Here is a 72089-nt window from a genome sequence, read left to right as displayed (position 1 = left end):
AAGTTTTATGTTACTTTTTACATTGGGAAAAAATTTAAATATATTTTTAAGTTAATGAGAGCCTAATCTATGTAAAGGTTAAAAGCTTTCAACCTTTCTTTAATTCATGTTTTAAATGTTATATCATATGGTGTTAGCTAATGTTCATGTGACCTCAAACAATTTATGTAAACTTTGTAAAATGATATTTAAAAAACAAATATCAGCTTTAGAACTAAAACACTTAAGATTTGTATAGATCCCTGCCTTACCTGAGATAAGGCTCTGTGTCTCATCTTACAACATGTGAGGATAACTACGAAAGCAGTAGGTCAGATGTTATTTAATTTAAAGTGATGTTCAAAAGTTGTTTTTTTTTTCTGTCAAGATTACTAGGATCTGAAACAGGGGATATGATGTATAACTCAGCCAAAAATTCAGGGTAGCTATTACACGAACTAAGTATTTTTACTCTTGTTAATTTTATTTTGTAATTTCTTTGTAAGTGAACTAAAGATTCCCTGTTAGTGTTTTACAGAAGAGTTGCTTTTCGAACACAACATCGGTTAATTTAAGATAATAAGTCATCACCTACAAGACGGACAGAATAATACAGATCCCAATTAATAAAAAGATAAATAATTTTAAATTATAGAAATTAAAGCACAGTACTCTTAATATAAGGCTGTTAAAATTTATTTGCTGGATGTTTAAGATTAGGATTTAAAATTAAATTTAAATGAAAAGGGACACTAAAACAAATATTTGGCTCTTTCCCTCTGAGTCAATATGTATCCAGGGAACAGGAGACTTCTCTAAAGAACTTTGCAACTCTGAGCCACATTACCTCCTGATCAGGAAGATTAATGAGACCACTGGAGAACAGAAAGCCAATCAGTGCATTTTCTACGAAGAAGAATGCCATCAGAGAAGAGAGATATCTCTGATGCTTCCGAGGGAAGCCACATGGTCAAGCAAGACCTGGACTCACCTAGCGCAAATGGCACTAGCAGAACTGAGAAGCTGCTCTCAAGTTTCCCCAGGAATGACTCCCATAAAATATCAGCTGACTGTTAACAATAGATAGAAACAAAAGTCAGTTTTACTGCTTCATCTTAAACTCTTAGCAGACAGATAAACCCAAAATACAGCCATTCTTGGGCATTTTAAATAATAATAGTAATGAAAATATTTTCACGTATACACTTTATGGTAGCCTCCCAAAATAAGTAAGACTGGAGGCTACAAAGAAGGATTCTCGGACAGAAATGCCTGATGAGTATAAAAAGAGACTATCAAGAGGAGCTACCAGAGGCAGAAGTTTTTTGTTTAAGGCCTACAGATATTCCTAACCTACACAGGTAGGTTTGGTGTTTGCTAGTACGATTATCCAGCCCTGACTAACAGAATTAAAGGTTTATCTATTACACACAGAGGTCATACTAGTAAAAGGAATTTGCAAGATCAAATAACATTAAATTGTTAAACTGTATCTTATGGGGTGGGACAACTGTGACACTAAAAGTTAAATATTAAGTTGAAAGTCCTGATAACAGGGGATATTGAAGACAGATGAGGGGACATCTATACAGTGACATGTTTCAGCTGATGCAACATTTATTCAGTACTCATGGTTTTTGTTTCTCTCATAGAAGAACCCATCCCCAAATGACTTTACAAACTGTTCTACCACAACCAGACTTCAAACCGAGCTGACTTCTATAAGGCAACTCATGTCCCTCACGCTGTTCCCCCTCATGTCAGCCTCTCTCAGCTCAGAAGAAGCCAAAATGAGTGACGCCTTTCTTCTTACAACAATGGAGCCAAAAATAAATAGACTTTCATTCTAAGTAATTAATTAAGTCAGGTAAAATCAGGGAGACTGGTTTTGTGTGAGTTCAAAAAATATGGAGACTTTTACCTGAGGTATTAAAATTCCCTCAGTGCTCTTCCCCTACCCTATCAAATATTTGAAAGGGCCACATTAGAAAAGGGGGGAATGATAGACCCCACCTGATCTTTTATTAAAATTTGGATCCATCTTGCCACAAAGCCATGAAAAGATAATTTTGGCTTAACTATAAATTACACCAAATTCTGAACCTGCTTGGAATGCCTGCCCGTGGCCTTGAACTCACCCATGCCTGGCTTTCTGACCAGGAACAGCCCTCTCTGAAACTTTATTGACACATCATAAATATTGGCCTTCCCTGGCCAGACAACGACCCTCTCTGAGGCTCTAATGGTCTTCATAAATTTTGATGTTGGGGCCAGCAAAAAAAAAAAAAAAAAAAAGTAAACTGCCATTAATGTGATGCTTGTCAGAGTTCTGATATCTGTAACCCCCCAGTAGTGTAAAATTCTGGGTTATAAACCTGGGCTGTAGAAAAGTTGCGTGGCTGTCTTGTTCCCGCTACTTTGGGAGGGAGAGGCTGCCTGGGCAGTGGAAATAATAAGCCTGCTTTAATTTGATTTTAATTGGAGTCAGTGATCTTTTCTTGCATCCTGGTCAAATAGGTAAACGCTATACAAACATGGAGCTCTGCCGGCCTAAAGACTTTTTTAGAAACTGCCATTGAGGATGGGCACTTGACATATATGTTGTTGTCAGGAGCTTTAGCTTCCTTTCTAATGAGACCATCAAAGCTGGATCTGCATCTATGTGACCTGGAGGACATGGTTTCTTATTTTCCAAAGGACATGAGTCAGCAGTGCTGAATTCACTCTTTGTAGGTAAACTGTGGCCACTGAAGGCTAAGTGTCTCCCCGTGTGGACTGTGAAGCCATTTGGTCATCCTCCACTTTTCATGGTGTTTCTTGCGGCTGCACTGGGAGTTTGTTATTTGCTTCACAAAATACAAGAAATTCAGCTGGGACACAGTGCTGGAGGGAGTTCTGTCACATGAGATAGGTCAGGGTCTGCAGGAGAATGCACCAACCAGGCTTCTATCCCACATAGCTTGTCCCCTTGACCATAGCACCTGATTCTGAACATTGTCCTGAAACGTCTCCATATAACAAGATGCCTTATATTTAGAGATTTCAGACATATAAGTGATTCCTGGCTGCACAATGTCAGCCACAAGCCATTTGGAAGTCAATGGCAGATCCACATGGCCCGACCACAGATGTTTTAACACACACCTGCACACCACAACTCTGGGCCCACTACTCAGCAGGCTCCAACATACTGGCATCTCTGTTCTACACCATTTTCATGAAACCCAGTCAATCAAGGCACTGTCTGATACACACTTCATCAGCAAGAGGACATTGAAAGGTTCTCCAGTGCCACCTGGTCAAGAAAATTTCAAAAATTTCATGGTATTTATCCAGCCATTTTTCAAGGATGAAGTTGGAGAAATTGTGGGTTTCAATTCATTCAGGAACCATTAATGTTTGAGGAAGCACATTTCAAGGAAACTCTGGAGAACTCTCAGAGGCAAGGCTTCCCAAAGAGTGGCCAAAAAGACACATGAAGCCACGCCCATTGAGGTCTACAATGTGAGGCCCATGTGTGTATTGACTCTCAACTATGGCTGCCAAGTCTTTCAGAACAAAATAATGTGATGCCCTGGCAGAGATTGACAATGCTCTGTGGAAAGCCACCCTGGGCATTGATCTCAGTTTCCAAAGGCAACTCTCATGCGTGGCCTCTTAAAATCCTAACACAATTCATGGCAATACTTCTCTGAGGTCAGTTCCAGAACTCAGTCTGTAAGGGAAATCACACCAGAGTCCAAGCCCAGGTGGACCTAGGCATCTCTTCCAACCACAACACAAATGACCACAATTAAAACCAAAACACTCCCAAATGGCCCTCATCTTCTTTCACATAGACACTCTTCATAACGTCTGGCTGGAGGTTTCCATGAGGGGCCAGCGCAAGACAGTTTTCCAAATAAGCTCCCTTGCTCCTCATTTGCCTAAAGTCAGGATGGCCTGGACACCCTTCCTGTGAACCAATAGTGATCAAATAGTCTTGCTCTTAATACTGCTCTGCTTCTCCAATTTGAGGCCTACTGACTGTCTGGTATAGATTCTTTATGTGAATTGGTGTCATGAGAAAACTCAAGCCCTTATGGGCTAGCCTCTGCAGGGCTTTGAAGAACTGATTTGTCACAAAGAATCCCTATTCTCACTTGATGGAGGTCAGGAAGCTTTCAGAGGAAGGGGAGAGACTTCAACCACAATGACTGCTCTTTTGGCCATTTTGGTTTAGGATGCACACTTGGAAACTTTCCTTGATCCATCAGGTGCTGAAAATCTAAGCCACTGCCTCACACAGGCAAAGAGGCTGATTCAGCCACATCTCTTTCCAAAGCAATTAAGCAGAGAGCCACAGGTGATGCCCATTCATTTCCATTTGAAAACTGTTTTCTTCTGGCTTCAAAAAGGGGTGGCCTGAGGCAAAGATCTTCCGGACATTCAGGACAACAGAACAATAGGTAAGGAAAAGGCCCAAAGCAGTTATTCTCCACTGAGACTTTAATGGTCACACGGCTATGTGAGTTTTCTGAGATGCTTCAATTCTCCTCAGCTATCCAGTACATGGCCATGTCACAGAGCTTGGAGGTGGTACATATCTTGGAAACAAAACCATGAGGCTATTCTGGAGAGTGTCCAGTATTCAGGATAAAAAGAGGAACTTAGGAAGATAATAGGTGTTGCCCATCCATAAGGCAAGCAGCTCTTTATTCTTTAATTTGGCAAGATGAATGCTGGGAAGTTTTCTACTAGACAGGACACAACCATCGATAAATTCACTTTTCAAATGTCTACAAAAAAAAAAAAGAATTTATTTGGATACACAGACATAGAAACACTCGCGTTGTCAAACAACTTTCTAGAAACATTCCAGTCCAAACAAACAAACCGCCTTTCCTACCTATTCTCAGAACCTGAGACAAAACCACAAACTCACACCGACACCCACAACGGCACCTCCTTCCCATAAGTATGTCTGTGACTATCCTGAGTGTCCTCTGACTGGTGGGCCATACTATGTTCATCCAAAATGCTCCATCCTGTCTGAGACCTGGTCTTCTTCGCCAACTCTTTGAAGTTGTCTGGAGCCATGGTTGAGCCACTACCTGCTTCGTCAGAAAAGGCCCCTCTTCAGAGCTCTCCTGGCATTTGGCCATCATCACATAAGTAGGTACCAAGAAAGACTGACTCTGTCCTTGGTAAATTCAAACAAGTGAGACCACTGGGACTGTGACTGGGACTGGCTCTGGGTGCCTGGCTTCCTGGATCCCAAGTTCAGAGAGTTCCATCACCAAGGAAGTGTGGTAGGGCACTTCCTTCACGAACTGAATGAGGTCACTGCCTTGGCAACCACTTTGTCCTAACAGTTGCTTCCATGGTTCCCATGAGATGGAATCTGAGCATACTTTCTGTGACACTTTCACAAGTTAGAATGGTAAATCAACCATAGGCACCCGGGAACAGCTCTCCACACAGGCCTGGTTTGGTCTATTTAATCTACATTAAGAAGAGAGAGGCTTTCATACACATCCCTTCATTTTGACCAAGTTGTTTTACATGGAAGTTTACTTTTGCTCTCTCAGGTCTTTCATAGGTGTCTACATCTTCTTCAGGGATCATTTCTGCATGGAACTTTGAGGTTCTCATCAGGTTGAAGATCCCCTACATTCCTGTATTGTAAGACCAACAATGTCCTTGTTCTTCTGTTATGTTAGATTGAGGAAATATTGCATGGTTAAGGTTAATAACAGGTTCGATTTGGATTAGGAATCATTCTGCGGGATGAAGAATGGTATTGGGAACCTGCGATATTTACAAGAATATACAGGTGAAATATAAGTATGAAAACAGAAATCTAGGTAATATTTGAAGTCCAGAAGGGCATTGGGTGGCCTGGACACCCTTCCTTTGATCCAGGAGTGATCAAAAAGCCCTGCTGCTAAAACTTCCCTGCTTCTCCAATTTGAGGCCTACTGACTGTCAGGTATAGATTCTTTATGTGATTTGGAGTCATGAGAAAACCCAAGCACCTATGGGCTAGCCTCTGCAGGGCTTTGAGGAACTCATTTGACCCAAATGATACCTATTCTCACTTGATGGAAGTCAGGAACTGAAAAAGTTTTTCGAACGTCGGAGGAAAAGACCACCAAGAGACTGTCTCATGCCACAGTAAATGGTTTATTGGGGGGTCCAGCAGGCTGGGGCTCAAAGCTCACCTCAGAGGAGCAAAGAACAAAGAGCCCCAAGAACAACTTGAGAAGAGATTATATACAATCTTTAGAGAGTGCAGGGACTTTATATACATCATAGCCTCCTTTAGCAAATTATCATATTCTGCAGGACAATCAAATAACAACTCTAAAACATGATTAGCACATTCATTGATGGGAACAGTTCGGGCAGCGGGTGATTGGTCAGGCCTGAGAAGGGGTATACATTTAAACTGATTGGTTGAAGCCCTGAGATGTATACGTGCTGAGATGCACGGTTTCTGGGAAGGGGTTGTTAAGTAACTAGGTGGTCAGGGAAGATTTCAACACATCTAATGGGCAGTTCTGGGAATTGTCTTCACTGACACAGAAATTTCAGGTTCTGAGCGCAGCTTGTAAACTTTATAAAACCTGTTTCTATACGTTTCAATTTAATTTCTTTAATTCTTTCATTTCCCACTCCTTTTTCTGACTACATTTAATCTTAAAAGTAATGAATCATAAATATTGCAGGGTCTCACATTCTATTTCTGCCAGTGAAGTGTATTTCTGTCTGATTACCATGAGTTTTATCAGCCCAATCTGAGCCTGGCGAAAGGAAACTATGCGGTTAAGCAAACGAGGTCCCACAGTTAGCAACACCATAAGCATGATCAGGGGTCCAGCTAAGGATGATAAAAGTGGAGTTAACCAGGGGGACTGGGTAAACCATGACTCAAACCACACTTGTTGAATCTCCTTTTCTCTCTGGTGCTCTTCAAGGCATTTTCTCAACTTACTCATGGATTCTTTTACAACTCCAGTATGGTCAGCATAAAAACAGCATTCTTCTCTCAGTATAAAACAGAGGCACGCCTCCCTCATGAAATGGAGGTCTAATCCTCGCCTGTTCTGTAAAACAACTTTTGAGAGAGAGGTTAAGGATTTCTGAAAAACTGTGATGGTGGTCTCTAATGTCTTCAAGTCTTGATTTATTGCTGTTTCTAATCGGGCCATTTGTTGTGACCCATGGATCATATCAGCTGTTCCCATACCCACTCCTGCAGCAGCTCCCATCTCCAATAGGATGGCTAGAGTAAGGGACACTGGCTCCTGGCAAAATCGGGTTCTTTGTCTCCCTAGTTGACCTTCAATTCAAATGATTCTGCAACATGATAGAGCACCCTGGGGAGTATCTGCACCATTACACAATAATTTACAGAGCTGTCAAATACCTGGGTAAATGCAAGGAGTTCTGACTGTGTGGAGTTCAGTACCATAAAGATTCCTTTAATTAGTTCTCAGGGGGAGGAGTCAGCTGTACTCTGGACTGGGGAAGTAGGCAAAGACGAAAACTGGGAAGTATGAGATGGTAGAGGGGTTTTGGTAGATCTAGGCATCGGAGGTTTAGGAGGCTTAATTCCTGACTTGAGTGGATTGGGCCCTATTGCTGTGGACTTTTCTTCCTTTTTAAGCCAGATGGTGAAACAGAGACCAAAGTCATAACCAGGGCCATTAATATAGAATCGCATTCCCCAAGTATTTCCCATAGGCCATGTTGTTCTGAAGTAGCCCCTTCCTTTTGAAGTGAAAGTTATATTGAGCGGGTAACATAGACTATTTTTTCCACAGTGAGTTGTTGACACCACTTGGATAGCGGCACATTTATTGGGATCAATCCAGGTGTCATTTCATCCTACCTGAATCATACTGTCTGAGGAGTTTGGGTTCCACAATGCAGCTCCCATGTGTTCACAACCCCAAGATCTACAATAAAAGTCACTGGGTCCTCCAGAGGTTTGGGCCTGTTTGCGACTTCAGAAATCAGCTGGGCACACTTAATAAACAAGACTGGCTAGTTTACACCTGAGCTGGGGGAGATGACATCCATAATTCATGGCGTATGTTGGTGTATGTTTCCCTGGTTTGGGTTTGAGTGGAATCTGTGTGGGGTCCACTATGTCAGGGAGATCCCAGTCAGAGAGGCCTATGGCAAGCTGACAAATGTCCGGGTGGAGAGATGGCCACCAAGTCCATAAGTGGGCTGTATGTGAAATAGGCCACACTACTTGCCCAGTAGGATTTATAACTTGCCATTGTTGCTGAACAGGCTGATGGGGATTAGGGCTGCTTATGGTCAGGGGAAGAATCTATAGCCCTACCCACACCACGGACATGCAACTTGAGAGGGTTACCAGTCTGTTCCAGTTTCCAGCCAGAGTCTGGACAGGGCACAGGATTGAGATGGGAGGCATGTATCCAGGAAGTGATCCCATTAACTTTCACCACTGTAGGTGTTATAAGCAGTACCTGGTATTTCCAGCTGTGTTCCAGGGATGACACCTGATGCTGTCTCACGTAGACAAAGTCTCCCACTTGATATCGATGTGGGGTTTCCTCTCCAGGCTTATAAGCAGTGGCCAACTGTTTCCACAGGTATCGCTGGGTGCTGGGTTTGTTCAAGGGCTTTGAGTCTGTCAAGCAAGGGGGTGTGAAAGGAATCATTAATCTCAGAGTTGGGGTTCGGTCCCTTACTGGAGGAGGGGCACCATAGAGAATTTCATAAGGGGTGAGGTTACACAAAGAGGCGGAGGGGGTATTTCTGGCACAAAAAAGTGCATGAGGTAGGAGCATAGTTCAATTTTTTATACCGGTCTCCAAGCTTAAATTCGTTAAGGTCTCTTTGATGGTTCTATTCATCGTTTCTACCTGTCCTGAGCTCTGTGGTCTATAAGCACAATATAACTTTCAATTAATCCCCAGGGTCCTGGAAAATTCCTGACTTATCTGGGCCACGGATGCCGGTCCGTAATCAGACCCTATTACCTTAGGCAGGCCGAACCTTGGAAAAATGTCTTCTAGGGTCTTTTTGGCCACCATCTGATCTGTTTGTTTCTTCATGGGGAAGGCTTCGACCCATCCTAAAAAAGTATCAACAAAGACTAGGAGATATTTAAGTCCATACCTTGCTGGTTTAATTTCAGTAAAGTCCACTTCCCAGAATTGTCCTGGTCTGGTTCCTCATAAGCGCTTCCCTGCAGGAAGCTTGGATGGGAAAGTATTAACTAATTGGCAGACTTGAAAAGGTCTAATCACCTGCTCAGCTATTTCTTTCCTCTGTGAGTCAGTCAATACTAAATCCTTTTTTCGGTCCTTTAAGAGTGCCTATAACTTCTTTGAGCCTAAGTGGTTGAGCTGGTGTACGTCTTTGACATAAAGGTGGGTTTTTGAAATTGTAAACTTGGCTCTGTGGGGTCCCAGAGTTCTGTATCTGTCTCCTCAGATGATAAGTTGCCTGAATGTTCCGGGGCGGACAAGTCTCCTGATTGTTGTTTCCCCCAGTGTGGAAAAAGTTAACAGAGTCACTCCGTTTAGGGCTGCCAATAAAGCTTCCTTATCTGCCCTTCTGTTTCCAACCGCCACGGGGTCATTTCCCTTCTGGTGCCCTGGACAGTGCACTATTGCTATTTCTTTATGGGCCTGCATTGCTGAGATAAGGTGGAGGATCTCATCATTATTCCTTATTTCTTCCTTGGCAGAGGTCAATAGCCCCCATTGTTGGTAAATAGTCCCGTGCATATGAACAATGGCAAATGAATAGTGGCTATCAGTGTATATGGTGGCCCTTTTGCCTGATGCTAGTTCCAATGCTTTCATAAGGGCAATCAGTTCTGCTTTTTGGACTGATGTCCCTTCTGGGAGACCAGAGGATCAAATAAAATTAGTTTTGCTAACTGCTGCTGCTCCAGCCCACCGCTTACCATTTTGGAGGAAGCTGCTTTCGTCCGTAAACCATAGGACTTCAGGGCGAGGCAGTGGCTGATCCTTCAAGTCTCGTCATATACTGGTTTCCTTGCCAGTATGTGTTGACACACATGAGTGACGGGTCCTGATGATTCTTCTGGCAGCAGTGTAGCCGGGTTGAGTGGAGCAGGGGGTCCCAGCGATTTTCTGTCTTTGTCAAGCAAGAGGCTCTGGTAGTGGTTAATTCTGGAGTTTGATAGCCACCTATCTGGAGGCTGACAGATGATGCTCTCCAGGGAATGGGGGGCTATAATGTTTAGCTTCTGTCCCAACGTTCATTTATGAGCATCTTTTATTAGAAAGGCTGCCGCTGCTATAGCACTAAATCAATGGGGCCACCCGCTAGCCAGTGGGTCGAGTTTTTTTGATAAATATGCTACCGGCCTTTCCAAGGTCCCAAAGAGTGAGTGAGCACTCCCCGTGCTATTCCTTTCTTTTCCTCGATGTAGAGAGTGAAGGGTTTTCTACATCTGGTAGTGCTAAGGCCGGAGAAGATAGCAGTGCCGGGGTCCAGCCCCAGCGGGGTCCAGGGAGTCCTGAAGGAGGAGTGGCGTCGGCGAAATGATGAGACAGGAGTCGTTCCGTTTGAGCAATCTCCAGAGAGAGAGCTAAAACTGCTTTCTCTGGGTCCCCTTTTTATTACAATTTTTCTCATCATTATAGATTCACAATACGTCATTGATTATATAATTTAAAACTTTGCCAAGACATGACATTTCCTTAACCATGATTGAGAGCACACCAATCTACATTCTTCCAGGATATGACCCCCAGCCATACAATCATCAAAGTACAGAATCATCAATAAAACATGTCACCAATTTACATCCTTCAGATTTTCCCAAGATTTACTATTTTTCCCAAGATATGTTATTTCCTTATTAACTAATGCCAAACTACGTAACCAGACTCTAAGTCTCCTAGTCAATCATTAACCTAAAGTACACTTGTACTTTATTTCTAATTCAAAATTCCCATCTAAAAAAGTCCCTTTAAATCTTATATTTAAAATATCCTAAAGTTTATGAATCATCCTTAAAACATATCAGAAACCTATACAACTTAAAGACTTAAGAATTTCTAAACTTAAGAATCTAAATAAAATAATATTTCTAACATTATTTTAAAACTGTGTTTTATAAAGCTATTTTAATTAATTCCTAAATTTATTCTCATAAAACTGGTTGAGCTGCTTTCTCGAAGAGTTTCTTTGTTTCTCAGTCAAGGTACACTAGTTCTCAAAGAGTTTGTTTCTCAGTCAAGGTGCACTAGTTCTCAAAGAATTTGTTTTTCAGAGGATGATTGTTGTCCATTATTAGGTTTGTCCACAATGTACTAAGATAGAAGAATAGCCTTTTACTTTGTCCTTGATATGCTGAGGGGTGGGTAGAACGGCCTCCAAGGCATGAACTACCTGTTCTGTTCTAGCCATCTGAAATTTAATTTGTTTGGCATTTAACATACTCATGCCTCCTGTGAGAAACATAAGCATGAAAATGCAAAGTCCCAATTACATAAAAAAGGGTCTCATGGTTTCGGTTACCCACCAACCAGCGTGGCTTTGCCAGCATTCATCCTCACTGTGACCCTGTCAAGACAGTGGGAGAGCGGCTTTGCCAACACTTTTTCTCACTGTGACCCTGTCAAGAGAGTGAGTGGGGGATCGCCTCCACCATAGCAGTACATTTTTTTGACATTATAAAAAGCTTGTTGGTGCTCAGGGGTTCATGGAAGTGGGCATCTTCCTTTATCAGCGTGTATAAAGGGGCAGCCAGAGATGCAAACCCAGGAATCCATAACCTGCAAAAGCTGGCATTCCCAAGAAACTCTCTGAGTTGTCTCTTATTTGATGGGGGCAGTATCTGCACAACGGTTTATTTTCTGGGCTCAGGGAGCCATCGTTTGCCACCCCTAAGAGAATAACCCAGGAAGATTACTTCTTGCTGACAAATTTGGGCCTTTTGGCAGAAGTCCTATATCCAAGCCGAGCAAGCTCGGATAATAGTGCTTGGGTCCCAGACTCATAGGTCTCCTTGGTGTCGGCTGCCAGTAGAAGATCATCCACATATTGGAGTAGGGTGACTTTAGCGTGTGCAGTTTTGAAGTCATTGATGTCCCTGTGGAGGGCTTCATCAAAGAGAGTTGGGGATTTTTTGAAGCCCTGTGGGAGTCTAGTCCAGGTTAGTTGGCCAGATGTTCCAGGTTCTGGGTCTATCCACTCGAAAGCAAACAGCAACTGACAGTCCTTGTGTAGAGGTGAGCAGATGTAAGCATCTTTTAAGTCCAGCACAGAGTACCATTTCCGCTCCGGATTCAGAGTACTAAGCAAATTATATGGATTGGGTACTGTGGGGTGAATGTCCTGCACTCTGTTGTTGATCTCTCTTAGGTCTTGAACAGGATGGTAGTCCCCAGTTCCTGGCTTTCTTACTGGTACCGGGGGGTATTCCAGGCTGATTGACAGGGCCTTAAGACCCCAAGAGCCAGGTATTTATGAATATGGGGCCTTATCCCTTCCTTAGCTTCTTTGCTTAGAGGATATTGTTTAACACTAATTGGAGAGGCAGAGGCTTTTAATTCTACTACTATTGGAGGTTGTTTATGGCTAGACCTAACCAAGCAGTTACTGCCCAGGCATTAGGATAATCTTTTATCCATTTCTGGGGTAGTTTGCCTGTTTGATCAGCCCTAGGGGGTGCGAAGAGTTGGTGTTCATCTTCTAAGGACTTATTGAAAGACGTGACTATGGGAGTTTATACTGAAGGCTTTAGAAACTCCACTTGGGGACCATCAGGGTTAAAGGTTATTCTAGCCCTGAGTTTGGTAAGCAGATTCCTGCCCATCAATGGGGCTGGGCATTCTGGGATTACTAGGAAAGAGTGGTGGACTTTTCCCTTTCCGAGGTCCATATTCATCTTAGTTGTCCAAGCCCGATATCTACTGCCATTAGCCCCTTGAACTAGGGACCATTTAATTGATAGGGGGCCCAGTGGGGTCTTAAGGGCTGAGTATACTGCTCCTGTAATCACTTCAAAGTTCACTGTGTTCCCCTCAACTTCAAATGTTACTCTGAGCTCGAGGAGGAGATCTGAACCCCGACTTTCCTAGTCCTCTTCTAGAGTCAGCACGGCGGGCTGGTGTGGCTGCTTTTTTGGGGGGCACTCTTTGGCGCAGTGTCCTTTTTCTTCACAATAGGCACATTGATCTGAGGCCAGGGGCAGCCTATGGCGTGGGCCCAGGTATCCCTTTCTGTCTCCCTGCTTTTTAACTTCTGACCTATTTGCTGCTGTGACCAGAACCTTAGGCAATGTATTACTCTGCCATTTGCTCCTTTCATCCTCCTTTTGTTCTCTTTTCTTCTCTCTCCTCTATTCCCTTTCCTCCTCAGTTTCTCTCTTATAATATAGTTTCTCAGCTTCTCTGACTAAATCTCTTAAGGTCAATATCTTGTAATCCATCTAGACGTTGTAACTTTCTATTAATATCTAGGGCAGTCTGCTCGATAAAGGCCATTTCACAGGTGCCTTTTGGTCCTCTGCCTGAGGATCAAAAGGAGTATATTTCCTACATGCTTCAATAATTCTCTGCAGAAACATAGAAGGAGACTCATTAGGCCCTTGGATAATCTCTCTTACCTTGGCCAAATTAGTCGGCCCTCTGGCGGCCGCTCGGAGACCCACTATTAGAGAACGGCGATAAGTGGACAGATGCTACCTACATTCAAAGGTGTTGGGGTCCCAGTTGGTTCAGTTCATTGGCCCGTAGGGATGGAGAGGGAGCATCACAGGGGCTTCCGAGTTTTCTATTATCCATCACCTGCGGATTCCTTTAGGTGGCCCAGCTTCCTCCAGGGGAGCAGGGGCTGCTGCTGCTGCGGGGAAGTCCCCTGGAGCGCTTGGGTCTGGCCCAATTGCCTCTAGCGGCGGGAGGATCATCAAGAACGTGTTGTGGGTTGGGGGGCAAGGGTAGAGGATAAGCAGGGGGAGGAGTGTCCAGTCCTGTAACTCAGGGAGAATGGAGGGAAGAGAGGGAGGAGTGGAGGTTTTGAATGATAGGATCGTGGGGGAAGGGTTATATGGCTATTGATCTTGGTGTACACGTGGCCCCGGCTGAAAGACAATATCTTTGACTTTTCGGGTTAGAGGGAAGTGGACGGATTCTTCTGGGGGCCATCCGACTCCGAGGATGGGCCATTCTGAAGCACAGAGAGTCTGCCAGGTCCGGCATTTTACTGAAAGAGAAAGATTTTGGGTACTTGAGCGGACATCAGTCCAATGATCAAGGTTAAGGGACAGAGGCATGGAAGTGCTTTTTCCCATAATTTCCCATAATGGGAGTTACTCAAACAGGGACAGTGAATACACAAATGCGACACAGTAAACGTTTAACATGAGTCCAAGACAAAGATTAGAACTGAGTAACTGGCAAAACCTTATGGGTTAGACAATAAAGACAGATAGTAAACTCAACATGAGTTCCTGACAATGAACAAAACTGAGTAGCTGGCAAAACCTGTTGGGCTGGAAAACCGAATTCTGAAGCAAAATATAACCGAGTTGAGGAAACTACTATTCCTCGATTTCCTGAGTCCTCTGGAGTGTCCCCCAGGGACGTGGCCTGTGGCTCTGTGACACATCTGTCAGCCACCGTCGCAGAGAGCTAATGTTCTTCACCGACAGCCACTTTGCCAAGCCCTAACCTGAAACCCGAAACCAGAAAGAGGCACCTTACTTACCCCAAGAGGAGTCCTTTGGGGTCTTTTGTTCGTCACTGCTGGATATCTCAGCTAGGGCCTCCAGATGAAAAGGTGGGTCAAACGTTGGAAGAAAAGACCACCAGGAGAATTTCTCATGCAACAGCAAAGGGTTTATTTGGGGTCCAGCATGCTGGGGCTCAGATCTCACTTCAGAGGAGCAAAGAACAAAGAGCCCCAAGAACAACTTGAGCAGATTTTATATACATTCTTTAGAGAGGGCAGGGACTTTACATACATCATAGCTTCCTTTAGCAAATCACCATATACCGTGGGAAAATCAAATAACAACTCTAAAACATTAGCACATTCATTGGCGGGAACAGGTCAGGAAGGGGGTGATTGGTCAGCCCTGAGAAGGGGTATACATTTAAACTGATTGGTTGAAGCCCTGAGATGTATACGTGCTGAGCTGCACGTTTTCTTGGAAGAGGTTGTTAAGTAACTAGGTGGTCAGGGAAGATTTCAACACACATCTAATGGGCAGTTCCGGGAATTGTCTTAACTGCCACAGGAATTTCAGGGTCTGAGTGCAGCTTGGAAACTTTACAAAACCTGGTTCTTTACGTTTCAATTTCAATTTCTTTTATTCTTTCAGAACCTTACAAAGGAAGGTGAGAGACTTCATCCACAATGACTGCAATTTTGGCAATTTTGGTTTTGGAAGCAGACATGGGATCTTTCTTTAGATCCATATGGTGCTGATAATCAAAGCCACAGCCTCACAGAGGGCCAAGAGGCTGATTAAGACACATCCCTTTCCAAAGCAATTACTTCTCTGAGGTCAGTTACAGAACTCAGTCTCTGAGGGGAATCACACCAGAGTTCAAGCCCAGGTGGACCCAGTCATCTCTTCCAAACGCCACACAAATGACCACAATTGAAACCAAAACATTCCCCAAGATCCTCATCTTCTTCCATATATACGTTCATCATAACCTCTGGCTGGATGTTTCCATGAATGGCACAGCCTAAGAGAGTTTCCAAAATAAGCTCCCTTGCCCCTTATTTGCCTAACGTCAGGGTGGCCTGGACACCCTACCAGTGAACCAGGATTGATCACATAGGTCTGCTGTTAATACTGCTCTGCTTCTCCAATTTGAGGTCTACTGAGTGTCAGGTATATTTTCTTTATGTGATTTGGAGTCATGAGGATACCCAATCATCTCTGCAGGGCTTGAAAGAACTCATTTGTCCCAAAGGATCCCTATTCTCACTTGATGGAGGTCAGGAACCTAAAAGAGGAAGGTGAGAGTCTTCATACAACATGACTGATCTTTTTGCAATTTTGGTTTTGCATGCACACATTGGATTTTTCTTTAGATTGAACAGGTGCTGAGAATCTAAGCCACTACCTCACACAGGGCCAAGAGGCTGATTCAGACACATCCCTTTCCAAAGCATTTAAGGAAAGAGCCACAGGTGATGCCCATTCATTACCATTTGAAAACAGTTTTTTTCAGGATTCACAAAGGGGTGGCCTGAGGCAAAGACCTTCATGAAATTCATGGCAACAGGCAAATAGGTTAGCAAAAGGCCCAAAGCAGGGTTTCTCCAATAAGACTTTCCAGGTCACACTGATATCTGAGTTTTCTGAGATGCTCGCATTCCCTTCAGCTAGCCAGAACATGGCCATGTTACAGAGCTTGGAGGTGGTATATATCTTGGACACAAAACCATGAGCCTATTCTGGAGAGTGGCCAGAATTCAGGAAGAAAACTGGAATTTAGGAAGATAGTAGGTGTTGCACATCGATAAGGAAACCTGCAGTTCATTCCTAAAATGGGCAGGATGAATGCTGGGAAGCTTTCTACTAGATAGGACACATCCATTGATGCATTCTTATTTCTAATGTCTTCAACCACGGACACGGTGAGATACACAGACATAGAAACACTCACCTTGTCCAACGACTTTCTAGAAACAGTCCACTCCAAACCAAACATACTGACTTTCCTACCTATTCTGGAACATGAGACAAATCCACAAACTCACAACCACATTCACAAAGGCACCTCCTTCTACCAAGTAAGTCTGTGACTTTCCAGAGTGTCCTCTGACTGGTGTACCATACTATGTTCCCCCAAAATGGCCTGTCCTGTCTCAGATCTGGTCTCCTTGTCCAACTCTGTGAAGTTGTCAGGAGCCTGGGCAGACTACTACCTGCTTTCTCAGAAAAGGCCCGTCTCCAGAGCTCTACTTGCATTTGGCCATCCTCAAATCATTAGGTATCAAGAAAGACAGACTCTGTCCTTGGTAAATCCAAACAAGTGAGCCAACTGGGACTGGGACTGGGACTGGCTCTGTGTGCCTGGCTTCCTGGATAACAAGTTCAGAGAGTTCCATCACCAAAGATGTGACGTAGGCCAATTCTTTCAGGAATGGAATGAGGTCACTGCCTTTGCAACCACTTTGTCTTAACAGTTGCTTCTAAGGCTCCCTTGAGATGGAGCCTGCCAATACTTCCTGTGACACTTTCACAAGTTAGAATGGTATATCAACCATAGGGACCAAGGAGAAGCTCTCCACACAGGGCTGGTTTGGTCCATCTTCTTTATATTAAGAGGAGAGTGGCTGATTCAGACACATCGTTTCATCCTGACCAGGTTGTTTGCCATGAAAGATGACTTTTGCTCTCTCAGGTCTTTATATCTGCCTATATCTTCTCCTGGGATCATTTCTGCATCAACTTTGAGGTTCTCAGCAATTGGAAGATCATCTACATGCCTGTATTGTAAGACCAACTCTGTCTCTGCTCTTCTGTAAAGTTAGATTGAGGGAACAGTGTATGGTTAGTGTTAATACCATATACTATTTGGGTTAGGAATCATTCTGAGGGATGAATAATGGTATTGGGAACCTGCGATATTCACAAGAATATATCAGTGAAATATAAGTATGAAACTGGAAAATCTAGGTACGATTTGAAGCCCTGAAGGTCATTGGGCCTTTTAGTGGGATACTTAGCTTTGAATTATGTTCTGCAGAGATGTCTCAGATAAATCGATATGCAAAGGCATAAGACCTTGTACCTTGGATGATTGAATGTAGAAGAGAACTTCCAGTCAAAAATGAATAGTCTGTAGGATTAGGAAGATAGTCGGTAGGTTTAGTAAAAAGAGTGAGTATAGGATTTGGACCAAAAGTTCATTAGCAATATTGTTTCGTTGAGAGAGTGAACGTAAATATTAGCACATGTGAAAAGTCATTCACAATGATGAACTGGGGAAAATATGTAGGAAAGCAGATATCGATAGAGACATTAGGAAATCAGGCACAGTATAAGGTGAGTGATAGGATTGGACACTTTCAACATGGTTGAAGTTGAATGTATAATCTTAGGAAGAAACAAATATGTAGACACCAAAAGGATTGACATTTCAGAGCATTAGGCAATCTGGACATAGTTGATTTTAGTATTCCATGCTCACTTTGCATTTTGCTTTGGTGAAAGGTTAATACAATAGGTACTTGTCACTTCCTGTTTTTCTGTATGCTTAATAAAAAACTGTTGAAACCTTGAGAGCTGTTTGATTATTTTGTTCCCAGAATGTGCTGTCCCCAACTGCAAAACTGCAGAATGTACTCCGTCACCTGGTTGCACGCAAACTGCCCACTCGCCCTGACCCATCAAAAATTTCCTTCCATGCCCTCTCCAAGAAAAGTACATAAGCTCTCTTTAAGCTGTTCTCAGGGCTCTCTACTATATACATGTGAGCTCTTAGCCCCAGCATGCTGAACCCCCAATAAACCGTTTGCTGTAGCTGAGTGAAAATGGTAAACTCTTCTGGATTTAAAAGATGCTTTCTTTTGCTTGCCTCTGCATAAAGACAGTCAGTTTCTGTTTGCTTTCCACTGGGTAGACGCAGAAACCAGAACGTCTGGTCAACTAACTTGGACTAGACACCCACAGGGGTTTAAAAATTCCCCCACTCTCTTTGATGCAGCCCTCCACAGAGATCTCAACAACTTCAGAAATGCGCACCCCGAAGTCCCCCTGCTTCAATATGTGGATGTCCTGCTACTGGCTGCCAACACCAAGGAAAACTGTGAGTCTGGCACCCAATCACAATTATCTGAAATTGCTGAACTCAGTTATAGAGCTGCGGACAAAAAGGCCCAACTTTGCCAGCAAGAAGTAATCTTCCTGGGGTATTCCCTTAGGGGCTGTAAATGATGGCTCACTGAGCCCAGAAAACAAACTGTTGTGCAGATACCACCCCCATCTAACAGGGGACAACACAGAGAGTTTCTTGGGACTGCTGGCATTTGCAGGTTATGGATACCTGGGTTTGTGTTCTTAGCTGCTCCTTTATACCCTCTGTTAAATGAGGATGCCTAATTCCAATAAACTCCTGTGCACCAGCAAGCTTTTGATAATATCTAAGGACACTGACACTGAAATCCTCAACTTCACTGAGCCAAGCCTGCAATTACAGAAAGCCCTACACTACGTTAAAAGTGTACATCATCTCACTCACCTTGGTTCAAAGAAACTACAGGCGTTCCTGAAGGATCAAGAACAGAGTTTTCGACTAACCGACTCACAACAAAAGGAAATAACAGAACGGGTAACAAAAGCCTGTCGGGTCTTTCAATTGGTTAATGCTTACCCTTCCAAGCTTCCTGCAGAAAAGCACCTATGAGGAACCAGACAAGGACAATTCTGGGAATTGAACTTTACTGAAATTAAGGCAGCAAGGTATGGACTTAAATATATCCTAGTCTTTACAGATATATTTTCAGGATGGATTGAAGCCGTTCCCATAAAAAAAAAAAAAAAGGCGCAAATGGTGGTCAAGAAGATCGTGAAAGATATTTTTCCAAGATACGGTCTGCCTAAGGTTATAGGGTATGATATTTGAACGGCGTCATGGCCCAGGTAAGTCAGGGGTTAGCCAGGACCCTGAGGATTATATGGAAGTTACATTGTGCTTATAGACCCCAGAGCTCAGGACAGGTAAAAAAAAATAAATAGAACCATTAAAGAGAACTAAACGAAATTAAGCTTAGAGACCGGCTTAAAAGATTAGAGTATCCTTCTGCCTTATGCACTGTTTTATGCAAGAAATACTCCCTCTGGTTCTTTGTGTAACCTCACCCCCTATGATATTCTCTACGTTGCCCCTCCTCCAGTAAGGGACCTAACCCCAACTCTAAGACTTAACGATCCTTTCCACACCCCCTTGCTTGACAGACTAAAAGCTCTTGAAAGAACTCAGTGATACCTGTGGAAACAGCTGGCCACTGCCTACCACCCTGGGAACGAGGGGACTCCACATCAATATCAAGTAAGAGACTTCATCTACATAAGACGACATCAGGTGTCATCCCTGAAACCCCGCTGAAAAGAACCATACCAGGTGCTACTTATAACACCTACAGTGGTAAAGGTAGACGAAATCACTTCCTGGATCCATTCCTCTCATCTCAAGCCTGCGCCCTGTCCAGACTCTGGCTGGATACTGGAAAAGAGTGGTTACCCTTTCAAATGGTGTATTCGTCAGGTGGATAAGGCTATAGATTCTCCCCTTGGCCACGAGTAGTCTTAATGCTCATCAGCCTGTACAGCAGCGATGGCTGATCACAAATCCTACTAGACAAGAAGTATGGTCTATCTCACATACAGCCCCCTTAGGGACCTGGTGGCCATCTCTCCACCCAGACATTTGTCAGCTGGCTATAGTTCGTTCCTATTGGGATATCTCTGAAAAAGAGGATCCCACTAAAATTCCATTAAATCCCTTCTGTACCATAGATAATGGAAACAAACATTATGGATGTAGGGACACACGAGCCTGATGCAGGTTGGCTAGCCTAGATTAGTATGTTTTCCCAGCAGACTATCAAAACCACAAACAGCCATGGCTGTGTGCGGGAAAAGCTGACTTCTTCTGAAAGTCATGGGGATGTGAGCATACAGGGGCTGCCTGGTGGAATCCAAACTCCTCATCAAATTCAGTACACAGCATTGGCCATATTACCAATTAGACAACCAAAACTGATGGCCCCCAGATGGGTCTCTAGATCCTCAAATTCTGTGTGACCTTTTTAACTTCTGCAAGTGCTCAAAAGGGTGAAAGGAGATTCCCCTATGTGGAGGCCTATTCCCTCCTTCTCTCACATCCTGAACTATGCTTCTCCAATAGATCCTCACCCTCTGCCTTCTGCTCCAGAATCTCTGCTGTCACTCCCACCTCAGCAACCTGATTTCTCCCCTCCAATTACTAGATCAAAACCCAAACCTCGGTTCTAAGACAATTGCCCCCTTGCTGAGGTAGCAGGTACTGAGGCACCCCTCCACCAACTCACTCCTCTCTTCTCCTGTCAGTGCCCGCACCGAGTCCCACCAGGTCCTCTTACCAGCTATACCAAAGCTCAAACCAGCTGAGGAGAGCCCTCAGACCCCTATCCAAGATGTAATAAAAATGGCATTTAAAGTTGCTTTATCATCACTGCAAACAGGTTACTAAGTATTTAAAGTCCCTCACAGGCTTTTTGGGATACTCACTCCCGTATTCCCCTCTGCTCTACCTGATCTACTGCTCAAAATTTTGTTGCTAGGAAAATCCTAAACCCCTTTCTCATTATTATTTTACATCTCTCCTTTCTCCTACACAGATCCACGTAGCTACTCTCACCCCCCGCCTTCCCCATCTTCCCCCTCTGTACAAGGCCCACAGAAAAGTCTTAACTGACCTTCTCCAAAATTCTTCACCATGGCTGACTTTAGGACTTTCAGCAATAGAGTCCCTATAAAATAGTTCAATGTAGATAACCTTCCTCTTTTTGTGTTGCCTGTTCTACTTGGAAACAGGCTGGAAAAATCAGCACTCCTAAGCTAGACACCCCCTTACTAGTTTTTCAGAAAATATGTGAACAAGGCCTCTGGCCTTGAGCTGGGGCTTCACAGGGATGGCTACATTTGTAAGATAAAGAAGTTACCAACTGTGCCCCCATGGTAACAGCTGGCAGGGAGAAAACAAAAAATAGAAGAAAAATGCTCTCCCCCTCCTAGGTGTCCTTAAAAAGTTAACTTGCCCAGAGAGAGGAAAAAAAAACAGAAACAAAAACTGCTTTTGGGGGACTTCTGCAGACTGTGAACTTCTTAGCCCCTTCCATTACATGTTGTGTACAAAATTCTGAAACTACCTAAACTTGGGGTTCAGGGGATTAATTGATTACAACAGAAGCAATGCCCTCTAAATCCGGTTGCAACCAAAAAGGACTGTTTCTCTGTTTTCGGTGCTATCTTAGGTGCCTTGCCCTGTCCATACCTACAAGAGTATAATTCTATATACTTAAACATTGTTTATGTTTTCATAAAATTGTCAACTGGTGCGATTAATTATGTAATGGTGCAGATGTTTCCCAGAGTGCTCTATCATGATGCAGGTTCATTAAGATCAAATAGCGGGGGGCATACAACCCGGTTCTGCTGGGAATCTGTATTTCTCACTTTAGCCATCCTATTAGGAATAGGAGTTGCTGCAGGGCTGGGCACAGGAACCACTGCCCTATTCCATGGAACACAATAAATGACCCAATTAGAAGCAGCAGTAGACCAAAGCTTAAAGATATTAAACCTCCATCACAGGCTTACAGGAATCTTTAACATCTCTCTCTGAAGTTGTTTTACAGAACAGGCGAGGGTTGGACCTCCTCTTCATGAGAAAAGGGGGCTATTGTGCTGTATTGAGGGAAGAATGTTGTTTATATTCCGATCATACTGGTTGTAAAAATATCTATGAGTAAATTGAGAAGACGCCTTGAAGAGCATCAACGAGAGAGAGAGAGTCACAAAAAGGGTGGTTAGAGTCTTCGTTCACACAGTCCCCCTGGTTAACTACGCTTTTATCAGCTCTGGCCGGTCCATTAATAATCATCATATTATTGCTAACTGTAGACCCTGTTAGCTCCACCTCTTAGTTTCATTCCTTCCAACTCAAATTGGACAAGTTAAATTTTGGTAATCAGACAACAATATACCCCACTAGCAGACATAAAATGTGACACCCCTCAATGATCACTTTTATGATTAAACGTAACCAGAAAAAGAAGTGGGAAATGAAAGATTAATAACATAGGTATTTGTAACTTCCTGTTTTTCTGTATTCTTAACAAAACACTATTGAAATCTTGAGAAATGTTTGGTAATCTTGTTCCCAGAATGTGCTGTCCCCAACTGCCAAACTGCAGAATGTAATCCCTCACCCGGTTGCACGCAAACTGCCCATTTGCCCTGAACCAGCAATAAACTTCCCTCCCTTCCCTCTCCAAGATAAGTATGTAAGCTCTGCTTAACATGTTCTAAGGGCTGTCTTCTCTATTCAAGTGAGCTCTGAGCCCCAGCATGCTGGACCCCCAATAAACCCTTTGCTGTTGCATTAGACAGTCTGTTGGTTGTCTCTTCCTCCAATGCTAGAACGACTTTTACATTTGTACAATCATAAGTGTGACCTTTGCTTTTTGTGTCCAAAACATTACTGTGATAAAATGTATATGTAGATCAGGAGACATGAGTATTTCTTCCACCATTTCTTGTAGCAATAGTTTGAAGTCATGTAAATTAGTATTGGGGTACAAATAGGTGTACCCTGTGTCTATGAATATAGAGATAATGCATGACTAGACCATTCTGTGAATAAATAATATAACTGGTTACAACTTTAAAAAATGGATTGAATTGATATCTGAAAATATACAGGAAATCTTATATTGATATACATACATTCATTTCAACGAATTATACATCTAATGGTAATATTAGGGTTATGGTTTTTCATGAAGAGTGTGTGAGTTTTGCTTCAAAAGTGATTATGGAAATCGAAAATAATGTGTTTGGAAAGAAGTCTCATGAAAAGACCAGTCAAGAAATATGGAGGAATACATGTGTTCTGAAGCAGGAAGTGAATGAAAGCGAAACAAATGCGTATAAATTTACTAACTTCTGGATGAAATATATATCCTATGATGTGCATAAATTAAAGAAATAGTAATGAACCAGTGTTGAATAAAAATTAACATCAAAATATAAATCATGTCCCATAGGAATCTACTTGCATTAATGTTAAACTGGGTCAGTTACTGGAGAAATATTAGGATTTGTTTGCACCATTCATGAAGTTAGTTTTCAGAATTAGGAAAAATATGTATTTCAGGTGAATGAATATTTCTGAGAATAATCTTATGAAAAGTTTACTATAAATCCACATACATGAACATGAATGAATGTAGGGAGTGTATAATATGATGCATATATTTCATATTTTGAAAAATCTGGAGAGTGTATATATATATATATATATATATATATATATATATATATATATATATCACAAACAAAGACATTAAAAAGTAGCAATATATATGCCAATCAAAACTCATCATGAAATATATATCATCTACAGATCCAAAAATATTAATTTTACTGAACATGGATTTATGTATAATGTTGTTCTACTAGGAAGCTCACTCATAGTTCGAATTTTCAGTTCCAAAAGCATTTAGGAGGAGTTATCTCTTCTCACACTTTGTATCTGCCATGTTAGCCACCTCATAGGAATGTACGTGTGATACCAGGTAGGATTCTATATGTGCATATGAATATACATGTGCTGAATAGCCTACAGAGAAAGGGAAACAGAAATTCACATATTTGTTAACTTTCAAAACACATGGAGAACTATTTCAGCAAAAAATTGACAAGATTTATAACTCCTACCTTATATCATGCAAAAGGCAAGACCAAATATACACTGTGCCTCCTCTGACTGCTTGTATTTCTATTCTATTTGGGTTATTTTTCTCCATCATGTTAGGATTTGTAGTCAGAGTCTAATAGGGTATGGGTTAGTGTCAGGGATTCAGTATTTCAAATGAAAAATTTGAAAATGAATCCAATGTGTATGTAAATATGTGCTACACAAAAATCTTCCCACTCTCATCCAGAACAATGCCTTGACAAAACCTTTGCCATAAGTAAGACACAATTAGAGGAGAAGAGTTAGAAAATCTGTGAATACATATGTGGAATTGAATATGCTCAGGAGTTCACAACCTTGGAAGTGGTAGAGGTGTTTCCAAAAGTAAAGGACACCGTAAACACTCCACAAACATGGAGGTCTACTGGCCTAGAGACTTTTTGAGAAACTGCCTGTGAGGTTGGGCACTTGAAATATATGTTTTTGTCAGGAGCTTTAGCTTCCTTTCTAGTGAGACCATCAAAGCTGGGTCTGCATCAATGAGACCTGGAGGACATGGTTTCTTCTTTTCCAATGACCATGAGGCAGCAGTGCTGAATTCTCTCTTTGTAGGTGAACTTTGGCCACTGGGGGCTAAATGTCTCAGCATGTTTTCTGTGAAACCATATGATCAACCTCCATTTTCGTGGTGTTTCTTGCTGTTGCATTGGGAGTTTTGTATTTGCTTCACGATATGCAAGGTTTTCAACTGGGACACAGTGTGGGAGGGAGTTCTGTAACGTGTGGAGGGTCAGGGTCTGCAGGAGAATACAAGAACAAGACTTTTATCCCACATAGCTTGCCTCCTTCACCATAGCAACCTGATTCTGAACAATGCACTGAAACCTCTCCATATAACAAGATGCCTTTACATATAAGGGTCTGCTGGCTTCACCATGTCAGTCACAAGCCATTTGGAAGTCAATGGGAGATCCACATGGCCACCCCACAGATGTTTTATCACACACCTGCCCACCATTGCTCTAGGCCCACTACTCAGCAGCATGCAACTTTCTGGCATCTCTGTTAAACACCATTTTTATGAAAACCAGTCAATCAAGGCACTGTCTGGTATAGTCATTGTTGGCAAAAGTATAAACAGCAGCCATAACCCAGAGAAAAATTCCCAACATGGCGCCTATGGACTTCTTCTTCCTACCTTCTTCTTTTCTGCAGTGACGCAAAAAGTTCCCGCCTGTGTGAACTCTCCCGCCTCCTCCAATTTCAAATCTCCCTGGCAGAGAACCTTAGCCCCAATGAGAATTAATTCCTGGGCGCTGGAGCTGATATCTGAAAGAACTTGCCAATAAATGGGTTGCCTGCCATTTATCTAAGCCCTTCCATCTCCCCCTTAGTTCTATGTAAGCACACAGCTATTTGCAATAAAATTGGAATTCTCGTGAAGTGTCTTTGTGTGGGGAGTTCATTCATTCTGGTGCCCCGTGAGAGGATATGGGTGAGCTCTTTCCAACAAAAGCCCCATACCCCGCTCCGCCGAGACACTCTGCCATAGTCTGCTCTTTTCAGACGCCGGTTTTCTGCACTCACCACTGATCTAATATAGGTAATCCTCCCCTGACCCCGGCTCGCCAACTCCCTTCAGGCTGCCACTGGTTTTGTGACCCTGATCGTCCTGCACACTCCAGACGCCCGGTAGGGGAGAGGGAATTCCTCTCACTAAGACCTTTACTAGTCGCAGTGGGCCCTCTGGTTTTCCGTTTCCCTTTGGGGCGTGAGGCTTCTGAGTTTACAAGAGAGGCTCTGTGGTTTTTCCTGCTCCACTGCCGCTGCTGCTGCCGCCGGCTAGAGTTGCTGTTTCCTGTGGGGCTGCTGTGTCTGGCTGAAGCTGCCACTATGCTCAGGGAAAACTGAACTCCCAGCCTGGAACTGCATTCTGCCAGAGCCGGTGTTCTGTTTTCATTACTGACTTCTTCTGCTGTGGTCGAAACTTTCCTGACGTTAGGTTGCCCTTGGCTCCAATCCCTTTTGGTCTCACAGATCGCACTTCACTGGTGACGACCAGGTAGTGCCCTCTGTATTTCCTCGTGATTGCTGGTCATTTTGGGGATGCCCACCTGACCCCCGTTTGCCCTGAGCTTACTGGAAGCTGTTCACGTCCGGGATTTCTCTTTGTCTCTCTCGCTTACTCTTATTCTCTCTCTCTCTCTCTCTCTCTCTCTCTCTCTCTCTCTCTCTCTCTCTCTTTTCCATCTCTTTCTGTGACTATGGGCACCTCTTTATCTGTACCTGAAGCCTCACCTCTCAAATGTTTAATAAATAATCTGGCCACACTCTCCCTCACACCAGACATCAACCCAAACTTCTAATCAAATGCTGTACCCAAGATTGGCCTACATATCCACTGGATAATGGCAATCATTGGCCACCAGAAGGCTCCTTAGATCCAAACCTCCTCTGGGACCTTTTGAACTACTGCCAGCATCTGAAAAAGTGGAGGGAGATTCCCTGCATTGAAGGTTTTAGCCTTCACATACAGCACCCTGCTATCTGCTCCTTTTGCCCTCCCTCTCAGGTCCTCTTTGCTTGCAAACCCCTCTCTTCCCCTACTTCATTTCCTGAATTCACAGATTCTTCCTCATTCGACGTAGCAGATGAACCCCAACCTTATCCCCCAGCCCATCTACCCCTTCTCTCCCGCTATACCTTCCTCTTCCTCTGCCTGATTCCATGGATCCTCAGCCTTCCGTATCATCCCCCTCCCCTCCGCCATCTTCTGCCTGCTCCACCTCCTTCTCCTCCACAAAGACACTCCCTTCCTCTCCCTCTCCTTCCTGTCTGCCGCCTGCCTCTTTCAGTCCTCCTGTTACCAGGTCTAAGGGACTCCTTCCCACCCCCAAGACAATCGCACCCCTTCGTGAGGTAGCTGGTCCCGAGGGTGTCATCAGAGTCCACCTGCCCGTCTCCATGTCGGACATTACTCAGCTAGAGAGGAAGTAAGGCTCTTTCACCACTGACCCCACCACTTACATTCAGGAGTTTCAATGGGTCCTGCAAGCATATAGCCTCACTCATCATGACATCTACATGCTCTTGGCCAATACACTTCTCCCTCAGGAAAGGCAATGGGTCTGGAAGCTAGCCCAAGCCCATGCTGATGAAAATCATAGGACCAATCCTAACCACTTCACAGGCCCTCATGCTGTCCCAGAGCAGGATCCCCTAGGGGATTACAACACCCCTGAAGGCTTACAGTTTCATGACCTTTTTACATCCTGCCTCTTGGCGGGCCTGAAAAAGGCCACCCACAAGGCTGCTAACTTTCAAATCGTGCAGGAGGTCATTCAAAGGAAGGAGGAAACACCTTCAGAATTCCTGGATAGACTAACCAAGGCCCTTCAACAGTACACAATCCTCGACCCAGAAACCCCTGATGGCCGTCATGTCTTAATGACATATTTTCTGGCCCAAAGCTACCCTGACATTAAAGCCAAGGTTAAAAAGCTTGAACAGGACCCTGCTACTCCTCAGACTGAAATCCTCGCTGTCGCTTTCAAGGTTTTTCATGGTAGAGAGGATGGAAGTGAACACCGTAGGCAGAGGGCTGAAAATGCCAAATTCCAAATGTTGGCCCAGGTCATTCAGAGAAGGCCCATTAACACGCCATCCCAATAAGACACCCACAGGAGCTTGCTTCAAATGTGGTAAGAAGGGACTTTGGGCCAGGGATTGTTCTACGCCGAGGACACCCTCCAACCCCTGCCCAAAATGACATCAAAGGGGACACTGGGGGGCAGACTGCCCAACAACCTGGAAGGGAGGTTGGTCAGGCGCCCAGCAACCCCAGCCTCTCCTGGGCTTTGCAGAGGAGGATTGATAGAGCCTTGGACCTCCTCTCCCAACTATTACCATCAAAAAGCAAGAGCCTAGGGTCAACTTCCTGGTGGATGGAAGCTTCATTTTCTTCCTCTTGGATACTGGTGAGTCATACCACACCCTCAAAAACTCCTATTGTCGGGGTAGGAGGTAAACAGATTTTCCATCAAAAAGCTTCCCCCCTTATCATGTTATATGCAGGGATCCCTTTTGTCCTTCACACACTCCTTTCTTGTTATGAGCCATTGCCCCATTTCCCTTCTGGGAAGGGACATACTCTCACTATTAAAAGTCACCATTCACATATCACCCCACACCTCTCCTACCTCTCATTTCCTCATGATGTTCCTAGGGGCAGATAAACCTCCTTCATGCACTCTCCCACGACTATCTAAACCAGTTAACCCTGAGGTTTGGGACACAACTACACCCTTTATGGCTAAATGCAGTCCAATTCATATTGTCTTACGGGACCCTTCAAGATATATTAGTCAACCACAATATCCACTCAAAACCACAGCCCTCCTCGGATTAGAACCCATCATCCAGGATTTATTATGAAATGGGTATCTCATGCCTACACCCTCTCCTTTCAACACCCCCATTCTGGCAGTTAAGAAACGTAACGAGTCCTACAGGCTGGTTCAAGACCTTCGCCTTGTCAACTCCTCTGTGGTCCCCATCCACCCGCTAGAGCCCAACACTTACACCTGCCTCTCTCAGATCCCTGCCACTACTACCCACTTCTCGGTCCTAGATTTAAAAGATGCAATCTTTTCTATTCCCTTGTCATCAGAATCTCAGGATATTTTTGCTTTTACGTGGACTTACCCTCACACCCGCCATTCTCGTCAGCTTACCTGGACTGTCCTCCCACAGGGATTCAGGGATAGGCCCCATCTCTTTGGCCAAGTTCTTGCCCAGGACCTCACATCCTTTCACCCGACCTGTCCTGACTCTACTCTCCTTCAATATGTCGATGACCTTCTTCTATGTAGTCCCTCTTGGGAACACTCTCAATTCCACACTGCCCAGCTTCTTAATTTCCTAGCATACAAGGGATATAGGGTGTCTCCCCACAAGGCCCATGTTTCCCAGTTTTCTGTCACCTATCTTGTTTTTTGCCTTACACCCAGGAAAAAGGAAATAACACTGGATAGGATGCAACTCCTCTCTGATCTTCCAGTGCCCCATACGAAAGCCGAAATACTATCATTCCTAGGACTAGCAGGTTATTTTAGGGCCTGGATCCCAAATTATTCTCTTCTAGCCAAACTCCTTTATGACCTAGCAAAGGGACCCCCTAGTGAATCTCTTGCCTCCTCCCCCAACTACTACTTCTGTAGGCTTCAGCAACTCCTCTTAAAGGCACCTGCCTTTCACCTTCCTGATCTTTCAAGACCATTTCATCTATATGTCCATGAAAAAGGAGTCTTAGGTCTTAGGTCAAAACTATGGGCCTACATTTGCACCTGTGGCATATATGTCCAATAAAGTAGACCCTACCATCCGTGGGTGGGCCCCTTGCTTAAGAGCTCTGGCTGCTGGACAAATTTTACACAAAGAAGCCCCTAAATTGACTTTTGGGCCCCCTTGAACTATCCACTCCCAATATCACTTGAAGGATATTTTAGCTTATAAGGGCCTTCAAACCCTTTCTCCATCCAGAGTTCTGTCACTCCTCACTTCCTTTCTGGAAAACCCTAATATTACTTTCCTCCCCTGCTCTGCACTGAACCCTGCCTCACTGCTCCCAATGACTCCCACGTCTAACACACCAATTCATAATTGCTTGGAAAACTTAGATGATTTCCTCCCCTGTCATTCTTCCATTTCTGAGGGACCACTCACCAAGCCTGACCTTATCTGGTTCACTAATGGCAGTTTCTTTAGGCAGAATGGCACAGATTGCTCTGGATACACTGTAGTTTCAGCCACTGAGATTATAGAGACCAAAGCTCTGCCTTCAGGAACTACCAACCAGCAGACTGAACTTATAGCAGCCACTCGTGCCTGCCTTCTAGCACAAGGCAAATCCCTCACCCTTTATAATGACTCAAAATATGTCTTCCATATCTTATTATTCCATGCTGCAATATAAAAGGAGTGAGGACTACTTACCACCAAAGGTAATGCAATCACTAATTGGGCTCTAATAGCCAATCTGATAGAGGCCTCCCACTTACCCACCCAGTTGGGAGTTGTCCATTGTAGGTACCATCAGAAGGACGGCTCTCTCTTCACTGAGGGCAATGCCAAAGCTGATCAGGCAGCACGAATGGCTGCCACCACTTCCAATTATGGCCCCCCTGGGGGAAATATAATGGCCACTTTAGACATCTCATCTAAAGCCACTACTTCTTCCAGTAAGAACAAGGATCTTTTCAAGTTCCTTCATACTCTATTTCATTCCAATTCTCAGTCTTTGACCCTCTTTTTACAGAGCTTCTTCTCCCTCACCCCCTCTGACAAAGCCATGCTACAGAATATAGCTTCTAATTGTCAGATCTGTCAGCGCACCAACCCTCATACTCCTTTAAGGCCCAAACCTTTCCCTTCCCACCAAGCCCTTGGACACATTCCCGCTGCTGACTGGCAGGTAGACTTCACCGACATGCCCACAGTATGGCACACTAAATACCTCCTTGTCTTTGTGGACACTTTCTATGGTTGGGTTGAGGCATTTCCCACTTCCAATAAAAAGGAGTACACTGTAGCTTCAATCTTTCTGACAGACAGCATCCCCAGGTTTGGTATGCCCACTTCCCTACAATCTGTCAATGGCCCTGAGATTATTTCTAGGATCACACAAAAGGTCTCTCAAGCCCTCTCCTTCAAGTGGCATTTCCACTGTCCATATCACCCCCAGGCTTCAGGGAAAGTGGAAAGGGTAAATTGTACTCTAAAGAAAGTCCTTACCAAATTGACAATGGAATTAAACTTAGACTGGGTCAAACTCTTTCCCTTGGCTTTGCTTCGAATCAGAGCTCTACCTAAGAAACCATCTTTACTGTCTCCCTTTGAGATAAGGTATGAAAGACCTCTTATACCCCCTGGGTTGGTCATTTCACAAGGACCTCTCACCTGAGATTTGTCTTTGCCTCTCTTGTTTCATCTTCGCTCAGAACTCTGGAAATATCAGGACTGGCTTCTTCCGGAGCCAGTCTCCACTCCAAACACTCCTCCCTTAACAGCTGGGAGTCTAATCTATTATAATACCCCAGAGGAGAAAGGGACACTTGCCCCAAAATGGGAAGGGCCCTATCCTGTCATTCTCTGTACCCCCACCACCACCAAGCTCTCCTTACCAGACAACCGTCTCACCCCTTGGATTCACATATCTAGGTTGAATCCATATCACCAGGACGCCCCACCTGCTGACGACAGAACCACCCAAGAGGAACTCAAGAATCACCTCCTGAACCTCCCCTTTACTCCTGCTGTCCACACCCATCTCACCCATTTAAGTTGCGGCTAACAGAGTGTTCCCTGCAGAACAATTCCTCTTAAAGAAGGCGCAATGAGATTTCTCAACACCCTAGTCTTCTCTAACTGCTTGTTTTTTGTGCTCTGCTTATTTTCTGTGCTCTGTCAGGACTGGTATTTACCCTCCTCTCCTACCATGTATTTTTTCACTCTTCGGGAACAATACTCAGAACATGGCATGCAGAATGTCCGCGCAGTGGATGCAACTACTTGCTTCATCCACAACTGCACCTAAATTTCCCTAAAATTGTCACCTTCAAGGACCTTCGTCCCTGGTAGCTGGAACTGGCCTTTCATTTGCTTCCTTTTTGACCAAACAAAAGACTATTGTCATTGGTGGCCTGAGATATATAATGGGTGCCCCTATAGGTAATGCAGGTTCCATGGTGAACGTGGTAGCTCTTCTTAACACTCACTTGGTTACCCTGAAGGGTGGACTTCTAGTTACATAAAGTGCCATAAAGCGTCTTCATCCGATAACAATTTATAGTATACTTTAGATATACCTGACCCCAAGGCCAAACGTTGGGACTATGTTGAGTTTGCTGTCTATGCTCGGACAACCTCAGCCAGACCCACAATGTGGATGACTGTTGGCCGCACCCTGAGTACACCACCTAAGGCAACCATCCAGGTAGTCGAACACAATAAGGAGTCAGAATCAAAACTTTGAGATCTTATCCATAGCTCATCCAAAGAGGATTCAGAGCCTTTACCCCCTCAGGTCCCAATCCCACATGGCTCAATTTGCTACACCAAACTCTTTGATTATTAAACTCCACCCCTCTTTCTGTGCCTACTTCTCAGTTCTTTCTCTGTGCTTCACTTAGTCATCCACTTCTAGCAGCGGTCCCATTAGCGGCAGGAAATATTTCAGCAAAAACCTACAATTTCTCTAAGAAAGGACAACTCCTACATGTTACACATATCCCACTATTGGAAAGTTATTTCACCAATACTTTATTTCCTTTCATCTGTTTCCACCTGACAATAATGAACCCTTTACCCATTTGTTCCTTGAGCTATAGCACCCCATCGAGCCCTGCGTTTATGAAACCTGGACATTTTCTCTGGTGTAATGGATCTCTAAGTACCTCAATGACCAATGTCTCTGGCACCTGTTTCTTGGTTACTGTAGATCCTCAGCTGTCTTTGTATACTCCCACCAAATTCCGACAGTTGGCCCTACCTTCCCGCACCCATAGGGCAGTCTTTCTGCCAGTTCTGGTAGGCCTCACATTAAAAACCTCAGTGGCGAGTCTTGGACTCTCTGGTGAAGCTATAGGTCATGCTCTATGAGCATCCAATAACCTGCAACAAAAACTGCAGGAAGCACTCGATACCACTGCTGAGTCTCTGGGCTCCTTGCAGTGGTGGTTACTTCATTGGCACAAGTGGCTTTACAGAACCGAAGGGCAATTGATCTTCTTACTGCAGGAAAAAGGGCCTACATGCCTGTTCCTCAGAGAGGAATGTTGCTATTATGTTAATGAATCTGGGCTAAAAGAAAAAAATGTTGTTAAATTGCAGGAATTATCGACCCAATTGCTAAAACCTACCTCCTCCAATTCCATAACAGGGTTCTTCCAATCCTCTCTTGCCATGTACTTACTACCTATCTTGGGGCCCCTTATTGGGATGCTCCTTTTTTGTGCTCTCTTGCCCTGCATAATGAAGTTCCTTCGAAGCCAACTGCAAAAAAAATTTCTAATCAAACATTCAACCAGCTTTTGCTTAGGCACGCCAGCCTCTGATGACCGATGAACCCCCAACATCTCTAAGAGAACAGTTCACTCAGTGATGAAGATCACTACCAGGCACGATGGAATGCAACGGATATCACATGGCAAAAGACAACGAGCTTGGAGAACCTCTTAATCTGCCATCCTGGATTAATGAGTCTTTATGTCCTTCTACGCTTCTTCATGGCCCTTGGCCTCTTCTCTGTCAGTCCCCCAACATGGTACTTCTGCCAAAAATTGACTTTTGCTTTAATTTTTATCTTCATTCTGTTTTTATTCGCTCTGATCTTCTTCAGATGCTGATGATGCCATGTCCAGGCAACGCTTCCAGTATTTCCTAGAGTCTCTGTTACAGGACCAGTGGCTGATACCAACAAACTCCTCCATCCAGGACTGGTTCCATGTCATCGACAACTTGTGGCTTCAGGGAACTTTCATAGACTTCAACCCTACAGAAGTAGCTGTCTATAGCCACTGGGTTTTATTTCTGGCTACCATGATATACCCAGACATGCCCCCCGAGCATTCCTCCACTTCCCTTTCTAGGCCCCTCAGCGCCTTCAAACAGCAGGAAGGAGCTGGATCTGACGAACAGCGCCACACTTCCTATGAAAACAAAAAGGGAGGAATGTTGGAAAAAGTATAAATGGCAGCCATTCTCCAGAGTAAAAACCCCAACATAGTGCCTAAGGACTTCTTCTTCCTACCTTCTTCTTTTCTGTAGTGACGCAAAAAGTTCCCGCCTGTGTGAACTCTCCCACTGGCACCAATTTCAAATCTCGCTGGCGGGGAACCTTAGCCCCAATTAGAACTAATTCCTGGGCTCCGGAGCTGATATCTGAAAGAACTTGCCAATAAATGGGTTGCCTGCCATTTATCTAAGCCCTACCATCTCCCCCTGAGTTCTATATAAGCACACAGCTAATTGCAATAAAATTGGAATTCTCCCGGTGAAGTGTCTTTGCGTGGGGAATTCTTTCACTCCTGATCAGCAACAGGACATCCAAAGGTTCTCCAGTGCCACCTGGTCATGGGAATTTCAGAAATGTGATCATATTTCTTTAGTCATTTTTGAAGGATGAAGTTGGAGGCACTGTGGGTTTTAATTCATGCAGGAATCATTATAGGGTGAGGAAGCTCATTTCAATGAAATCTTTGGAGAACTCTCACAGACAAGGCTTCACAAAGAGTGGCCAAAGGTCACATGAAGCCAGGATCATTGAGGTCTGCAATATGAGGTCCATGTGTGTTTAGACTCTCAACTATGGCTGACAAGTCTTTCAGAATAAAATCATGTGATATCCTGGCTGAGATTCCCAGTGCTCTGTGGAAAGCCACCGTGGCCCTCGATCTCAGTGCGATTCTCATGCATGGCCTTCTAAAATCCCAACGCATTTCATGGCAATTCTTCTCCGAGGTCAGTTCCAGAAATCAGTCTCTAAGGAGAATCACACCAGAATTCAAGCCCAGGTGGACCCAGTCATCTCTTCCAAACGCCACACAAATGACCACAATTGAAACCAAAACACTCACACATGGTCGTCATCTTCTTCCATACAGACACTCATCATAACTTCTGGCTGGAGTTTTCCATGAGGGGTGCAGCCCAAGACAGTGTAACAAATAAGCTCCATTGCCGCTCATTTGCCTAAAGTCAGAGTGGCCTGGACACCCTCCTGTGAACAAGGGGTGATCAATGCTTTTAATACTGCTCTGCATCTCCAATTTGAGGCCTACTGCATGTCAGGTATAGATTCTTAATATGATTGGGAGTCATGAAAAAACCCAAAAAGCTAAGGGCTAGGCTCTGCAGGGCTTCGAAGAAATCATTTGACCCAAAGGATCCCTATTCTCACTTGATGGGGTCAGGAACATTACAAATGAAGGCGAGAGACTTCATTCACAATAACTGCTCTTTTGGCGATTTTGGTTTTGGATGCACACATGGGATCTTTCTTTGGATCCATCAGGTGCTGAGAATCTAAGCCACAGCCTAACACAGGGCTAAGAGGCTGATTCAGACACATCCCTTTCCAAAGCAATTAAGCAAAAAGCCACAGGTGATGCCCATTCATTTCCATTTGAAAACTGTTTTCTTCAGGCTTCGCAAAGGGGTGGCCTGAGGCAAAGATCTTCCTGACATTCAGGGCAACAGAACAATTTTTAAGCAAAAGGCCCAAAGCAGGGTTTCTCCACTGAGACTTTCCTGGTCACACTGATATCTGTGTTATCTGAGATGCTTGCAATTCCTTTCAGCTATCCTGTACATGGCCATATCACAGAGCTTGGAGGTGGTACATATTTTGGACACAAAACCATGAGCCAATTCTGGAGAGTGGTGAGAATTCAGGAAGAAATCAGGAACTTAGAAAGATAGTAGGTGTTGCCCATGAATAAGGCAAGCCACAGTCTATTCATAAATTGGGCAGGGTGAATGCTGGGAAGCTTTCTACTAGACAGGACACATCAATTGTCGCATTCTTTTTTCTAATGTCTACATCCACGGGTACAGTGAGATACACAGACATAGAAACTCTCGCTTTGTCAAACGACTTACTAGCAGCAGTCCACTCCATATCAAACAAACCGTCTTTCCTACATATTATCAGATCATGAGACAAAACCACAAAATCACACCCACACCCACAAAGGCACCTGCTTCCCCCATGAAACTCTGTGACTATCCGGAGTGTCCTCTGATTGTTGGTCTATACTATGTTCCCCCGAAATGGCCTGTCTTTTCTCAGATTTGTTCTCCTTTCCAAACTCTGTGAAGGTGTCAGGAGCCAGTGGTGAACCACTACCTGCTTTCTCAGGAAAGGTCACTATTCAGAGCTCTCCTGGTATTTGGCCATCCTCATATCTATAGGTACCAAGATAGACTGACACTCTCCTTGGTAAATCCGAACAAGTGAGCCCACTGGGACTGCGACTGGAATGGCTCCGCATGCCTAAATTCCTGGATCCCAAGTTCAGAGAGTTCCATCACCAAGGAAGTGAGGTAGTTTCCTTCTTCTGGAACTGAATGAGGTCACTGCCTTGGCAACAACTTTGTCCTAATAGATGCTTTCAAGGGTCCCATGATATGGAGGCTGCCCCTACTTCCTGTGACAATTTTACAAGTTAGAATTGTATATAAACTATGGGCACCTGGGAACAGCTCTCCATCTAGGACTGGTTTGGTCCATCATCTCTACATTAAGAAGAGAGAGGCTGATTCATACACATCCCTTCATGCTGACAAGGCTGTTTTCCAGAGAAGATGACTTTTCTCTCTCAGGTCTTTCATAGCTGCCTTCATCTTCTCAAGGGATCATTTCTGCATGGATCTGTGACGTTCTGAAGAGGTGGAAGATCCCATACATTCCTGTATTGTAAGACCAACTCTGTCCCTGCTCTTCTGTAAAGTTAGATTGAGGGAACAGTGTATGGTTAGGGTTAATAACGTGTTCAATTTGGGTTAGGAATCTTTCTGAATGACAAATAATGGTATTGGGAAACTATGATATTTACAAGAATATATAGGTGAAATATAAGTATAAAAAGAGAAATCTAGGGAAGATATGAAGCCCAGAAGGGCATTGGGCCCTTAATTGGTATACTTATCTTTGAATTATTTTCTGCATAAATGTCTCAGATAAATCGATATATAATGGCATAGGACCTTGTACCTTGGATGATTGAATTTCGAAAAGAACATCCACTCAAAATGGGATAGTCGGTAGGATTAGGAAGATAGTCGGTAGGTTTAGAAAGAAGAGTGAGTATAGGATTTAGACCAAACGTTCTTAAGCAATAGGGTTTCAGGTAGACAGTGAATGTAAATGTCAGCACAAGTGAAGAGTCAGTCACAATAATGAACGGGGGAAAACATGTAGGAAAGCAGATATAAATCGAGACATTACTAAATCAGGCAAAGAATAAAGTGAGGGATAGGATTAGACATTTTCAGGAGGCTTGAGGTTGAATATATAATCTTAGGAAGAAACAAATATGTATTCACCAATAGGATTGACATTTGAAAGCATTAGGCAACCTGGACAAGGAAGTTTTTAATAATCCATGCTCACTTCCCATTTAGGCTTTGGTACAATCTTAAGGGTGACCTTTGCTTTTTTTGTCCAGAATATTATTGTGATAAAATGTATATGTAGATCAGGTGACATGAGTATTTCTTCCACCGTTTTTTTGAGGAGTACTTTGAAGACATATAAATTAGTATTGAGGGTAGAAAGAGGTGTACCATTTGTGTATGAATATAGAGATAATGCATGAATAGACCATACAGTTAATAAATAATATAACTGGTTCCACTTTAAATAACGGATTGAATTGATAACTGAAAAAATATAAGAGATCATATATTGATATAGAATCATTCATAACAACTAGTTGTACATCTAATTGTAATATTAAAGTTATGGTTTATCATGAAGAGTGTATGAGTTTTGCTTCAAAAGCGATTATGGAAATCAAAAATAATGTGATTGGAAAGAAGTCTCATGAAAAGACCAGTCAAAAAAACATGGAGGAATACATGTTTTCTGAAGCAGAAAGTGATTAAAAGTGAAATAAATGCCTATAAATTTGTGAACTTGTAGATGAAATATACATCCTACAATGTGCATAAACTGAAGAAATAGTAATGTACCAGTGTTGTATAAAAATGAACTTCAAAATACATATCATGTCTCATAGGAATATACTTGCATTGATGGTAAACTGGGTCAGTTAATGTAGAAATATTAGGAGTTATATGTACCCTTCAATGAAGTTAGTTTTCAGTATTAGGAAACAAATATGTGTTTCAGGTGAATGAATATTTTTGAGAATCATCTTGTGAAAAGTTGATTATAAATCCACATACATGAACATGAATAAATTTATGGAGTGTATAATAAGACACATATATTTAATTTTTTTAAATATCTGGAGAGTATATATATATATATATATATATATATATATATATATATATATATACAATACCCACACACAGAATATAAAAAGTAGCAATATACATGCCAATCGAATTACACCGTGAAATATATATCATCCACAGATCCAAAAATATTCATTTTACTGAATGTGGATTGATGTATAACTTTTTTCAACTAAGAAGCTCACCCATAGTTTGAATTTTCAGTTCCAACAGCGTTTAGGAAGAGTGATCTCTTCTCACACTTTGTATCTGCCAAGTCATGTAACTCACAAGAATGTACGTGTGATACCGGGTAAGATTCTATATGTGCATATAAAAATACATGTGCTTAATAGACTAGAGAGAAAGGGAGACAGGAATTCACATATTTGTTAACTTTAAAAACACATGTAGATCTATTTCAACAAAAAAATTGACTAGATTTAAAACTCCTACACTATATAATGCAAAATCAAGTCCAAGTATACAACATGCCTCCCCTGAACTGCTTGTATTTCTATTTTGTTTGGTTTTTTTTCCTCCATCATATTAGGATTAGTATTCAGAATCTAGTATGGTATGTGTTAGTGTCAGGGATTCAGTATTTCAAATGTAAAATAGTAAAATGTATCCAATGTGTATGCAAATATGTGCTAAAACAAAATCTTCCCACTCTCATCCAGAACAATTCCTTGACATTACCTTTTCCCCAAGTAAGACACAATTAGAGGAAAACAGTAAAAAAATCTGTGAATACATATCTGGAATGGAATATGCTCAGGACTTCATAACCTTGGAAGGGGTTGAGGAGTTTCCAAAAGTATGGGACAGGGTAAACACTCTACAAATATGGAGCTCTGCTGGCCTAAAGACTTTTTGAGAAACTGCCTCTGAGGTTGGGCACTTGAAATATATGTTCTTGTCAGGAGCTTTAGCTTTTTATCTACTGAGACCATCAAAGCTTTGTCTGCATCTATGTGACCTGGAGGACATGGTTTCTTCTTTTCCAATGAACATGAGGCAGCAGTGCTAAATTCTCTCTTTGTAGGTAAACTGTGGCCACTGGGGGCTAAGTGTCTTTCCATGTGGACTGTGAAGCCTTCGGGTCATCCTCCACTTTTCGTGGTGTTCCTCGCTGTTGCACTGGGACTTTGGCATTTGCTTCATGAAATACAAGGAGTTCAACTGGGACACAGTGCTGGAGGCAATTCTGTGACATTCCTTGGGTCAGGGTCTGCAGGAGAATGCACCAAACAGGCTTCTATCTATGGTTTGCCTCCTTGTCCATAGCAACATGATTCTGAACATTGCCCAGAAACATCTACATATAACAAGATGACTTTACATGGAAGGGTCTGCTGGCTGCACCATGTCAGTCACAAGCTATTTGGAAGCCAATGGCAGATCCACATGGGCCCACCACAGATGTTTTATCACACACCTGCCCACCACTGCTCTACGCCCACTATTAATAAGGTGCCAACTTCCTGGCATCTCTGTTCTACACCATTTTCATGAAACCAAGTCAATCAAGGCACTGTCTGGTACACTCATTATCAGCAACAGGAAATCCAAATGTTATCCAGTGCCACCTGGTCATGGGAATTTCAAAAATTTTATGGTATTTATCTAGGCATTTTTCAAGGATGAAATTGGAGGCACTGTGTGATTCAACTCATTCAGGAACCATTAAATGGTGAGGAAGCTCATTTCAATGAAAGCTCTGGAGAACTCTCACAGGGAAGGCCTCTCAGAGAGTGGCCAAAAGGTCACATGAAGCCAGGCCCATTGAGGTCTACAATGTGACGTCCATGGGTGTTGGGACTCTCAACTATGGATGCCACGTCTTTCAGAATAAAATCATGTGATGTCCTGGCTGATAATCCCAGGGCTCTGTGGAAAGCAACCGTGGGCCTAGATCTCACTTTCCAAGGGTGATTCTCATGGGTGGACTCCTAAAATCCCAACAAAATTTATGGAAAAACTTCTCTGAAGTCAGTTCCAGAACTCATTCTCTAAGGGAAATCACACCAGAGTTCAAGCCCAGGTGCACCCAGTCATCTTCCAACCGCCACAAAAATGAACACAATTCAAACCAAAACACTCCCACATGGCCCTCATCTTCTTTCATATAGACACTAATTATAACCTCTGGCTGGAGTTTTCCATGAGAGGAGGAGTTCATGAAAGTGTCCAAAATAACTCCTTTGACCCTTTTTGGCCTAAAGTCAGCGTGGTCTGGACACCCTTCATGTGAACCAGGAGTGATCATATATGCTAGACGTTAATACTGCTATGCTTCTCCAATTTGAGTAAACCTGACTGTCAGGTATATATTTTTTTGCGATTTGGAGTCATAAGGAAACACAAGAACCTCTTCAGGTCTTTGAAGAACTCTTTTGACCCAAGGGATCCCTATTCTCACTTGATGGAGTTCAAGAACCTTACACAGGAAGGCGAGAGACTTCATCCACAGTGACTGCTCTTCAGGTCATTTTGGTTTTGGATGCACACATGGGATCTCTCTTTACATCCATCAGGTGCTGAGAATCTAAGCCACAGCCTCACACAGGGCCAAGAGGCTGATTCAGACACATCCATTTCCAAAGCAATTAAGCAAAGAGCCACAGGTAATGCCCACTCATTTCCATTTCAAAATTGTTTTCTTCAGTCTTCATAAAGGGGTGGCCTGAGGCAAAGACCTTCCTCACATTCAGGGCAACAGAACAATAGGTACGAAAAAGGCCAAAAGCAGGGTTTCTCCACTGAGACTTTTCTGGTCACACTGATATCTGAGTTTTCTGAGATGCTCGCCATTCCTATCAGCTATCCAGTACATTGCCATGTCATAGAGCTTGGAGGTGGTACATATCTTGGACACAAAACCATGAGCCTATTCTGGAGAGTGGCAAGAATTCCGGAAGAAAACAGGAACTTAGGAAGATAGCAGGTGTTGCCCATCGATAAGGCAAGCCCTAGTCCATTCATAAATTGGGCAGGATGAATGCTGGGAAGCTTTCTACAAGACAGGACACATCCATTGATGCATTCTCTTTTCTCATGTGTACAATCACGGACACAGTGAGATACACAGACATAGAAACACTAGCCTTGTCAAAGGACTTACTAGAATCATTTCAGTCCAAACAAAAAAACACCGCCTTTCCTTCCTATTCTCAGAACATGAGACAAAACTACAAACCCACACCCACAACCACAAATTCACCTCCTTCGCCCAAGAATGTCTGTGACTATCCAGAGTGACCTCTGACTGGTGGGCCATACACAGTTCCCCCACAATTGCCTGTCCTGACTCAGATTTGGTCTCTTTGGCCACCTCTATGAAGTGGTCAGGAAACACTGCTGAGCCACTACCTGCTTTCTCAGGAACAGCCGCCATTCAGAGCTTTTCTGGCATTTGGCCATCCACGAATCATTAGATACCAAGAAAGACTGAATCTGTCCTTGGTAAATCCAAACAACTGAGACCACTGGGACTAGGACTGGGACTGGCTCTGGTTGCCTGGCTTCCTGGATGCCAAGTTCAGAGAGTTCCATCACCAAGGACATGAGGTGAGGTCACTCCCTTCAGGAACTGAATGAAGTCACTGCCTTAGCAACCACTTTGTCCTAACAGTTGCTTCCAATGATCCCATGAGTTGGAGGCTGTCCCTACTTCCTGTGACACTTTCACAAGTTAGAATGGTATACCAACCATAGGCACCCGGGAACAGCTCTCCACTCAGGCCTTGTTTGGTCCATCTACTCTACATTAAGAAGAGAGAGGATGATTCATACAAAACCCTTCATCCTGACGAGGATGTTTCTAATGGAAGATGACTTTTGGTCTCTCAGATCCTTCATAGCTGCCTACATCTTCTCCAGGGATAATTTCTGCATGGACCTTTGAAGTTCTCAGCAGGTGGAAGATCCCCTACATTCCTCTATTTTAAGAACAACTCAGTCCCTGCTGTTCTGTAAAGTTAGATTGAGGGAACAATATATGGTAATGGTTAAAAACCCTTTTGATTTGGTTTAGGAATCATTCTGCTGGATGAATTATGGCATTGGGAAAATGCGATATTTATAAGAATATACAGGTGAAATATATGTATGAAATCAGAAATCTAGGTAAGATTTGAAGCCCAGAAGGGCATTAGGCCCTTGTTTGAGATACTTAGGTTTGAATTACGTTCTGCACAAATGTCTCAGATAAATTAATATACAATGACATAGAACCTTGTACCTTGGATGATTGAATGTAGAAGAGAACATCCACTCAAACAGGGATAGTCGGTAGGATCTGGAAGATAGTCAGTAGGTTTCCGGAGAAGAGTCAGTATAGGATTTTGACCAAATGTTCTTTAGTAATAGGGTTTCGGTCAGAGAGTGAATGTAAATATCAGTACATGTGAATAGTCAGTCACAATGATGAACTTGGAAAAATATGTAGGAAAGCAAATATCAATAGAGAAATCAGGGAATCAGGCAAAGTATAAAGTGAGTGATAGGATTAGACATTTTCAACAGGGTTGAGTTTGAATATATAATCTTAGGAAGAAACAAATATGTAGTCACCAATAGGATTGACATTTGAGAGCATTAGGCAACCTGGACATGGATGTTTTCAGTAATCCTTGTTCACTTTCCATTTAGGCTTTTGTGCAACCATAAGGATGAACTTTGCCTTTTGTATCCAGAATATTACTCTGATAAAATGTATATGTAGCTCAGATAACATGAGTATTTCTTTTACCATTTCTGGGAGCAAAATTTTTGAAGACATATAAATTAGTATTGGGGGTAAAAGAGGTGTACCCTGTGTCTATGAATATAGAGATAATGCATGAATAGACCATACTGTGAATAAATAATATACCTGTTTCCACTATAAATAATGCATTGAATTGATATATGAAAATATATAAGAAATCTTATATTGATATACAATCATTCATTCCAACCAGTTATATATCTAATGGTAAATATAGGGTTATGGTTTATTATGAATTCTGTGTGAATTTTGCTTCAAAAGTGATCATGGAAATCGAAAATAATGTGTTTGGAAATAGTATCATGAAAAGACAAATCAAGAAACATGGAGGAATACATGAGTTCTGAAGCAGGTTGTGATTGAAAGTGAAACAAATGTGTATAAATTTTCTAACTCGTGGATGAAATATGTTTCCTATGATGTGCATAAACTGAAGAAATAGTAATGTACTAGTGGTGAAAAAAATGAACGTCAAAATACACATCAGGTCCCATAGGGATCTACTTGCATTGCTGTTAAACTGGGTCAGTTCCTGTAGAAATTTTAGGATTTGTATGCATTATTCACTGATTTTAGTTGTCAGTACTAGGAAACAAATATGTATTTCAGGTGTATGAATATTTCTGAGAATAATCTTTTGAAAATTTCATTATTAATCCACACATATGAATATGAATGAATTTGGGGAGTGTATAATAAGACACATATTTCATAATGTGAAAAATCTGGAGAGTGTATATATATATATATATATATATATATATATATATATATATATATATATATATATATATATATATACATACACACACACACACACGGACATTAAAATAGCAACATATATGCCAATCGAAATTCACCATGAAATATATACTATCCACACATACATAAATATATATATGAATGAATATGGATTTATGTATAATGTTGTTCAACTAGGAAGCTCACGGATAGGTTTAATTTTCAGTTTCAACAGCGTTTAGGAGTAGTGATCTCTTACAATTTGTAACTGCCAAGTCAGCCACCCCACAAGTATGCACGTGTGGTACCAGCTAGTATTCTATGTGAGCATTTAAAAATTGATGTGCTGAATAGGTACAGAGATAGGGAGACAGGAATTCACAACTTTGTTAACTTTAAAAACACATGGAGAGCAATTTCAAGAAAAAATTGAATAGATTTATAACTCCTACTGTATATAATGCAAAAGGCAAGTCCAACTCTACACCATGACTCCTCTGAACTGCTTGTATTTCTATTCTGTTTGGGTTATTTTTATCAATCTTATTAGGATTAGTAGTCAGAGTCTAGTAGGGTAGGGGTTAGTGTCAGTAATTCAGTATTTAGATTGGAAAATTGGAAAATGAATTCAATGTGTATGTAAATATGTGCTACACAAAAATCTTCCCACTCTTCTCCAGGACATTGCCTTGATATTACTTTCGTCCCAAGAAAGACCCAATTAAAAGAGAAGAGTTAGAAAATCTGTGAATACATATATGGAATGGAAAATGCTCAGGAGTTCACAACCTTGGAGTTGGTAGAGGAGTTTCCAAAAGTAAGGAAAGGGTAAACACTGCACAAACATGGAGCTCTGCTGGCCTATATAGTTCTTGAGAAACTGCCTCTGAGTTTGGGCACTTGAAATATATGTTCTTGTCAGGAGCTTTAGCTTCTTTGTAGTGAGACCATCAAAGCTAGGTATGCATCTATGTGACCTGGAAAAAATGGTTTCTTATTTTCCAATGAACATGAGGCAGCAGTGCTGAATTCTCTCATTGTAGGTAAACTGCGGGCTAAGTGTCTCCTCATATGGACTGTGAAGCCATTTGGTCATCCTCCAGTATTCCGGGTGTTTCTTGTTGCTGCTCTGGGAGTTTGGTATTTGCTTCACGAATTACAAGGAGATCAACAGGGACACAGAGCTGGAGGGAGTTCTGTCACATGTGGTGATTCATGGTCTGCAGGAGAATGCACCAACCAGGCTTCTATCCCACATAGCTTGCCCCCTTGACTGTAGCAAACTGATTCTGAAAGCCTGAAAACTCTTCATATAACAAGATGCCTTTACATAGAATTGTCTGCTGGCTTCACCATGTCAGTCACAAGCCATTGGGAAGCCAATGGCAGATCCACATTGCCCCACCACAGATGTTTTATCACACACCTGCACACCACTGCTCTAGACCCACTATTCATTAGGCTCCAACATACAGGCATCTTTGTTCTACACCATTTTCATGAAACCCAGTCAATCAAGGCACTGTCTGGTACACTCCTGATCAGCAATAGGTGATCCAATGGTTCTCCAGTGCCACTTGGTCATGAAAATTTCAAAAATATCATGGTATTTATCTAGCCATTTTTCATGGATGAAGTTGAAGGCACTGTGGGTTTCAATTCATTCAGGAACCATGAAATGGTGAGGAAGTTCATTTCAATGAAAGCTCTGGAGAACTCTCACAGGCAAAGCTTCCCAAAGAGTGGCCAAATGGTCACATGAAGCCAGGCCCATTGAGGTCTACAATGTGAGGTCCATGTGTGTTTTGACACAAAAAAGAGTTCAAGCCCAAGTGGACAAACTCATCTCTTCCAACTGCAACACAATTGACCACATTTGAAAGAAAACACTCCCACATGGCGCTCATCTTCTTCCATATAGACACTCATCATAACTTCTGGTTCGAGGTTTCCATGAGGGGTCACCCCAAGACAGTGTCCAAAATAATCTCCCTTGACCTTCATTTACCTAAAGTCAGGGAGGCCTGGATACACTTCCTTTGAACCAGGAGTGATCAAATAGGCCTGCCCTTAATACTGCTCTGCTTCTCCAACTTGCGGCTTACTGACTGTCCTGTATAGACTCTTTGTGTGAATTGGAGTCATGAGAAAACCCAAGCACCATGGTCTAGCCTCTGAAGGGCTTTGAAAAACTCATTTAACCCAAAGGATTCCAATGCTCACTTACTGGAGGTCAGGAACCAAAGAGCGGAAGGCAAGAGTCTTCATGCACAATTACTGATCTTTTTGCCATTTTGGTTTTAGATGCACACATGCGATCTTTCTTTAGATCCATCAAGTGCTGAGAATCTAAGCCACAGCCTCACACAGGGCCAAGAGGCTGATTCAGACTCATCCCTTTCCAAAGCAATTAAGCAAAGAGCCATAGGTGATGCCCATTCATTTCCATTTGAAAACTATTTTTTCAGGCTTCAAAAAGGGGTGGCATGAGGCAAAAACCTTCCTGACATTCAGGGCAACAGAACAATAGGTAAGCAAAAGGCCCAAAGCAGTGTTTCTCCACTGAGACTTTCCTGGTCACACTGATATCTGAGTTTTCTGAGATGTTCGCCATTCCCTTCAGCTATCCAGTACATGTCCATGTCACAGTGTTTGAATTTGGTACATATCATGGAGAGAAATCCATGAGCCTATTGTGGAGATTGGCCAGAATTCAGAAAGAAAACAGGATCTTAGGAAGATAGCAGGTGTTGACCATCCATAAGGCAAGTCACAGTCCATTCATAAATTGGGCAGGATGAATGATGGGAAGCTTTCTACAAGACAGGACACATCCATTGATGCCTTTTCTTTGCTACGGTCTACAACCACGGACAAAGTGGGATACACAGACATAGAAACACTCGCTTTGTCAAAAGACTTACTAGAAACAGTTCATTCCAAACCAAACAAACCGCCTTTCCTACCTATTCTCATAACATAAGACAAAACCACAAACTCACACCCACACCCAAAAAGGCATCATCTTAACTCAAGTAGGTCTGTGACTCTCAGGAGTGTCTTCTGACTGGTGGGCCATACTATGTTCCCGCAAAATGGCCTGTCCTGTCTCAAATCGCGTCTCCATGGCCAACTCTGTGAAGTTGTATGGAGCCATGGGTGAGCCACTACCTGCTTTCTCGGGAAAGGCACCTCTTCTGAGATCTCTTGGTATTTGGCCATCCTCACATCAGTAGGTACCAAGAAAGACTGTCACTATACTTTGTAAAAACAAACAAGGAGGCCACTGGGACTGGGACTGGGATTGGCTCTGCGTACCTAGCTTCCTGGATCCCAAGTTCAGAGAGTTCCATCACCAAGGAAGTGATGTAGGTCACTTCCTTCAGGAACTGAATGAAGTCACTGCCTTGGCAACCACATTGTCTTAACAGTTTCTTCCAAGTGTCCCATGAGATCTAGACTGCCCCTACTTCCTTGACACTTTCCCAAGTTAAAAAGGTATATCAACCATAGGCACCCGGGTACACCTCTCCACACAGACCAGGTTTCGTCCATCTTCTCTACATTAAGAAGTGAGAGGATGATTCAGACACATCCCTTCATCCTGACCAGGTTGTTTGGCATGGAAGATAAATTTTGCTCTCTCAGGTCCTTCATTGCTGCCTACATCTTCTTCAGTGATTTTTTTTTTTTTTCTGCATGGACCTTTGAGGTTCTCAGCAGGTGAAAGATCCCCTACATTCCTGTATTGTAAGAACAACTCTGTACCTGCTCTTCTGTAAAGTTAGATTGAGGTAACAGTGTATGGTTAGGGTTAATAATAGGTTCAATTTGGGTTAGGGATCATTCTGCAAGATGAATAATTGTATTTGGAACCTGTAATATTTATAAGAATATAGACGTGAAATATAAGTATGAAAACTGAAATCTAGGTAAGATTTGAAGCCCAGAAGAGCATTGGGGCCTTCATTGGGATACTTAGCGTTGAATCAATTTCTGCACAGATGTCTCAGATAAATCCATATACAATGGCATAAGATTTTGTACCTTGGATGATTGAATGTGGAAGAGAACATCCAGTCCAAAAGAGATAGTCATTTGGATTAGGAAGATAGTCAGTAGGTTTAGAAAGAAGCGAGAGGATAGGATTTGGACCAAAAATTCTTTACCAATAGGGTTTTGGTTAGAGAGTGAATGTAAATGTCAGCACATGTGAAGAGTCATTCACAATGTTGAACTGGGGAAATTATGTAGGAAAGCAGATATCAATAGAGACATTAGGAAATCAGGCAAAGTATAAAGTGAGTGATAGGATTAGACATTTTCAACAGGGTTGAGTTTGAATATATAATCTTCGGAAGAAACAAATATGTAGTCACCAATAGGATTGACAGTTGCGAATATTTGGCAACCTTAAAATGGATGTTTTTAGTAATCCATGCTCACTTTTCATTTAGGCTTTGATACAATCTTAAGTGTGACCTTTGCTGTTTGTGTCCAGAATATTAATGTGATAAAACGTATATGTAGATCAGGTGACATGAGTATTTCTTCCACCATTTCTGGGAGCAATATTTTGAAGATATATAAATTAGTATTGGGGGTACAAATAGGTGTACACGGTGTCTATGAATATAGAGATAATGGATGAATAGTCTATACTGTGAATAAATAATATAACTGGTTCCAATTTTAAATATGGTTTGACAAAATTAGAGGGGAAGAGTTAGACAATCTTTGAATACATATCTGGAATGAAAAATGCTCAGAAGTTCACAACCTGGGAGGTGGTAGAAAAGTTTCCAAAAGTAAGGAACAGTGTAAAAACTCCACCAACAATAAGCTCTGAGAGCCTAAATACTTCTGTAGAAACTCTATCTGAAGTTGGGCATTTGAAATATATGTTGTTGTCATGAGCTTTAGCTTCCTTTATACTGAGACCATCAAAGTTGGGTCTGCATCTATGTGACCAGGAGGACATAGTTTCTTATTTTCCAATGAACATAATGCAGCAGTGCTGAATTTTCTCTTTGTACGTAAACTGTTGTCACTGTGTGCTAAGTGTCTCCCCATGTGGACTGTGTAGTCATTTGGTCATTCTCCAATTTTCGTGGTGTTTCTTGCTGCTGCACTGGGAGTTTTGTATTTGCTTCACGAAATACAATGAGTTCAACTGGGACACAGTGCTGGAGGGAGTTCTGTCACGTGTGGTGGGTCAGGGTCTGCAGGAGAATGTACCAACCAGGCTTCTATCCCACATCGCTTGCCCCCTTAACCATTGCAAACTTATTCAGAACATTGCCCTGAAACCTCTACATATAAAAAGATGCCTCTACATATAAGGGTCTGCTGCCTGCACCATGTCAGTCACAAGCCATTTGGAAGCCAATGGAAGATCCACATATCTTTACCACAGATGTTTTATTGCACACCTGCACACTACTTCTCTTGGCCCACTACTCAGCAGGCTCCAACTTACTGGCATCTCTGTTCTACATCATTTTCATGAAACCTAGTCAATCAAGGCACTGTTTGGTACACTGCTGATATGCAACAGGACATCTAAAGGTTTTCCAGTGCCAGCTGGTCATGGAAATTTCAAAAATGTCATGGTATTTATCTAGTCATTTTTCAAGGATGAAGTTGTAGGCACTGTGGGTTCCAATTATTCAGGAACCATTAAGTGGTGAGTAAGCTTATTTCAATGAAAGGTCTGGAGAACTCACACTAGCAATGCTTCCCAAAGAGTGGCAAAAAGGTCACATGAACCCAGGTCCATTGAGGTCTACAATGTGAGGTCCATTTGTGTTTTGACTCTCAACTATGGCTGCCAAGACTTTCAGAAAAAAATCTTGTGATATCCTGCTTGAGATAACCGTGCTCTGTCGAAAGTCACCCTGGGCCTACACCTCAGGCTCTAAGGGAGACTGTCTTGAGTGGCCTTCTATAATCCCAACACAATTCATGGCAATACTTCTCTGAGGTTAGTTCCAGAACTCAGTCTCTAAGGGAAATCGCACTAGATTTCAAACCCAGGTGGACCTAGTCATCCCTTCCAACTGCCAAACAAATTACCAAAATTAAACCAAAACACTTTCACATGGCCCTCATCTTATTCCATATAGACACTCATTATAACCTCTGGCTGGAGGTGTCCATGAGAGGCACAGTCAAAGACAGTGTCAAAACTAAGCTCGTTGCCACTCATTTGTCTAAAGTGGTGCTGGCCTGGACACCCTTCCTGTGAACCAGGAGTGATCAAATAGGCCTGCCCTTAATACTGCTCCACTTCTCCAATTTGAGGCCTACTGACTGTCAGGTATTGATTCTTTATTTGAATTGGAGTCATGAGAAAACCCAAGCACCTATGGGCAAGCCTCTGCAGGGCTTGAAGAACTCAGTTGACCCAAAGGATCCCTCTTCTCACTTGATGGAGGTCAGAAACCAAACAGAGGATGGGAAGAGACTTCATCCAAAATGACTGATTTTTTGCCATTTTGGTTTTGGATGCACACATGGGATCTTTATTTAGATCCATCAGGTGCTTAGAATATATTCCACAGCCTCACAGGTGATTCAGGCCAAGAGGGTGATTCAGACACATCCCTCTTCAAAGCATTTAAGCAAAGAGCCACAGGTGATGCCCATTCATATCCATTTGAAAACTGTTTTCTTCCGGCTTCACAAGCAGGTAGCCTGTGGCAAAGACCGTCCTGACATTCAGGGCAATAGAACGATATTTAAGCAAAAGGTCCAAATCAGGGTTTCTCCACTGAGACTTTCCTGTTCACAACAATATCAGTATATTCTGAGATGCTCTTTTTCTCTTCAGCTATTTAATACATGGGGTTGTCACAGAGCTTGGAGGTGGTACATATTTTGGACAAGAAGCCATGAGCCTATTCTGGAGAATGGCCAGAATTCAGGAAGAAAACAGGAACATAGGAAAGTAGTAGGTGTTGCCCATTCATAAGGCAACCTGCGGTCCATTCATAAGTGGGGTAGGATGAATGCTTGGAAGCTTTCTACTCGACAGGACACATCAATAGATGCATTCTCTTTTCTAATGTCTACAATCACGGACTCAGTGGGATACACAGACATAGAATCACTAACCTTGTCAAACAACTGTCTAGAAACAGTCCACTCTAAACCAAAAAAAAACCTTTTCTACCTATTATCAGAACATGACGCAAAACCACAAACTCACACCCACATTCACAAAGGCACCTCCTTTTCCCAAGTAGGTCTGTGACTATCCCGAGTGTCCTCTGACTGGTGGGCCATACTATGTTCCCCGAAATGGCATGTCCTGTGTCAGATCTGGTCACCCTGGACAACTTTGTGAAGTTGTCAAGAGCCACCTGTGAGCCAGTACCTGCTCTCTAAGGAAACGCCCCTCTTCAGAGCTCTTCTGGCATTTGGCCATCCTCACATCAGTAAATCTCAAGAAAGACTGAGTCTGTCCTTGGTAAATCAAAATAAGTTCTACAACTGGGAATGGGACTGGGACTGGCTCTGGGTGCATGGCTTCCTGGATTCCAAGTTCAGAGAGTTCCATCACCAAGGAAGTGAGGTGAGGTCACATCCTTCAGGAACTGGATGAGGTCACTGATTTGGCAACCACTTTGTCCTAACAGTTGCTTCCAAGGATCTGATGAGATGGAGGCTGCCCCTACTTCCTGTGAAACTTTCACAAGTTACAATGGTATATCAACCATTGGCACACAGGAGCAGCTCTCAACACACACCTGGTTTGGTCCATCTTCTCTACATTAAGAAGAGAGAGGCTGATGCAGACACATCCCTTCATCCTGACCAGGCTGTTTGCCATGGAAGATGACTTTTGCTCTCTCAGGTCCTTCATAGCAGCCTACGTATTCTCCAGGGGTCATTTCTGCATGGACCTTTGAGGTTCTCAGCAGGTGGAAGATCCTCTATATTCCTGTATTTTAAGACCAACTCTGTTCCCACTCTTCTGTAAAATTAGATTGAGGGAACAGTGTATGGTTATGTTTAATAACAGGTTCGATTTGGGTTAGAAAGGAAACTACACAGTTGAGCAAACAGGGTTCTACATTTAGCAATAATATGAGGATTATTAATGGACCGGCCAGGACGGATAAAAGCGTAGTTAACCAGAAGGATTGTGTGAACCAAGACTCAAACCATCCTTTTTGGGCCACTTTCTCTCATTGCTGCTCTTCAAGGCGTTTTCTTTATTTTCTCATAGATTCTTTTACAACTCCAGGATTGTCGTCATAAAAACAACATTCTTCCCTCAATGCAAGCACAAAGGCCCCCTTCTCTCATGAAGAGGAGTTCCAACACTCGCCTGTTCTGTAAAACAACTTCAGAGAGAGAGAGGTTACAGATTCCTGTAAAGCTGTGATGGATGTTTTTAATATCTTATGTTTTGGTCTATTGCTGTTTCTAATTGTGTCATTTGTTTTGTCCCATGGGCAAGGGCAGTTTTTCCTGTGCCCACCCCTGAAGCAACTATTGTTAATAATAGGATGGCTAAAGTGAGGGATACAGGTTCCAGGTGGAACCGGGTTGTATGCCCCCCTATTTGAACTTTAAATGAACCTGCATCATGATAGAGCACTCTGGAAAACATCTGCATCATTACATAATTAATCACATCTGTTGACCATTTTATGAAAACATAAACAATGTAAAAGTGTATAGAATTATACTGTTGTAGGGACGGACAAGGCAAGTCTCATAAGATAGCACCAAAGACAGAAAAACAGTCTTATTTGTTTGCATCCAGATTTACAGGGCATTGCCTCTGTTGTAATCAATTAATCCCCTGAACCCCAAGTTTCGGTAGTTTTAGAATTTGTACCCAACATGTAAGGGAAGGGGCTCAGAAGTCCACAGTCTGCAGAAGTTCACAAAAAGCAGTTTTTATTTCTGTTTTTTTCTTTCCTCAGTTCTTGGCAAGTTAACTGCTCAAGGACACCTAGGAAGGAAACAGCTTTTTGTCTCTTTTTTTCTCCCTGCCAGCTGTCACCACGGAGCCCAGTTGGAAAATTTTTAATCTTAGAAATGTAGCCATCTCTGTGAAGTCCCAGCTCAAGGCCCGAGGCATTGTTCACATATTTTGTGAAAAACTAGTAAGGGGGTGTCTAGCTTAGGAGTGGTGATTCTTCCAACCAGTGGCCAAGTAGAACAGGACAACATGAAAAGAGAAAGTTTATCTACATTGAACTCATTCAGAGGGACTCTTTTGCTGAAAGACCTAAAATAAGCCTTGGTGAAGACTTCTGCAGAAGGTCATTTAAGACTTTACTCTGGGCCTGGTACAGAGGGGGAAGACGGGGTAGTCGAGGCTGAGAGCAGCTCAGTGCATCTGAGAATGAGGAAGGAGAGATGTAAAAGAATAATGGGAAAAGCGTTTGGGATTTTCCTAGCAACAAAAACTTGAGCAGTAGAATGGGTAGAGCAGAGGGGAAGACGGGAGTGAGTATCCCACAAAACCTGTGAGAGACTTTAGATTTTTAGTAACCTGTTTTCAGTGATCACAAAGCAACTTTAAAGGCCATTTTCATTACATCTTGGATAGTGGTCTGAGGGCTCTTCTCAGCTGGTTTGATCTTTGGGTTAGCTTGTTAGATTACCTGGTGGGACCCAGTGCGGGCACTGTCAAGAGAAGAGAAGAGTGAGTGGGTCGAGGGGTGCCTCAGTACCTGCTACCTCAGCAAGGAGGCAATGGTCTGAGATCTGGCAGAGGTTTGGGATTCTGTTCTAGTAATTGGAGGGGAGAAATCAGGTTGCTGAGGTGGGAATGACAGCAGAGAGTCTAAAGCAGAAGGCTGAGGGTGAGGAACTTTTGGAAAAGCATTGTACAGGATGTGAGAGAAGGAGGGAAAAGGACTCCACATAGGGAAATTTCCTTCCACCCTTTTGAGCACTTGATGAAGTTAAAAAGGTCACGCAGAATTTGAGGATCTAGACCCCTCTGTGGGCCATAGTTTTTGGTTGTCTAATTGGTAATATGGCCAATTCTGTGTACTGAATTTGATGAGGAGTTTGGTTCCACCAGGCAGCCCCTGTATGCTTACATCCCCATGACTTACAGAAGAAGTCGGCTTTTCCCACACACAGCACTGGCTGTTTGTGGCTTTGATAGTCAGCCGGGCAAACATAGTAATCTAGGCTAGCAAACCTGAATCTGGCTCGTGTGTCCCTGCATCCATAATGTTTGTTTACATTATCTATGGTAGGGAAGGGATTTAATTGAATATTAGTGGGATCCCCTTCATCAAGGATATCCCAATAGGAACGACGTATAGCAAGCTGAAAACTGTCTGGGTGGAGAGATGGCCACCAGGTCCCTAAGGGAGATGTATGCAAGATGGACCATACTTCTTGTCTAGTAGGATTTGTGATCAGCCATCGCTGCTGAACGGGCTGATGAATGTTAGGACTACTGGTGGCCAAGGGGAGAGTCTATAGACTTATCCACATGGCGAATACCTAATTTGAAATGGTTACCAGTCTTTTCCAGTTTCCAACCAGAATCTGGACACGGCGCAGGCTTGAGATGAGAGGCATGGATCCAGGAAGTGATTCCGTCTTCTTTTACCACTGAAGGAGTTTGAAGTAGCACCTGGTATGTTCCTTTCCAGTGGGGTTCCAGGGATGACACTTGATGTCATCTTATGTAGATGAAGTCTCTTACTTGATATTGATGTGGAGTCCCCTCGTCCTCAGGTTGGTAGGCAGTGGCCAGCTGTTTCCACAGGTATCGCTGAGTTCTTCCAAGAACTTTAAGTCTGTCAAGCAAGGGGGGTGTGGAAGGGATCCTTAGGCCTTAGAGTTGGGGTTAGGTCCCTTACTGGAGGAGCAGCACCATAAAGAATTTCATAGGGAGTGAGTTTACACAAAGAAACAGAGGGAGTACATCTCGCATGAAACAGTGCATCAGGAAGGAGAATAGTCCATTCATTTATGCCGGTCTCTAAGCTTAAATTTGTTAAGGTCTCTTTAATGGTTCTATTTATTTTTCTACCTGTCCTGAGCTCTGGGGTGTATAAGAACAATCTAACTTCCAATTAATCCTCATTGTCCTGGTTAACCCCTGACTTACCTGGGCCATGAACACCGGTCCATTATCAGACCCTATTACCTTAGGCAGACCGTATCTTGGAAAAATATCTTTCAGGATCTTCTTTAAAACTATTTGTGCCATTGTTTGTTTGTTTTTTGTTTTTGTTTTTGTTTTTGTTTGTGTGTGTGTGTGTGTGAGGAAGGCTTCAATCCATCCTGAAAATATATCTACAAAGACTAGGATATTTTTAAGTCCATACCTTGCTGGCTTAATTTCAGAAAGTCCACTTCCCAGAATTTTCCTTGTCTGGTTCCTCATAGGTGCTTTTCTGCAGGAAGCTTGGAAGGGTAAGCATTAACCAATTGACAGACCCAACAGGCTTTTGTTACCCGTTCAGATATTTCCTTTCGCTGTGAGTCGATTAGTGGAAAACTCTGTTCTTGATCCTTCAGGAATGCCTGTAGTTTCTTTGAACCAAGGTGAGTGAGTTGATGTACATTTGTAACGTAGTGTAGGGCTTTCTAAAATTGAAGGCTGGGCTCAGTGAAGTTGAGGCGTTCAGTGTCAGTGTCCTTTGATGTTATCAAAAACTTCCAGGTGCTCAGGGGTCCATTGGAAATGGGGATCTCCCTTTAACAGAGGGTATGAAGGAGCAACTAAGGACCCAAACACAGGTATCCATAACCTGCAAAAGCCATCAGTCCCATGAATCTCTCTGAGTTGTCTCCTGTTAGATGGGGGTGGTATCTGCAAAACGATTTGTTTTCTGGGCTCAGTTAGCCATCATTTACTGCCGCTAAGGGAATAGCCCAGGAAGATGACTTCATGCTAGCAGATTTGAGCTTTTTTGGCAGAAACTCTATACCTGAGTTTAGCAAGGTCGGATAATAGTGCTTGGGACCCAGACTCACAGTTTTTCTTGGTGTTGGCTGCCAGTAGCTTGTCATCCATGTATTGAAGCAGTGTGACTTTGAGGTGCATAGTTCTGAAGTTGTTGAGATCTCTGCAGAGGGCTTCATCAAAGAGAGTGGGGGAGTTTTTGAAGCCCTGTGGGTGTCTAGTCCAAGTTACTTGACCAGACGTTCTGGTTTCTGGGTCTACCCACTCAAAAGCAAACAGCAACTGACTATCTTTATTCAGAGGCAAGCAAAAGAAAGCATCTTTTACGTCCAGAACACTATAACATTTCCTCTCAGGGTTCAGAGTGCTAAGCAGATTGTCCAGATTAGGTACCGTGTGTTGAATGTCCTGCACTCTGTTGTTGATCTCTCTTAGGTCTTTAACAGGGCGATAGACCCCAGTTCCTGGCTTTTTTTTTTTTTTCTTCTGGTAGCAGGGAAGTTTTCATGGCCGATTGACAGAGCCTTAGGAACCCAAGGCCAGATATTTCTGAATATGGGGCCTTATCCATTTTTAGCTTTTTTTTTTGCTTAGAGGATATTGTTTGACATTGATTGGTGAGTCTGAGGTTTTTAACTCCACTGTTATTGGAGGTTTTTTCAAGGCCAGGCCTAAACCAGCAGTTTTTGTCCAGGTATCTGGGTAATCTGTTATCCATTTCTGGTGTAGCTTGCCTGTTTGATCAGCTTGGGTGGTGTGAAGAGTTGATGTTCATCTTCTACTAACATAGTTAAAGCTGTGACTATAAGAGTTTTTACTGAAGGATTTAGAAATTTCATTTCGGGGACTTCAGGGTTAAAAGTTATTTTGGCCCAGAGCATGGTGAGCAGATCTCTGCCCATTAATTGGTCCAGGCATTCTGGGATTACAAGGAAGGAGTGATGGATGTTTCCTTTCCCCAGGTCCAATGTACTCTTAGTTGTCTAAGCCCGATATTTACTGCCATTAGTCCTTTGAACTACAGACCTTTTATTTGATAGAGGGCCCAATGGGGCCTTAAGGGCTGAGTATACTGCTTCTTTATTCACTTCAAAGTTTACTGGGGTCCCCTATACTTCGAAAGTTACCCTGAGTTAGGGGAAAAGATCTGAGTCCCGACTTTCTTAGTCATCCTCCAGAGTCAGAATGTCTGGCTGGCGTGGCGAAGTAGAAAGATCCTTCTGAAGGCCATCCGACTCCAAAAGGGGATCATTCTGAGACACAGAATCTGCCAGGTCTTGCGTTTTACTGAAAAAGAAAGATTTTTAGCCCTTAAGCAGACTTTGGTCCAATGATCAAGGATCAGGAACAGAGGCATTGAAGTGCTCTGTCCCATTAAGAAAGATACACAGACAGTGAAAGCAAGGATACACGACACAGACAAGACAAGAAAATAAAGACAGGGAATGGACATCCAATACTGAGACCAGGACTGAGTAGCTGGCAAAACCCGATGGGCTGCAATACCGAATCCAAAACAAAATGTCACTGAGTCGAGGAGACTATTGTTCCTCGAGTTCCCGAGTCCATTCCCCCAGGGACATGGCCTGTGGCTCTATGACATATCTGTCAGCCACCGTCGGAGAGAGCTCACGCTCATCACCGATAGCAATTTTGCCAAGCCCTAACCTGAAAACTGAAACCAGAAAGAGGGGCCTTATTTAACCCAGAGGAGCTTATTGGGGGTCTTTCATCTGTGGCTGCTGGATCTCGCTGGGGCCACCAGATGTAAAGATCGGGCGAGCATTGGAGGAGGAGACCACCAAGAGACTGTCTCATGCAACAGCAAAGGGTTAATTGCGGGTCTGGCATGCAAGGGCTCAGAGCTCACTTGAATAGAGCAGAGAGCCCTGAGAACAGCTTAAGAAGTGCTTATATACTTTCCTTGGAGAGGGCAGGGAGGGAAGTTTATTTATGGGTCAGGGTGAGTGGGCGGTTTGCGTGCAAATGGGTGATGGAGTACATTCTGTAGTTTGGCAGTTGGGGACAACACATTCTGGGACCAAGAATAGCAAACAGTTCTCAAGATTTCAACAGTGTTTTCTTAATCATACAGAAAAAGAGCAAGTGACAAGTACCTATTTTACTAACCTTTCAATATAAGTATGAAAACAGAAATCTAGGTAAGATTTGAAGCCCAGAAGTTCATTGGGCCCTTGATTGGTATTCTTATCATTGAATTACGTTCTGCACAAATGTCCCAGAAATATCGATATACAATGGCATAGGACCTTTTACCTTCTCTGAGGTAAGTTCCAGAACACAGTCTCTAAGTGGAATCACACCAGAGTTCAAGCCAAGTTGGACCCAGTTAAATCTTCCAAAAGCCACACAAATGACCACAATTAAAACCAAAACACCCCACTTGGCACTAATCTTCTTCCATATAGACACTAATCATAACCTCTGGCTGGAGGTTTCCATGAGTGGTGCAGTCCAAGACAGTGTCCAAAATGACCTCACTTGCCCCTCATTTCCCTAACGTTAGGGTGGCCTGGACATCCTTCCTGTGAGCCAGGAGTGATCAAATAGGCCTGTTGTTAATACTTCTCTGCTTCTCTAACTTGAGGTCTATTGACTGTGGGGTTTAGATTATTTAAGTGAATTTGAGTCATGAAAAAATCAAGCACCTCTGGCATAGCCTCTGCAGGGCTTTGAAGAACTCATTTGACCCAAAGGATCCCTATTCTCACTTGATGGAGTTAAGGAACCCTACAGTGGAAGGCGAGAGACTTCATCCACAATGACTGCTCTTTTGGCCATTTTGGTTCTGGATGCACACATGGGATCTTTCTTTAGATCCATCAGGTGGTGAGGATCTAAGCCATCGCCTTACATAGGGCCAAGAGGCTGATTCAGACACATCCCTTTCCAAAGCAATTAAGCAAAGAGCCACAGGTGATGCCCTTTTATTTCCGTTTGAAAACTGATTTCTTCAGGCTTCCCCAAGTGTGGGGCAGAGGCAAAGAAATTCCTGACGTTCGGGGCAACAGAACAATAGGTAAGCAAAGGCCCAAGGCAAGGTTTCTCCACTGAGACTTTCTTGGTCACACTTATATTTGAGTTTTCTAAAATGCTCCCATTCCCTTCAGCTATCCAGTAAATGGACATGTCACAGAGCTTGGAGGTGGTACATATCTTCGACAAAAATCCATGAGCCTATTCTGGAGAGTGGCCAGAATTCAGGAAGAAAACAGGAACTAAGTAAGATAGTAGGTGTTGCCCATTCACGAGTCAAGCGCAGTCCATTCTTAAATTGGGCAAGATGAATTCTGGGAAGCTTTCTTCTAGACAGGACATACCCATTGATGCATTCTCTTTTCTAATGTCTACAACCACGGACACAGTGGGATAAACAGACTTAGAAACACTCTCATTGTCAAACGACTTACTAGAAATAGTCCACTCCAAACCATACAAACCGACTTTCCTACCTATTCTCAGAACATGAGACAAAACCACAAACCCACACCCACACCCACGAAGGCACCTCCTTCCCCCAAGTACATCTGTGACTATCTGAAATGTCCTCTTCCTGGTGGGCCATACTATGTTCCCCCAAAATGGCCTGTCCTGTGTCAGATCTGGTCTCCTTGGCCAATTCTATGGAGTTGGCAGGAGCCAGCAATGAGACACAACATGTTTTTACAGGAAAACCCCCTCTTCAGAGCTTTCATGACATTTGTCCATGCTCACATCAGTAGATACCAAGACTGACTCTGTCTTTGGTAAATCCAAACAAGTGAGACCACTGGGACTGGGAATGGGACTGGCAATGGGTGCCTGGATTCCTGGATCACAAGTTCAGAGAGTTCCATCACCAAGGAAGTGAGTTGAGGTTACTTTCTTCAGGAATTGAATGACGTCACTGCCTTGGCATCCACTTTGTCCTAACAGATGCTTCCAAGGGTCGCAATGAGAAGGAGGCTACCCCTACTTTCTGTGACACTTTCAGAAGTTAGTATGGTATCTGAAACATAGGCACCCAGGAGCAGCTCTCCACACAAGCCTGGTTTGGTCCAATTTCTCTACATTATGAAGAGAGCGGCTGATTCAGACACAATCCTTAATCCTGACCAGGTTGTTTGCCATGGAATATGACTTTTGCTCTCTCAGGTCCTTCATAGCTGCCTACATCTTCTCCAGGTATCATTTCTGCATGTACCTTTGAGGTTCTCAGCAGGTGGAAATTCCCCTACTTTCCTGTATTGTAAGACCAACCCTTTCCCTGCTCTACTGTAAAGTCATATTGAGGGAACAGTGTATGGTTAGGTTTAAAAACATGTTCGATTTGGGTTAGAAATCATTCTGCAGGATGATTAGTGGTATTGGGAACCTGCGATATTTATAAGAATATAGAGGTGAAATATAAGTATGAAAACAGAAATCTAGGTAAGATTTGAAGGTAAGAAGGGCATTGGGCCCTTGATTGAGATACTTAGCTTTGAATTACATTCTGCACACTTGTCTCAGATAAATCTATATAGAATGGCATAGGACCTTGTACCTTGGATGATTGATTGTAGAAGGGAACATCCACTGAAACAGGGATAGTCCGTAGGATTAGGAAGATAGTCGGTATGTTTAGGAAGAAGAGTGAATATATAATTTGGACCAAAAGTTGTTTAGCAATAGGGTCTTGGTTAGAGAGTGAAGGTAAATGTCAGCACATGTGAAGAGGTAGTCACAATGATGAACTAAGTAAAATATGTAGGAAAGCAGATATCAATAGAGATATTATGAAATCAGGCAAATATAAAGTGAGTGATAGAATTAGACATTTTCAACAGTGTTGAGATTGAATGTATAATCTTAGGAAAAAACAAATATGTAGTCACCAATCGAAATGACATTTGAAAACATGAGCAAACCCTGACATAGATGTTTTTAGTAATCCATATTCACTTTCCATTTATCCTTTGGTACAATCATAAGTTTGACCTTTGCATTTTGTGTCCAGAATATTACTGTGATAAAAAGTATATGTAGATCAGGTAACATGAGTATTTCTTCCACTATTTCTGGGAGCGATATTTCAAGACTTATAAATTAGTATTCAGGTACAAAGAAGTGTACCCTGTGTCTATATATATAGAGATAATGCATGAATAGACCAAACTGTGAATAAATAATTTAACTGGTTCCACTTTAAATAGTGGATTGAATTCATATCTGAAAATATATGAGAAATCATATATTTTCATAAAATCATTCATTCCAACCAGTTATATATCTAATGTTAATATTAGGGTTATGGTTTATCATGAAGTGTGTGAGAGTTTTGCTTTAAAATTAATTATGGAAATAGAAAATAATGTGTTGGAAAGGAGTCTCATGAAAAGACCAGTCAGGAAACATGGAGGAATACATGTGTTCTGAAGCAGGAAGTGATTGAAAGTGAAACAAATGCCTATAAATTTGCTAACTTGTGGATGAAATATATATCCTGTGATGTGTATAAACTGAAGAAATAGTAATATACCAGTGTTGAATAAAAAGGAACGTCAAAATACACATCATGTCCCATAAGAATCTACTTGCATTAATGTTAAACAGGGTCAGTTACTGTAGAAATATTAGGATTTGTATTCACCATTCACTGAAATTAGTTGTGAGTACTAGGAAAGAAATATGTATTTCAGGTTGATGAATATTTCATAGAATAATCTTGGGAAAAGTTGTTTATAAAGCCACATACAAGAATATGGATGAATTTAGGGAGTGTACATTAAGACCCATATGTTTCATATTTTGAAAAATCTGGAGAGTATATATATATATATACACACACACACACACACACACACACACACACAGAGACATTAAAATGTAGCTATATATATGCCAATCGTAATTCTGCATGAAATATATATCGTCCACAGATACAAAATTATTCAGTTTACTGAACATGGAAAATCCCAAAGAGTGGCCAAAAGTCACAAGAAGCCAGGCCCATTGAGGTCTACAATGTGAGGTCTATATGTGGTTTGACTCTCATCTATGGCTGCCAATTCTTTCAGAATAAAATCATGTGATATCCTGGCTGAGATTCCCAGTGCTCTGTAGAAAGACAACCTGGGTCAAGATCTCATTTTCCAAGGGCAACTCTCAAGCATGGCCTCCTAAAATTCCATCACAATCCCTAAAAATACTTCTCTGATGTCAGTTCCAGAACTCAATCTCTAAGGGGAATCAAACCAGAGTTGAAGCCCTGGTGGACCCAATCATCTCTTCCAAAAACCACACAAATGACCACAATTAAAACCAAAACACTCCCACATGGCCCTCATCTTCTTCCATAAAGACACTCATCATAACTTCTGGCTGGAGGATTCCATGAGAGGCGCAGCACAAGACAGTATCCAAAATAATCTCCCTTTCCCCTCATTTGCTAAAGTCACGGTGGCTTGTACACCCATCCCGTGAATCAGGAGTGATCAAATAGGCCTGCCGTTAATACTGCTCCAATTCTCCAATTTTAGGCCTGCTGACTGTGGGGTTTAGATTCTTTATTTGAATTGGATTCATAAGAAAACGCAAGAACCTATGGGCTAGCATCTGCAGGGCTTTGAAGAACTTAATTGACCCAATGGATCACTATTCTCACTTGATGGAAGTCTGGAACCTTACAGAGGAATGCGAGAGACTTCATCCACAATGACTGATTTTTGGCCATTTTAATTTTGGATGCACACATGGGATCTTTCTTTAGATCCATCAGGTGGTGAGAATCTAAGCCACAGGCTCACACAGGGTCAAGAGGGTGATTCAGACACATCCCTTTCCAAAGCAATTAAGCAAAGAGCCACAGGTGATGCCCTTTTTAATTCCGTTTGAAAACTGATTTCTTCAGGCTTCCCAAGGTGTGGGGCAGAGGCAAAGATATTCCTGACGTTCAGGACAACAGAAAAATAGGTAAGCAAAAGGCCAAACGCAGTGTTTCTCCACTGAGACATTCCTGGTCACACTGATATCTGAGTTTTCTGAGATGCTCACAATTCCCTTCAGCTATCCAGTATATGGCCTTGTCACAGAGCTTGGAAGTGGTATATATCTTTTACACAAAACCATGAGCCTATTCAGGAGAGTGGACAGAATTCAGGAAGAAAACAGCAACTTAGGAAGATAGCAGATGTTGCCCATCAATCAGGCAAGCCACCATCCATTAATAAAATGTGCAGGATGAATGCTGGGAAGCTTTCTACTAGACAGAACATATCCATTGATGCATTCTCTTTTCTAATGTCTACAACCACGGACAAAGTGAGATACACAGACATAGAAACACTCGCCTTTTCAAAAGAATTACTAGAAACTGTCCACTCCAAACTAAACAAACTGACTTTCCTACCTATTTTCAGAACATGAGACAAAACCACAAACTCACATCCACACCCACAAAGGCACCTCCTTCCCTAATTAGGTCTGGGACTATCCAAAGTGTCCTCTGACTGGTGGACCATACTATGTTCCCCCAAAATGGCCTGTCCTGTCTCAGATCTGGTCTCCTTGTCCAACACTGTGAAATTGTCAGGACCCAGCGGTGAACCACTACCTGCTTTTTCAAGAAAGCCCCCTCTTCAGAGTTTTTCAGGCATTTTGCCATCCTCACATCTGTAGTTAGCAAGAAAGAATGACTCTCTCATTGTTAAATCCAAACAAGTAAAACTACTGGGACTGGGACTGGGATTGGCTCTGGGTGCCTGTCTTCCTGGATTCAAAGTTCAGAGGGTTCCATCACTAAAGAAGTGAGGTGAGGTCACTTCCTTCAGGAACTGAATGAGGTCACTGCCTTGGCAACCACTTTGTCCTAACAGTTGCTTCCAAGGGTCTCATGAGATGGAGGCTGCCCCTACTTCCTCTGACACTTTCACAAGATAGAAAGGTATATCAACCATAATCACCCGGGAACAGCTCTCCACACATGCCTGGTTTGGTCCATCTTCTCTACATTAAGCAGAGAGAGGCTGATTCAGACACAACCTTTCATCCGTACCAGATTGTTTGCCATGGAGGATTGCTTTTGCTTTCTCACGACCTTCATAGCTGCCTACATCTTCTCCAGAGATAATTTCTGCATGGATCTTTGAGGTTCTCAGCAGGTGGAAGATCCCCTACCTTCCTCTATTTTAAGACCAACTCTGTCCCTGCTCTTCTGTTAAGTTAGATTGAGGGAACAGTGTATGGTTAGGGTTAATAACATGTTCGATTTGGATTAGGAATCATTCTGCTGGATCAATTATGGTATTGGGAACCTGCGATATTTATAAGAATATAGAGGTGAAATATATGTATGAAAACAGAAACCTAAGTAAGATTTGAAGCCTAGAAGGGCATTGGCCCCTTGATTGGAATACTTATCTTTGAGTTATATTCTGCACCAATGTCTCAGATCAATCGATATACAATGGCATAGGACCTTGTATCTTGGATGATTGAATGTCGAAGATAACATCAAATCAAACAGGGAGACTCGGTAGAAATACGAAGATAGTCTATAGGTTTAGAAAGAAGAGTGAGTATAGGATTTGGAACAAAAGTTCTTTAGCAATAGGGTTTTGGTTAGATAGTGAATGTAAATGTCAGCACATGTGAAGTGTCAGTCATAATGATGAAAGGGGAAAATATGTAGGAAAGCAGACATCAATAGAGACATTACGAAATCAGACAAAGTATAAATTGAGATATTGGATTAGATATTTTCAACAGGGTTGAGTTTGAATATATTATCTTATGTAGAAACCAATATGTTGTCAAAAATAGGAATGACTTTTTAGAGCATTCGGCAACATGGACATGGATGTTTTTAGTAATCTATGTTCACTTTCCATTTAGGGTTTGGTACAGTCAGAAGTGTGACCTTTGCACTTTGTGTCCAGAATATTACTGTGATAAAATGTATATGTTGATCAGGTGACATGAGTATTTCGTCCAACATTTCTGGGAGCAATATTTTGAAAACGTATAAATTATATTGGGTTTACAAAGAGGTGTACCCTGTGTTTATGAATATAGACATAAAGTATGAATAGACCATACTCTGAAAAAATAATATTACTGGTTCCACTTTAAATGATGGATTGAATTGATATCTGAAAATATATAAGAAATCTTATATTGATATACAATCTTTTTTTTTTTCATTTCTCACCTTGTTTATTTTCCTATTCCACTTACAACCTCTTATATGTAATTTAGAATAACAATGAGGGTCTCCCTCCGTTTCCATGCTATTCCCCTTTTCTCTCCCTTTCCCTCCCACCTCATGTCTCTGTTTAATGTTAATCTTTTCTTCCTGCTCTTCCTCCCTGTTTTATTCTTAGTTGCTCTCATTATATCAAAGATGATATACAATCATTCATTCCAACCAGTCATACATCTAATGGTAATATTAGGGTTATGGTTTATCATGAACAGTGTGTGAGTTTTGCTTCAATGTGATTATGGAAATAGAAAATAATGTGTTGGAAAGGAGTCTCATGAAAAGACCAGTCAAGAAACATGGAGGAATACATGTGTTCTGAAGCAGGAAGTGATTGAAAGTGAAACAAATGCCTATAATTTTGCGAACTTGTGGATGAAATATATATCCAATGATGTGCATAAACTGAAGAAATAGTAACGTACCAGTATTGTGAAAAAATGAACGTCAAAATACTTATCATGACCCATAGGAATCTACTTGCATTGATGTTAAACTGGGTCGATTACTGTAGAAAGATTAGGATTTGAATGCACCATTCACTGAAGTTAGTTTTCAATACTAGGAAACAAATATGTATTTCAGGTGGATGATTATTTAAGAGAATGAACTTGTGAAAAGTTGATTATAAAACCACATACATGTTTATCAATGAATTTAGGGAGTGTATAATAAGACACATATATTTTATTTTAAAAAATCTGGACACATACACACACACATACACACACAGACATTAAAAAGTAGCAATATAGATGCCAATCAAAATTCATCGTGAAATATATATCATCCACAGATGCAAAAATATTTATTTTACTGAACATGGTTTTATGTATAATGTTGTTCTACTAGAAAGCTCACCCATAGTTTGAATTTTCAGTTCCAACAGCGTTTAATCAGCCAAATCACAAAACTATAAGTGTGATAACATGTAGGATTCTATATGTGCATATAGAAATACATGTGCTGAATAGGCTACAGAGAAAGGGAGACAGGAATTCACATATTTGTTAAGTATAAAAACACATGGAGAACTATTTCAATTAAAAATTGATTAAATTTATTACACCATTCCTTTATCATGCAAAAGGTAAATCCAACTAAACACCATGCCTCCTCTGAACTGCTTGTATTTCTATTCTGTTTAGGTTATTTTTCTCCATCATATTAGGATTAGTATTCAGAGTCTAGTAGGGTATGGGTTAGTGTCAGGGATTTAGTATTTCAAATGGAAAATTAGATAATGAATCCAATGTGTATGCAAATATGTGGTACACAAAATTTTCCCACTCTCATCCAGAACAATGCCTTGACATTACCTTCACTCTAAGTAAGACACAATTAGAGGAGAAGAGTTAGAAAATCAGTGAATACTTATCTGGAATGGAAAATTCTCAGGAGTTCACCACCTTGTAGGTGGTAATGGGGTTTCCAAAAGTAAGGGACAGGGTTGATGGATTCAACATTATCTTTTATTAAATTTGGGAGCCATCTTGCCACAAAGACATGAAAAGATAATTTTGGCTTCACTATAAATTACTGTAAAATTTGAACCTGCTTGGAATGCCTGCCTGTGCCTTGGACTCACCGATGCCTGGTTCTGTTACCAGATAGCAGCCTTCTCTGAAACTTTAGTGACACCTCATAAATATTGCACTTCTCTGGCCAGACAACGACCCTCTCTGAGGCTCTAATGATCCTCATAATTTCTGATGTTGGGGCCAGAAAAAAAATGTAAACTACCATTAGTGTGATGCTTGTCAAAGTTCTGGTATCTGTAAAACCCCTTGTGTGGAACTTCCTGGAATATAAAGCTGGGCTCTCAGAAAAGTGGGGTTGCTGTCTTGTTCCCGCCATTTTGGAAGGGAGACAGCCCAGCCAGTTGAAATAATTAGCTTGCATTAATTTGATTTTAATTATAGTGTGTGGTCTTGTGTCCTGGTCTAACATTTTGTTGTTTCCCAGCGAGATGACCCTGCCCAAGCATATCACAAGACCAGACTGCTGGAAATTCTGAAGCTGGCCTTCCCTCCAGGGCTCCAGGCTGGAGAGCCAAGTTCCAAGACCTTGGAGTGAGCCTTTGGTCCGGGGAGCACTACAGTGAACCACCGAACTAAAACTGTTAGGAAGCACCTGGTGGAGGACGTCTCCATATGTAAGTGGTGCCTTTATAACATGTAATATTCGGTTAAGGGAGATCTATTCTGATGACAGAGAGGTGGCCTCAGGAGGCTCACGTATACTCCTGTCTGGGACAGTAAGGAGAATCGTTCTTTCCTCTGTTCTGTTCTGTAGGGAATTGCTCTGGAAGGATAGAGAGGTGTCGACGGGCACACACGCACTTGTACCCCTGAGCTTTACCAATACATTGCATTGCTCCTCAGATTTTCTGTTTCGGTGCAGGGTTTCTGGTTTTTTTTTTTTTTTTTTTTTTTGTGTGTGTGTGTGTGTGTTGTTCTGTGTTCTATATGTTTTTTTGTTTGTTTGTTCGTTTTTGTGCATTTTGTTGTGTGATTTCTGTGGTAAAAACTTAAGAATATTTAATGTGGAAATGGGTAATAAAGCAAGTAAGCCTGACACCCATTTGGACTGTGCTTAAAGGAACTGCAATGAACTTTACCACCCTTGGTTATGCAGGATGAGAGAAGCCCCTAGCTGGCTGACTGGAGCACACCCACTGCAGAGGGCAATGCCTGCTGGGGATCTCAGAACTGAGTATCTCCCAGGTTAACAAGTGAAACTACTTTAAAACCTCTTTTCCCTGCAGATCAGGAGAGTCACAAACTTTGGTAAGAGTCCCCTGTGTTTCTCCTTTGTTAGCAAAGCAATAAAACCCCATTTTTCTTTTTCTCCAAACACTGTCCTCATTATTAAATTGGCATTAATTGGCTTCAAGGTCAGGAACCAAACTTTAAGTTACAAATTTTGATATACCACCTCCCCCTCCGCCCTGGACCTTTTTGAGACCTGACTACTGAAATGTTAGGAGATGGATCCTGCTTGGGGTGGAACTGAACCAGAGAAGCTAATCCTGTAAGTAAAAGGAGGGACTGAGGGACTCGCAGCAGTTGCCAAAGCCCTGTTGCTTCAGGGAATTTCCTCCTTCCTTACCTGAACTGTAAGGATAATGCCACCTCTGTCTTCTTAAAAAAGAGAAAAAGAAAAAGGGGACACTATATGCAGTAAAGTCACCATGTAGACCCTTGATTTTACATTTCAGGTTGCCCCTCTGTGAAAACATCAGGTTCCCATGTGGGGACATCTATATTGCCACTGGTGTAGGAGTTTTTTTCTCTTATCTGCTCTATTTTAAAGGCTTCTGTCAGCCATAGTCTGGAGCTCCTTTCTTTCTGTCTTGTGTCTTTGTTTCTGGCCCTTTAAGATATGTGCAATAATGTGTTGATATTATAATTTTTTTCTTGGGAATGATCTTAGCTGAATGTGTGTCTAAATTATGATGTTCTATTGTAACAATCTGGTATCTGAATGGGTTTTTGAAGCATTGCACAATCTTGCAGTTAAAAGTCGGGATTAGGTAATTGTTTAGTTTATGATTTCAGATAATTTATTCCAGAGAACATTAATACTTAGGATGGAAAACTAAAGAAATCTACTTCCAAGTTGGCAAGTAACTTCCCAATCATTCAGGCTTTTTTCTTCACCAATTTTGTATTGGGTAGCCTGAGATAATATCACTGTGTGTATCAGTGCATTAATTTGGACAAGGATAGTAAATCATAATATGGTTTCTGTTGATAAAAAAAAAGATGTAAAGATATAAAATTTTGTGAGTTGTATCTTAAACATGTATCATAATTTTCAACATCCTAACCTGAAAATTATGGTTAAAATGACTTAGGCTTGAGGTGTCTGCTCAGAATAGCAGTTTTTTCCTGCTCCTTCCAGACCTCAGACAGGACTTAGATTGAAATGCAAATGAAAGAAGCCTGCAAGCTCAGTAGCAGACTGATCTGGGGCCTAAGGAAGAAAAAATGTAAATGATAAGATATTTACAAATTACTGGCCAGTCATTTTTTCTAGGACTCTTACTTTTTTTCCTTAGATTCTGGGGTTTTCTTTTTTTTTTTTTTTTTTTTTAAGCTCATGATTTTGATCCTGCAGACGTCGGTTAATGTTTTTCTGATCAGATCTATCTTTGACCAACTGTGGAGTTTTTGAAACATTGCAATGGAGATTTCACCTGTGAAAAGCTACAAGGCCTTTACTATTATTATGTGTGCACACTTTTGTTATGTGTTGTATGTCTATATATACATATGTCCGTATATCATACACGTGATACACAAATTAACATATAAAAGGAGCGCTTATAAAAACAAATTTTAAAAAGTGGATCCAAAGATCTTCAATTCACGTCATTTAAATGTTTAAATTGAAATTTGAAAAACAGATAAAAATAAATGTCTTTAAATTTAAGCTTAAGAGTTTTTCTAGGTGTTCAAAAATCTAATAAAATATTAATGTCTATAAAATGTCTAAAATGACTTGGTTCTAGGACGTTTCCTTCAACAAAAAAAATGGTTTACACTGTTCAATACATTTGTCTAATATTTTGATAAATTAGTAAAGTAAATATGATATGGGATTACTCATTCACGAGTACTTTTGTTAGATATCTGATTGATTAACTAAGGTCTGTATAAGTTTGTACTAAAGTATGTATAGGATTGTAAAAATCAGTCACGTGTTAAAGAGACAAAAATTTCTTAAAACATAAGTTTACCAATAACATTGTGTTTATTAAGTTTTATTTTTTTCTAGAGCAAGCAACCATAAAAATTAAACAAATGATTAAATAAGAACTGTTGTTTTAGAGCACTGTACTGCCATTTCTTTAAAAGCTTAACTGGGATAATGTAGAAACATCCATGTAATTGTGATGCTATTAATGTGCTTATATCTTCCAGGTATACAAGTCTGTAAGGTAGAAACTTAATAGAGCATTATATCAAGCTGCTATTCTGAAGTTGTATGGTAAAAATATATATTGGGCATTCATTTACCTGTTATCAATAAGACATGTAAAGTTTTATGTTACTTTTTACATTGGGAAAAATTTAAATATATTTTTAATTTAATGAGAGCCTAATCTATGTAAAGGTTAAGAACATTCAGACTTTCTTTAATTCATGTTTTAAATGTGATATCATATCATGTTAGCTAATGTTCATGTGACCTAAAACAATTTATGTAAACTTTGTAAAATGATATTTAAAAAAACAAATTTCAGCTTTAGAACTAAAACACTTGAGATTTATAAAGAGCCCTGCCTTACCTGAGATAAGGCTCTGTGTCCCAACTTACTACATGTTAGAATAACTACAAAAGCAGTAGGTCAGATTTTATTTCATTTAAAGTTATGTTCAAAAGCTGTTTTTTTTTTCTGTCAAGTTTACTAGGATCTCAAAAAGGGGATATAATGTATAAGTCAGCCAAAAAATTCAGGGTAGGTATTACACGAACTAAGTATTTTTACTTTCATTAATTTTATTTTGAAATTTTCTTATAAGTGATCTAAAGATTCCCTGTTATTGTTTTACAAATGTGTTGCTTTAAGAACACAACATGGGTCTATTCAAGATAATAAGTCATCACCTACAATACAGACAGAATAATACAGATCCCAATTTATTAAAAAAATAAATAATTATAAAGTTATAGACATTAAAGCCCAGTACTCTTAATGTAAGGCTGTTAAAATTTATTTGTTGGATGTTTAAGATTAGGATTTAAAATTAAAGTTAAATGAAAGGGCCAAGAAAACCAATATTTGGCTCTTGCCCTCTGAGTCAGTCTAAATTCAGGGAACAGGGTATTTCTCTAAAGAGCTTTGCAACTCTGAGCCACATAACCTCCTGATCAGGGAGATAAAAGAGACCACTGGAGAACAGAAAGCCAATCAGTGCATTTGTTATGAAGAAGAGAGTCATCAGAGAAGGGAGACATCCCTGATGCTTCCGAAGGAAGCCACATGGTCAAGCAAGACCTGGACCCACCTAGCGCAAATGACACTAGCAAAACTGAGAAGCTGCTATCAAGATTTCCCAGAAATGACTCCCATAAAAGCTCAGCTGACTGTTAACAATAGATAGAAACAAAAGTCAGATTGACTGCTTCATCTTAAACACTTAGCAAAGACAGTAAATACCAAAATACAGCCATTCCTGTGCATTTTAAATAATAATAATAATAATATTTTAAGGTATACACTTTATGTTAGCCTCCCAAAATAAGTAAGACTGGAGGTTACAAAGAAGGATTCTCAGACAAGAATGCCTGATAACCATAAAAAGAGACTATCAAGAGGAGCTTCCAGAGGCAGAAGTTTTTAGTTTAAGGCCTACAGATATTCCTAACCTACACTGGTAGGCTTGCTGTTTGCTAGTACGATTATCCAGCCCTGAGTAACAGAATTAAAAGTTTCTCTATTAGACACAGAGATAATACTAGTAAAAGGATATTGCAAGATCAGTGACAATAAATTATTAAACTGTAACTTATGGGGAAGGACAACTATAACACTAAAAGTTAAATATTAAGTTGACAGTCCTGATAACTGGGGATATTAAAGACTGGTGAGGGAACTTCTATACAGTGACATGTTCCAGCTGCTGCAACATTTATTCAGTACCCATGGTTTTTGTTTCTGTCATAGAAGAATCCATCCTCAGATGCCTTTACAACCTGTTCTTTCCCAACCAGACTTCAAAACAAACTGACTTCTAAAAGGCAACTCATGTCCTTTAACTGAATTCCAAAAGGCAACTCATGTCCCTCATGCCATGCAACCTCACATCACCCTCTCTCAGCTCAGAAGAAGCCAAAATGTGTGATGCCTCTCTTCTTACAACAATGAAGCCAAAAATAAATAGACTATCAATATAAGTAAATAATTAAGTCAGGTACAATCAGGAATTCAGTTTTGTGTGAGTTCTAAAAATTTGGAGACTATTACCTGAATGATTAAAATTTCCT

This window comes from Callospermophilus lateralis, chromosome 9 (genome assembly GCF_048772815.1).
Source record: "Callospermophilus lateralis isolate mCalLat2 chromosome 9, mCalLat2.hap1, whole genome shotgun sequence".
Lineage (NCBI taxonomy): Eukaryota > Metazoa > Chordata > Mammalia > Rodentia > Sciuridae > Callospermophilus > Callospermophilus lateralis.
Note: the sequence above shows the minus strand (reverse complement) of the source record.